The sequence below is a fragment of the Drosophila subobscura genome, chromosome U (genome assembly GCF_008121235.1).
Source record: "Drosophila subobscura isolate 14011-0131.10 chromosome U, UCBerk_Dsub_1.0, whole genome shotgun sequence".
Classification (NCBI taxonomy): domain Eukaryota; kingdom Metazoa; phylum Arthropoda; class Insecta; order Diptera; family Drosophilidae; genus Drosophila; species Drosophila subobscura.
In genome coordinates this window covers 195862-267950 of record NC_048534.1, presented here as the reverse complement: position 1 = coordinate 267950, position 72089 = coordinate 195862, and the positions used below count along the sequence as shown (strand labels likewise).

The following is a 72089-nucleotide window of genomic DNA, read 5'->3' as shown; positions in this document are numbered from 1 at the left end:
CAATAAAAGATGCTAATAATGAGTAATTAATTTGTTGAAGTGGGACGATATTGAAACGATATACATAAATAGGAATATCTTAATCTTAAGCTTTATACTTATACTTATACTTAAAGGTATACATTTCGGAATAAATATCATAAAAATATTTCAAGAAAAGTAACAAGTTCTACTAAACTTTATAAATATTTAAATACACTTCAAATAAACTACATAATTTGTCTTAAAGATTAACAGCAGTTCCCAAGCCCAGAGTTTATCGATGCTCAATCATATACCCGTAAATTATATACCCAATTACTTTTTTCACTTTTCGTACTTCTATCCCAGTGCTAAGCAGCCCTTTTGGATCAATAAACTTGAATGCAAAAATTTTAATCAATAATTTAAATGACTATAAGACTCGCCACTTTCATCACTCGACGATGGCCGCTCCCTGAAATGGCGAACCAAGTGCAAATCCATGGTCCGAGAAGTGGTGAAAAAACTACTGTTTCATTTGTAGCTCCGTCCATTGAATTGCACAAGAGGCCAGTGGGACACAAATGAAATTATCAAAGCGCCATGTGACAGCTGTGTGGCAGGGAAACTGACACGTAGGACACGGATACCGAGTTGTTACCGTTGCAGTACACACACACACAGTCACACAAAGAGCGGCACGCACTTTGACACACGCACTTTTCCACCTGTTTGGAAGGTGCAACCGACTCTCCCTTCATCCCTGCCCCATCCAGATGATGTATGATTTGCTTTGAATTTAGTTTTCAGTGGCAGGAGCGGAGACACGTTCATAAATTGTTAAAATGTTTCCAGAATTGCACGGAAAAGCGCGAACAAAAAGAGAGCACAACTGTACCTGAAATGGCAGCAGAGTCGGGCGGGGCGGACGGTGTGGAAACACAACTGTCAAACGACCAAAGGAAAAAAGTCTCATGCAACAGAAAAGGGCAGCAGCCGTGGCAGTGCCAGAAATATCAAAACAATTGCTTGACAAAAGAGAGAGAGAGGGAGCGAGAGAATGCCACTGATTTAATGAAAGAGTGCAGCAGATGCAGCAGATTGAAGAGAAGTAAAGAGTGTGTGTTAGGGAAGGGGGAGTGGGGCGCGTGTGCGTTTAATTTGCAAGACAGCCGATCCTTTTGGCTCTGGTCCAGGGTTCAGGGTTTTCACACCACTCACGTCTTTAGCAAAAGGCCTAAATGTCGTTCTCATTCGTGTTTTTGCAAAATACAGTGGAGCCCGTTTTGTGAGTAATGGAAAGTGATGTAGAGTGAGCAAAAACCTTGCCAAAGTTGCCACAAGTGAAAGGAACTGTTCATAAAATAATTAAATCCATTAAGAAATTATTCATAAATGTAAGGAATATGTATTCATGAAATCATTGAAACTCGAAGAATATTCTCGTAAATGACTTGCCCTTTCAAATCCGAAAAAAGTTCCCTTAGGGGATAGAAAATAATTACATTTTTACAGAAAAATTACGATTTTTAACATATCCGTCAATAATAGTAAAAAATATTGAGGATTCGATACAAAGACTAACAAAATCTTTTATAAATTTGTTCGCAATAATATTTTAAAATATAGAAAACTATATAAAAGATAGAATACGCAGAGAATTTGTATAATTTTTAAGGAACATTTGTCATACCTCGAAGCATCAATGTTTTAGCCATTGCCATTACACACGCACATACTTTCCAACCACTGTGCAATGTCATTAGATACTCGTATCAGACTTCATCGTTGGAGTCGTCGCAGTCGTCGTTGTTGCATGTTGCCGATTGCCTTTTGCCATCGTTGCGATTTGTAGCCAGATCGGAAAATGCATGTTACCAACAAATGACACCTTCACCACCAACTCTCTTTGGAGTTGGTCATTCCTCTTGCCAGTATGCACGCCTCTTTCAGCCTCCTCCTCTGTCTCATAACTTGGCCAGCAGCTGATTTTCGGCTGTGCCTCAACGTGTTGCCAATTTGGTTGCTCGTTCGTACGTTGGCTCATTGTTCCATTGGACATTTCAATGCTTCCTCCATGTGCAAAGTTGCATGTTTTTTTCGTTCCAAGCATGAAACCAAAAGGAAACTTAAAAACTATAAGGCCTTAAAAGGCCGACACTTTTGCTTGCTCATTTGGCCAAGCAGTTACCGCTGGAACGCTTGAACGCACTTGGTCAAAAGAGCGCGCGAATTAACCTGTTGAATGCCTGGCCGCTGCAGCCGCTGATGTCTCTGCGTTGGCGTTTTTTTTTGTTGCCTCATTTCCCCATGGCTATTCCCAGTTCCAGTCCCCCCTCCGCTCTCTCGTTGACGCGTTTCATGTGCATATATGGAGCACACATGGGCATGTCCGCTGTCAAAACAGTGGCTTACGGGACACACCACCAAAAATTTCAATGGAAAAACAAATTTTCCAGAAATTGTTTGTTGGCTTACATTTTCCACCAATGAATGAATGACGCCTGAAGAAATATTTTGGGAGTACCTGGGGGTAATTATAAGTGAATATACATAGATGGCTATAGATATACATATGTACATAGCTAGCTTAGAGATTATATTAAAAATTGTACGAAGTTTTAAATGAAGAAAAACGTAATAATTTAATTTTTCAAATCAATTGCCAAAACAAATTTTAGTTTTTCCAGTAGATTGTGTTTCTCTTAAATTTTATTGCAAAGTATAATGCAAAACTCTCCTATTTTAATAATTTTATATTTCTTAATGAATGGAAACTTAAAGATGCCTCGGACTCAACTTTAAACATATGTACATACATATGTAAGTATGTTCAAATGTACATACGTATATTTAGTTAATTTATATAGTTTCACGGGTTCTGCTAGATTTTCTGGTAGAAATCATTCCATTTACGAGTATGATCTTTGTTATTAAAAATTTAATGAATATTTATACAAATATTTCTAAAGATGGAAACAGCTATCTTACAACCGTTAGGCTAAAGAGATTTATATTTATTTACATTTTCTCTGTTTATTTGTGTCTACATAGATCTATTTGTCTTCTTCAGTAACTTAATTTCCCTTTACTCGTACCATTTGAATCTTCATTTGCTCTACAAACATTTTATCGAAATTATTGGCTTTTCGCACTTTAAGAGATAGAGCCGAAATTATGGCGCATGAAAGCATCCACTGCTGACACTATCTACGAAGTATGGCCAACAATTGTATGAGTAAAATAATTAAAATATTTGTGCAACGTTAATGAATTTGTTTACATGATCGCGGTGCAGTGCAATTTTTCATCTTAGTGGAAAATCCAGTAAATCTACTGGAAAAGCTTTATGCAAAAAAAAAGACGAGAAGCAAAAAAACCATTTAAATCACACGGAGGAAAATGTGGCAGAGAAAAACCCGTTTAATGATTAATCACACGAGCGTGCGAGCGGAAGAGCGAGAGAGAGGGAGAGAGAGTGAGAGAGATCTCGCGAAGCGCGAAACAAATGTGAGAGGCAGCTAACATCAATCTCCAGCGGCGGTCAGAAAGTGCCAGGAAACCTGGCAACCAGGCAACCAACGATCCAAGTGGCGGCCACATGGTGGTGGTGGCAAAGTCAACGAGTTCTTTGGTTGCCACAAAAGGAAAAAGCATTCGAGCCTCGAGCCACAAGCCGCTGCTGCTCCACCGACAGAGTGGGGGAACGATGGGAAAACCGGCTAAAAGGTGGCCAAATGCGTTAGCCATCGGTTTGGTTGTTTTTGTTTGGTATTGTTGTTGTTGCAGTGGTGCTGTAACGTTGCAGCAAAACTACAGTTGGGTTCATAACCTCATTCCAAATTGGCAAACAGGTGCGACACAAATCGTGTATGTCCACTACACCCCACCCCAGTCCGATCCACTCCACTCCAATCCACTCCACGTCTGACTCCTGCCACGTTGTAATGTGAGATGATGACACGCTGAGGCAAACAGCTATTGGGTTAAGTGACAAAAAAATATATAAATAGCCAAAGCACTTAAGGGGGTTCAAAGAAGACTTTAGAAGAAAATTTGGAGAACATTAAAAAGGTGCTTAGAATATTGCACTTAATGTAGAGTTCAAAGTGCAGCAGATATGTATGTATGTATGTGTAAATAAATCACAACTGACTGTTTTGCCACTCCCAAAAATACAAAAATTGTTAACTTAATTTTCCCTGGGTAATCCATTACGTATCCATTATATTTTCGCATACAGAAAAAGCGCTCTCATTAAATGGAAAACCAATCAAACTTCAATTGCGGATACTCGTACTCGTTTTTTTTTTTTTTTTTTTGCTATGCCTCTACTAAATTGCACCTGTCAGACAATCGAAAATTCTACCCTTACCCTGCCCCTGCCATCGATCAGGCACAGGTTCAGTCGTCGTCATCGTCGCAGTCGCAAATCATGACATGAGTTCAATTTGTGACAATTATTGTTGCAACATTTCAAAAACCGAAGCACAATTTTGCATTCGGACGCGGCCTCTGAGGCCTCAGGCGAATGGCCGCCTCACCGAACAGTTGTGCGATTTTTATCGCTTTTCAGTCGATTTGGTTTCAGTCAGTTTTTTTGTAAGTGTGGAGCTTTTGTGCTTCCATTTGTTTTATTTAAACATGCCACCATATGAAGCATGTAGAAGGCAAAACGTGGCTTCAACTCGCTCGCTGCGCTGCTGCTGCCTTCATTCCTTTATGCATTTTGTTTTTGTACTGAAATTTAATTGTTGTGCATTTTTCAAACACACAATTGTATATACAAATCTCTGTGTGTTTGTCTCTATCTGTCAGCTGTGTGTATTGGACGTTCGTTTAGTAATTGCATTTTTATTTAATTTAATTTTATTGGCGCATTCATTTTTATTGCCTCGAAAATTATTATTTCTGTATTATTATTCTGCATCGATTGTATTTATATTTTATACATTTATCAAATGTTTCAATTTCAGATGAAACCGAAAATATCACAGAAACAAGAAAATGGGATTTTATTTCCATATTTGATTGGATTAAACGTTTCTTTGTAAAGCATAAATGAAAAGCAAAAATGGATCTGTAGAAAAATAGAGTCCATCTAGAAAAAAATGTATCAAATGCAGAGATGAAATTGGTCAAATTCGAAATTTAATTTTTATAATAATCAACCATTAAATTTTGTAAATAATTTTCAAAATTATTATTATTTTTAACACATTTTCTAAGGCTTTTTTATTCTTTAAAAAATCTTGAACCCTTTAGGTTTTCTCCACTCTTTTATGACTCGATTAATTCCTTTAGTTATAAAGAAATCTCCCTTCCTAGATAATTCCCTTTATGATAATTCAACAATTACAAAAGAAATTTAATTAGAAATAAAAACAAATATTACCCCGAATGTATGACGTTTGTAGGATTTTCATTAAGGTTTTTATCTCTCCCTCGTTCGAGTGTTCCAATTTTGGTATAATTTCCATTCGGGGGATTTCATGTGTAAATATTTTGTCGAACTGCGAAGCTTTATGATATTGTAAATACTGTATAAATATGGACAGGGGAGCAGGCAACCGGATGGCGATCATAAAAACAGCAGCCACCTGCCCGGTGGTGGTGGTGGTGAAGCCCCTCGAATAAACATAACATTTTTCGAACAATTTTTCAGTTAATTAAAAAGACCGAAAATACTGCAAAACCATTGGGGGAAAAGTCGTCGCTTAAGCGATCGGAAAATATTTGCAGAGTGGCAGAGAAAGGCAGGGCAAAAGCATACAGTGAGGCGGGGGGAATGGCTGGCCAATTGGTCCGGTTGTTGGCCCAATAAAAGATATCTCCAAAGGGGCCAGATCTGCTCTCCCTGCTGCATGGGTGCCGATAGTGGCGATAGTTCATTTCTTAATTGTTCTGCCGCTGCTGCCGCCACAGACACAAACAATAATTGCGTTGCGCGGAGATAAAAATGTATCCGGTAGATACGAAATGCTAGGAGTAGGGTGCGGAGAGGCATTTTACAAACAACAAAATTGTGGAAAATTTATGAACTTCTTGAGTTCAAAAGAATTGCTGCTGAACGCTTTAGAACATTTCCTCAATTCCATTTGACAATTAAATATGTACATATGTATGTACATACATACATACATTCATATGTATGTATTGGAATATTTGTATTTCTTGGCTACACTGCCAGTAATCATCACACACAGGTCTCTCTGTGGGTTGAAGATCAAAGAGGAAGATACAAGTGGGCTTTCTCCACTTAAAAATCTAAAGAAATTATCATTCGATTTGTCCACTGTTTAGTCTGCAAGGATTTTTTTACCCGAATTTCCCCCACTTTTCCCTTTGGCAAGAAACCCACCAAACATTTTTGGGTACGGCCTTTGCATAATTTTTTGCAATATTTTTCCTCCGTTTTTTCACAGATTTTTCCTATAAACAATAAACCAATCTTGTGGTGCAGCCAGCTAGCCACTCCTCTGCAGTCCGTCTGCAGACAGTCTTTCTTGCCTCCAAATGTTGTATGCTGCAAAAATTATGTAGAACGTCCAAATGCTGAATATGCTTTGAGCAAAAAAAAATATTATGCACGACAAGTTACATGCATCAAACTGTGGCCACCACCACTGCCACTGCCGCTGCCAGTGCCGGTGCAGCACCAAAATCTGGAAAACGAATGCCATAAAATCAAAGCACGAGCCAGAAGGCGGTGGTGGCAGCGGCCACTCCAGAGAGCGGGGGGAGGGCTGTTGGTGTGTGTGGCAAGTGGGGTTGAAGTTGTGGCAGACACACACACCCCGTCGGCGGCGGCCATGGCAGAGAATGGCAACCTGTTGCACGTTGCAGCGACGACAACGACGACGCACACACAAGCTGGTAGGAAATCTTTGGACATGCATTTCATTAAAGGAAAAAAGTAAACCAAAACAAACAGCCACACAATATAGAGGAAAATAAAGTAAGGCAAGAGGAAATTGTATAAATTTAATGTAAAGAAAAGTTATGGGAAGAAGTTCGTGAAAGGAGCGAAGATTTATGCCCAAAACAAAGGTCGTTCTATTTCACAAAGAATCCTTTAATCATTTACACTGAAACTCCATACTTTAATGAATTTGTTCTCGTTTTAGAGCTTCTAAAAAGCTATCTGTGTTTCCCTAATAAAAAAGTTACCCTTGCCACATCATTTTTGACTCATTTGTAGGGTGCACCACTCGGATATTGAGAAGCCCAAGAACCATTGCACTTTTGCCTGCCCAAGGCCCAAGAAGAAGGACAAGATGAGACCAAAAAGGCAGAAGAGACCGAAGAGGCAGCAGGGAAAGCTGCAGCACCAGCATCGGCTGGTAGCAACATCAGAGGAGTGCTGGGCCAGTGCTAGCACTGACACTGCTTGCTGGCAAAGAGAGAGGGAAAAGGGGCAGACGACTTGCACCTCTAAATCGCATTGTTTCGGTCGCATTGTCCGAATCAATTGTGGAAAAACGACGCACAGGAATAATCTGCCACATCGTTGGACTCACGCTTGAGGTGTGAGTGTGTGTATCTATGTGTGTGTGTGTGTGTGTGTGTGTGTGTGTGTGTGTGTGTGTGTGTGTGTGTGTGTGTGTGTGTGTGTGTGTGTGTGTGTGTGTGTGTGTGTTTGTGTAGGTGTCTTTTGGGTGGGTGGCATTGGCCGCGCGACGACGCGACGTTTGTCGCTGTCAATTAAAGCCGGGCATCGGTCGGGCAACAGCCACAGCCAAAGCCAACGACAGGAACTGGAACTTGTTGCACAAGTGGCTGCAGCGTTGCAGTTGCAGTGGCACATGGCTGTGCCACTTTTCTATGCCATCGTGGCATTTTTTGACACTCTGGCGACGTCGTTGCAGCAAGAGCAGCAGCTGCTATGGCAGCAACGCCCCCCCTCGCTCGATTCGGACGCCGCCAGGCATCTAGAGCCGGGGGCCGAGCCCTTCCGCTTCACGCTTGCTACCAGCTGCATTGTCTGTGTCTCCCAGTATCTGCCTCTATCTCTGTGCTTTTGACCAACTTTGCTGTTGCATTCATGCATGTGCGGATTGAGCAGGGGCAGGAGAGGTTGCTCTGCTCTGCTCTGATATCGGTTTTCTGTCGCATGATTCACACATATGTATGTACAATGTACATACATACATATGTACATATATTGACAGGCAGTCGAGCCAGAACTCACTGCCGAAGGCAGCATTTGAATGGCGTTTAAATGATGAGATGCTTCCTATTTTATATAAAAAAGAGATGCATTGAATATACATATGTATGAGAATTTATCCAGGGACTGCAATGTTTTTAAGAGACAAATGTCTTCAGATGTAGAAACATTTTTAAAATACTTTTCCGTTCTGCTTCCTTTATACGAACAAGTCTGCTCTGATATCATCATTAATTTCACTAAATCTTGTATCTAAGACTTTCAACAAGATTCTTTTGCATCTCAAACTGTCACCAAAATGTTGTATCTTCCTGCATTTGAAGCATTTCCCTATACATCATAAAGTCCCCAATCAACAAATAGCTAAAGATACTTTTACTTCTAACAATTGACAAGATAATTATCTCCTTCTATCTGCTCCATCACCACTTTGTAGATACTATTGTTTCTCAGCTGGTGGGGTGCCTGGAAAATGAAACTGAAGTGAGTGTAGCCACAACTGAAGGCTGCCAATCTTAAGGCGTAGAAATTGTATTTTCAAGATACAGAACCACAGAACCACCAAGTGCGATCCACATCGCAAAGGCAGTGCAATACGATGATGTTACAACAATTTATGTGCCCCAATCGCTGGCAACGCTGCATGGGAGCGAGCCAAAGGTTCGATCGGATGGAATGTGCCATGTCCATCATGTTGCATCCCACTGTGTGATGATGGCGAAGGTGGCAAGTGGCAGCAGTTGCTTAACTGAAGAGGGACACTCTGTTGTGTGTTGATTCGTCGTAATTCAAGCGATTGCATCTGTGTGCAACAGACGAGCCAGCAGCTTCCATGTTTATGGCTGCCACTGACAGCCGCCAAGAAAGAGAGAAAAAATAAAAGATTATCATAATGACGTTCCCTTAACCATTCACCATACATCCATGTTTTGTATCTGGTATCTCTATCTCTCTCTGTCTCATTTTGATTGCGTGTTTCCGAAGTCCAATCCCAAAGCAAAGATTCGAAGACGCGACTACGTCTCTTTACCTGAACATAAATCGGCCATAAATTAACATTTGAGTAAATTGCTTAAATTCGTTATTCGGAATTAGGCTCTACCTCTGCCGCTGAATCTCCCCCTGTGTCTCCAATTTACCCCACCAATATGTATATAAACTTTTTTTAATTGATTGATTTTTTTTTGTCTGCTTGAAAATCTTCTGTTAATGGCGCAAATCCTTCGCAGTTTGAAATTTTAAAATTAAAGCAGTTAATGAAAGGGTCAAACTGTCTTTTGGGGTTAAAATGGATGTTAAGTAAATGGTTTTTCATATAAGGATGGATGTACTAAGGGTCTGAGAATAAATTAAGCTTGGGAAATAGAGATTTAAAATGTTTTAATAGGTTGGGAATCCACAAAAATACAGTTAAGCTTCCGATCCATCCATTTTGCAGCACTAAGGGAATAGCACTGAAGTCAGAAATCAACCAAATAGTCAGAACTGTCAATGTAAGACTGGTAGCTCTTTATGGAAGGGGTAGCACTTTCAAGTCTAATATTCTGAATAATAGGCAGGTTGCCAGCCTCTCTAACCCGAATTCTAATAAATTAAATACAAATTAAAGCCTTCTCTAAAAAGAACCACAACACCACAGAAAAATTTTGAGAAAATCCAAAATGAATAACAAATCCATAAACATTAGAAAAATGCCTCCATAAAGACTTTGAACTCTCCCTCCTAGGCCGCCTTTAATCCACAAGCGTCGACGATGGATGGACTTCCAGCCGCGTGGAACAATAATCATTTGAATAAATACAATTTTGGAACAAAATCTATTTGAAAAGGAGATTTTTATTTGAAGCAGAAAGTCTGGGCTTGGAAATTACCACGAAATCTATAAATCAATCGAATTTATTGACCAAATGACAAAATGGACACCAAAGATGAGAGAGAAGGTGGATAGAGAGAGCAGAACGAAATTAAAACAAACGAAAAGGCATTAAGAAGGAACCATGACGATTAGGCCAAAAAATCGATTAAAAATCTATTAAAACGAATGGAATGTCAAATGGAAGACCCAGAACCAGAGGCTATACAAATGATAAAACAAAAAATCAACAAGAAATACGAGAAAATATAAAAAAGAAAACCCAAATATTTCTTGGAGTGTTCGCCATAGAGAATTTGACTTTTTGTTTTATCATTTGTATAGCCGCGCAGCTTTTTTGTCTGTATTTCTTGTCGGTATGTCTATGCCACAAATCAAATGAGAGACATACCGAAGAATGCAAAACGGATGCTGTTTCTGTTGCTGTTTGTTGTCTCTGTCTCCGACTGGGTCTACTGGCTCTCTTCCGTGGACTCTGTGCCTTCTGTCTCTTTCTCTTGAAGTCTGTGCCTTCTGTCGCTGTGTCTCTGTGCCTTGAAGTCCCTTCTGGACCTGGGGGAATCGGCGCGCAGATCGGAGCCCCGCTGCAGGGCGTCCAACAGCAGCGTCATAATCACACGGCTGCTGCACTCGGCTGCGGAAAGGAGTGTGGCAAAGACATGGATGAGGAAGTTTTGGGATGGAGTGTGGCATGTAGCTTTAGAGCAGGTCCTCCGCCAGCTCCTCTTGCTGCTTCTCCGATAATTATGACGGGAAATAAATTGTGTATGATTGCTTGATTGGCGATTTATTGACTCACATTATTGGAAGTTGCCGTCGCCATCATCCTGCGAATGCGAATCCCCATATATGTATGTATGTATGTGTTTTTTATATTCCTTCATTTATTCTCTAAATTTTTCTTACTTTACTACTACGTTCTTACACTAGCGGGTATATAATATGATGCGGGAAGTATTGGGAGTGGGCGCCCCACGCGCGCGGTACTGCCGCAAAGCATTGCTTCGCACGCTCGAAGGCTCCTACTCCGTCTCCTGCTTCCGCCTTCTCTCCAAAACTCTCAGAGTTCGCATAACGCTAGAAGCGAACTCTGCGGCCGCTTCCCAAGCCCTTGGCTCGGACAGCATGATCGGCACCAAGGTCTCTGTGGAGATCCTGGCGCCTACTTCCGCCTCCAGGCGGCGACGCTCGTGGTCGAATCTGTGGCATTCGAAGAGGACGTGCTGTGCGTCCTCCACTATGCCGGTGCCGCACGCTGGGCACCCGTCCTCCGTCTCGTGGCCGAAGCGCTTGAGGTAGCTGCGGAAGCAGCCGTGTCCGCTCAGCGCCTGGGTGAGATAAAAATCCACGTGGCCGTGCTTCCTCTCGAGCCAGTCCTGCAGCTTCGGTATGAGGGAATACGTCCAGCGCCCCTTGGATGAACCGTCCCACTGGGCCTGCCATCTAATGATGCTGCTCCTCCTTGCGGCTACCTTCAGCTCGGCTCTTGGCACCTCGCTTTCGCCCTGCTCTGCGGTATGGATCTCTTGACTCTCCCTTATCAGCTCCCTGAGTGGGACTTGCCCGGCGATGACCAGCGCGGCTTCGTCCGACACAGTCCGGAACGAGCACGCGATCCTAAGGGCACACAGCCTGTATGTCGCCTCCACGCCTCGCATGTAGGTTTTCACCTGAGCGGCTTTCGCCCACGCGGGCGCGGCGTATAGGATCTGCGACGTCACAACACTCGTCAGGAGCTTCCGCGTTGCCTGCTTCGGGCCTCTGGTGTTGAGAAGCATTCGCGAGAGTGCTCCTATGGTTCCGCTGGCCTTCCTCTGCACGTACTCCAAGTGCTCCTTGAAGGAGAGGCGAGTGTCGATGACCACCCCGAGGTATTTGATTGCCCTCTGCGAGCGGATCGTGGTACCCCCGACCTGCACACATGCTGTTTCTACAGCTTTCCGGCTCGATATCAGCACCGCCTCGGTCTTCTGCGCAGCCAAGTCCAGTCCGGCGACCGTAAGCCACGACTCCACGGCACGGACGGCCGCGTTGGCGAGCTCCTCCACTGCGGCGAGGTGCTTGGCCACCACCACTAGAGCGACGTCGTCCGCAAACCCCACCATGCTGGTGTTGGCTGGCATCGGTAGTCTCAGGACTCCGTCGTACATGGCGTTCCAGAGCAGGGGTCCCAAAACGGAGCCCTGCGGGACTCCGGCTGAGACTTCGTATGCCCTGGAACCCAGACTGGTCTCGTACGTCAGCACCCTGTCGCTGAAGTAGCTGCGTGCTATCCTCTGCAGGTAACCAGGGATGCTGAAACGCTGTAGGGCCTCCAGAGTGCGGCTCCAATCGGCCGAGTTGAACGCGTTCCTTATGTCCAGTGTCACCACGAGACAGTAGGATTTGGATCCTCCTCTCCATCTGGAACCAGCGCAGGCTTCCTCTGCCGTTTTTACCACCCTAGAGATGGCGTCCAGCGTCGACTTCCCCTTCCTGAACCCGTATTGCTCCGGGGAGAGGCCGCCTGCTGCTTCGATAGCTGCACTGAGCCTCGTGGCGATCACCTTCTCGAATACCTTCCCTATCGTGTCCAGGAGGCAGATGGGCCTGTAGGAGGACGCCTCGCCCGGCGGCTTTCCCGGCTTGGACAGCAAAAAGAGCCGCTGCCTCTTCCACCTCGATGGGAACGTACCCTCGTGGAGGCATCTGTTGAACAGACCCGTGACCTCGCTTGGGATCAGCGCTAGTGCAAGCTTCGTCGCTCGGTTCGGAATAGCGTCCGGCCCCGGTGCCTTCTTGGGGTTCAGGTCTCTGCCTGCCTGCAGCACCTCTTCCTCCGTTACCTCGCAGATGTCGTCCAGGCTGTGCTCGGGGCTTGGGGATGTTGTTATGGGCCGCCCTTGCGGGAACAAGGTCCTAACAATCCCCTCCAGCACTACTGGGTCCGTTGGGGCTCTGCTTCCGGCGTTGATGCTTTTGACCACCATCTTGTAGGCGCCTCCCCAGGGGTCCTCCTCGGCGGCGTCGCACAGCTTGAGGAAGCAATCTCTTTTGCTGTCTCTAATGGCGGTCTTCAACTCCTTCCGCGCGACTTTGTATGCCTGTGTGTGTGTGTGTGTGTGTGTGTGTGTGTGTGTGTGTGTGTGTGGGTGTGTGTGTGTGTGTGAGTGTCTCAATCGTATTCGCAGTGGTTCGGAGTGCAACCCATGAGTGTTCATAATCGATGCCCCTCTGACAGCGTATTTATTACCAAATGCGTGTAATAATTCCAACGTTTTTTGTTCCACTGGTTACACGGGAAAGACAGTAATGGGTTGATGATTGAAATTACGAATACTCGGATCGAGGTACGAATATGTATCTGCCAGAACGGAATCTATTAAAATATAATACATGCAACCTGCACATAAAATGTGGGTAAATTTTTTTGGGGTATGTATGTTTTTAAGGCCATTTGCAGCCAATGGAAACTAAGAATTATTTGGAATTAGACGACATAAGACATCCTAAAAAAATACTATATCTTTCTTTGTAGCCTCTAAATATCCAAAACTCCTCCAAAAGGCATACGAAAATGTTTTTATTATTAGTTCAACAAAGTTCAGTATTTCTTCCATTATCAATAAGCATAAATTAGGCATTAAATGAATCCTAAAATGACTTCAATTATGTTAATCCAAAACTTTTGTGCTGCCTGCCCGTTGTATCTCAAAGTATGTATGTATGTATGTGTTTACCAGCACAAAGATACACCTAAGTATTCGATTGATTGGAACAAAGAGTTGATGCGATGTAGCCCAAGAGTTTAGTTATGCTTTTGCTTTTGTTCCCCCAACGCAGAACAACATTAATATGCTAAGAAGATGCTGATGAAAAAGAGAAAAAATAGATAATCTAAAGATGCTATAGGGGAAAAAGCAATTAACTAAGTCCACAATGCAGAAGCAGATAAAATCGAGAAAGAGAAATGTACGTATGTATGTATGTGTGAGTGAAAGAAGTGAAAGCGGAACTAAGAAAAACAACCCCTGAAAAATATCGAATGGTTTGTGGGGCATTAAAATATAATTGCGACTATTTAATGCTATTAAAGTCACTGCAACGATTAATGACTAATGGGGTCACCGGGTTGGAGGGTGGCTCTCTAATCGTGTGCCATGCTGTGTGGGTGTGTGTGTGTGTGGGTGTAGCTCGTTTCTGGGATTGATACAATGATTTAATGTCGCCAATAAATGGACACACAGACGAACAACGTGCTAGACATTCGAAATGTTCTCTGACCCGCATGGGGATCTCAGGCCAAAGCTCAGAGAAAAAACATGGCCGCTGCCGGCCTATGCTCATTGCATGCTTCCATGACATTTAATGTGTCATATGTATAAGGGTTACTCCTAGCCCCACCCGCGCTCCCCCCAGAGAGATATACAAGCGGGGCTTCATCGTCATCATCATCATCCACTTTCTTGAGGCCGCTCGTACTTGGACTCCGGGTGTAACTTTTATTTGAAATTGATATCCCATGGGCAGGGGTCCTTCCTACAGTTCTCCCTTTCACTTCCCCTGGTGATATCTGCTTTTTCCTGTGCGTGTGTCTGCGCGCATGTACATATGTATGTATTTATGTACATAAATCTGTCAGTTGCTGGGGTTTTTCTCTTCTCTTCTTTTTTTTCACTGCTCCGACTGTCAATTCACACATAAAATTATGATCCTGAAAAGTAGATTATCCTTGATTTATGGCCGCATCATTCGAAAGTTGAAATTGCCCTTCCCCCTCAACCGCCTTTAAAGAGAGTAAACGAGAGATGGATGGACACATGTGCACACACAGCGGAGTGTGTATCTGTATCTTTTGTGTGCCAGCATGTGTTTGTCGTGTGCATTCTCATCTCTCTGTCAGTCAGAGTTACGACACTTTCGGCTTTCTTTTCCCTGGCCGGCGAAACCTTTCTTCAATCTGATGGCCTTTAATTTATGTGTTACCCTCATGCACCATCAGTGTACATAGCTGTATATCGGTTCTCTGGGTTCTCTTGGTTCTAGTTAGATAACAGGATACATCAAAATCGTCTCCGACGTCTGCAAGGATACATGCGTCTCTGAGTCACACAAACGACATGGACATGGATATGGACATCATCCCCGCCGAATGATAATAAATAAAATGAAATGTGCTTTTCTTTGTAGCAATTGAATTATGTGCGTGTGAATGCCCAGTTTTTACCATTTCCAGTACGTCTAGATTTCCCATTTCTCCATGCCCATTTCGTTTTTCCTGTTTTTCTGTTTTTAAAACTCTGGCGGCCAGTAAAATTGTACGGGCTTTCCATCGCATTTTCCCCAAACGAAATGGCTTTCTTTGCACAACCGCACATCCAGCCAGCTATCCATGTACCCACTCTCATGAATTATTCTCAAATCATGTGTGACATTATTTTCTGTGGTTTTCCATGGTGTTTTTGGTTTTTGTAAACATTTTTTATGGCAGAAACTCTGATATATTTAAGTTACTTCAGACTTCTTAGACCACAAACCACCCCTTATCAAAGCCCACCCCCCTTGCTAATTCAATCAAATCTTGTTTTTGGATTCCCCATCAACGTTAAGAACTCTCCTAAGGAACAGTTCTCCATCTGCCATACCCTCTCCATGGCTCTGTAGCCATACATACATACATGTATGTACGTATGTACATATGGCAAGAGACTATCTTGCAGATACCAAACAAAAATGTAACCCCTTTCGTTTCTAGATTTATTGATGGGTGGCACTCGCCTCTGTTGCCAGAACAAAAGGAAAGATCAGACCAGAAGTATCGAATCGACCACTAATCAAGTTTTGACAGTGGAAAATCCACCATCGTTTGAGAGAGAATTGAGTGAGAGGCAGCTGAAGTCCGAAGAACATGGCCGCTGATGATGATGGCGGTGTATCATCTAATGTAATGTGCCACCATATCGGGGAAAATTAACACAGACTGACGGTGCCGTCCCGCATTGCATCCATCCCTCAGTTCGATGGCCATAAAACAATGTCACGCAATTGAAAATAAAAAGCCAGAGGCCCAGAGGCAGCCGCAGAGCAGCCAAAGAAACGAAGGAAAAATATCAAATTTTGAGTGATTTACAGTGGCAAAAGGGAGGAGAACGTGACGGACAAGAGTTTTTGAGTTTCCACTGAAAACTGGAACATAAAAGGAGTTCACAATTCTCAAAGTGAAAGATAAGAAAGTTGGAAAAGTGACTGTGTCTGAGACTACGGGTGGCAGCAGCAGCCAGCACCAGCTACCCTTGACCCTTGACCCTAGCCAGCACATGCTGCGCTTTCTCTCTGTTTGAGTCCCTATAAATTAGGCAAAACAGGACACGCCGCCGCTGCCACAGGAGCAGTGTAGCGCTGATGCAATGCTGAAGTCACGAAGACAGGCCCCGGGACATAAATCACGAGCCCAGGCGGGCCCACTAATTTGGCAGAACAAAACTGAACGCGTTGCATCCGTCAGATACTTTTGCGCAGGCGCGCAGCTGCGCTTCGGTCTTTCGAATATGTGGAAATATGAAAATTATGAAAGAGAAAGAAGCGAAGGTCGTGGAGCGCATGTGCCCCTCAAATCAACAGATTTACTAGACCTTCGACAGTTCATTCCATCAGTTGCTAAGAAACTCTCTTTCTAATGCACTGGAACGACAAGGCCGACGTCCTCCAGGGGTTTTATCTTTCCAGAAAATTGTTTGAGTGAGAATTTCACTGATTTTCTGATATTTTTATGATGCGCATTTCCGTTCCCTTTCGCAGTTGTCTTTAATTTCTGAAGTGAAGTCCAAGATTTATGTTTTCTCTCTCTTCGATTATGGCATCACGCGGGAGGGTTTTTTTTCAATTCTTTCCATACCATTTTCTTTCTACTGTTCATTTGTGGGGAAAGTCAATTATCAAATTTATGATCTTTCAGCCATGAGATTTTTCATTCACTCTTCGGTCGGCAGTTTTCTTTCGTTTGATTTTGAATTTTCCCATGGACTTTTTCGCTTCAAAAAATTCATCGCATCTGTTGTTATTTAATTTGTTGGTATTTCTTAAGTTATTAGTCATAATTCGATTGTGTATTCGATTCTATGGATTTTAATCAGCCAGGTCTATGGTTTTAAAGTAAGAAATATGTTGGGTAGGTTGTTTTTTTGATTGAAGTTATGTGTTATAGACATGGTTTTTCCGTAAAGTAAATAGGGATATCATTGATTTTCGTATGTGTTTTAAGCGGTGAGATAGAAATAAGATGTTTTAAGGGGTCTAGAGGAGGATTTCTTACTGCCTTAAATTTCCTAATAATGTTAAACGAATATTCTAGTCCGTTCATTCATAGACACAAATGCTAAGCAATTATTTGAAATGAAAATTGCTTAGAATTTTTCAACTGTCATGACTTTTTAAATTCGAATACAAATGCCATTTTCTTCTCAAACTGAAAATATTTATCTAAGAATTGTCCTCAAGGAACTTATATATGTTAAAAGCGTTACCAAATTCTAACTTAATTTTAGCTTTAAACTTTGCGCCCTTTCTCCACTTGATTATGGACAAATGGCTAATCGAAAAAACACCCACACTCTGCCATTGAGAAAAATTTCATTCATTTGTAGCCTTTCGTCAAAATTAACAGAAGCAGCAGAGAAAGCAGCGAAAAGTTTTTAATGAAAAACCCGCATTGGAACGTCGCACTCCACGCTCCACTCTCTCCACCCCTAAAACCCGCAATTCAAAGAAAACTTTGAAGAGTTTTCTTTAGAATTAGAGCAAATGAGAGGGAAAGAGAGGACACACACACACACAGAGAGATGATGATTCCATCATGGCCGACGAGCGACGAAGAAGAAGGGAACGACAACGGCGACGACGACGAACGAAGAACGACACGACGCCTGACAGCCTGTCAGTCATTCCAAACGGGGCAGGGCAATGGCCATACAGCAGAAGAAGCAGCAGCATGTGCGGGCTCTCTCTCACTCACTAAAACACTGTACTTCTCTCTCGCTCTCTCTCTCTCTCTCCACCTCTTTTTCTGACTCTCACTGGTGGGGGGGAAGGAAAACCAGCTCTGACGTTTTTCATCCACCATTCAAAGTCGGGGTTTTCTGGTTTTTGGCAAACATTTACATTACCGAGGAGGATTCGAGAAAACGACCCTTCCGACTCGTACATATTCCTCTTCTGTTGGACAGGCGGGTAGTCATAATTCTTTTTTATTTTGTGACACGAATAAATCACTCAATTGTATAAAATTAAACGCAAAAAGGACCAACTGAATGCCAAAAAGAGCACACGCAAACACACACACAAACAGTGAGTGGCAGGAATGAGGGTTGAGGGCAGTATTCGGGAGTTAAGTCACTCGCAGAGACGCAGTTATTTAGGGCTCTCTCCATCTTTCCGTCTCTTTCAATAAAATAATTCTGATTCGTGCGGCCGAATAAATCAGTAAATTGGACACAGATATCATAAAAATATTATCCTGTTCTGAGGAAAAATAACCTCTGTTTGTCCTTTGGCAGCCGTTTGATGCGACCCTTCTCCTTTTTCCATATCGACGTCTTCGTCCAATGGCCAGCAAATCGCGCTCGTAATTTACACTAGTTTTTTTCTTCCATTTTACTTTGCAGTTAAATGAGCATTTGGCACACATCAAAGTTTTCCTCTTCTTTTTTTATACCCGGTACTCAAAGAGTAAATAGGGTATATTGTATTTGTGCGGATAACGGTTGTATGTAACGCACAGAAGGAAACGTTTCCGACCCCATAAAGTATATATATTCTTGATCAGCATCAATAGCCGAGTCGATTGAGCCATGTCTGTCTGTCCGTCGTCCGTCTGTCCGTCCGTCCGTCTGTCCGTCTGTCCGTCTTGTTTGTCGGCTAGTTCTCAGAGACTATAAGAGCTAGAGCCACCAAATTTTGGCACCAGACTGCTGTATGCTCACACTGAAACCAGTGTATTTTAAAAATGAGCCACGCCCCCTTCCGCCTCCGCAAAAGGGCGAAAACCTCCCAAATCTACAATTTTGAAGATAGCAGAAAACTAAAAACGCCATTCCGTAGGGAATGACCATATCTATCAGATCACCAAATTGGGATCCGATTGGATAATTATTATAGCCACAATGAAGAAATTAATTTGCAGGAGCCAAACCCACCCCGTCCCGCAGCATTCACACTCTGCTTCGCGCTGTTTATGGCCTGGCCCCTGACACGTCACTGCCTCTGCCTCTGCCGCTGCCTCTGCCGCTGACTCTGCCGCGACTCTGCAGTGTGTGCCTATAGGGGAGGGTGGCGAGCTAAAGGAGCGTGTTGGCGTGAGCAGTGTTGTTGATGTAGATGACAGATGAAGAAAAAATGTAAAATTTGACAAATAACCGCTAAAGTGCAGATGTAGTACTGAGTGCCGGGTATAAAAGTTGTGACGCGTAAGAAGCGTCTCACACGTCCCTTCTCGTTTATCCTACTTTATTGGATTGTTTTTGAGAAGGGAAATTAGTTTTTTTAGGACAGGTTTAGGGAATATGTACATATGTACAATATACATATGTACATAAATACATATGTACATACATACATACATACATATGTATGTATGTTAAATTGGAAATATTTTTATTATTACTTTGCGCAAAATTGTTCAGAAGAATTTTCTGAAAAGCAATAATAAAAGTCTTAAAGTATTATATTTTTGAATGCTAATGCTCACACTCTTTCCAGCTTTTTATTTAATTACATTTTTTTTCATATACAATTATGGGAATTTGATCTATGTATGTACATATTGTACATATGTACTTGCACAAAACTAAATAGTTTGGACTTTTTATTTTCAGTGCAATCAGTCTTTAAATTCTTCAGATTGCATTCAGGTAGGTTTCTTAGTCCGAAATACTTATACAAAATTACATTAATCTATCGAAATTAAAGCCTACCTTAACCTTTTTTAACCTTTATTATTAAAAAAAAAACCCTGCCACAGAGCGTCTAATATTCTCCATTGCAAAACCTTAGCCCTACACTCTCCCTTAGTTTTTTTCAGAAATTTTTTCGGTGCTTTCTCTGCCTTATGAAAGGTGGGTGGGTGGTTGGTTGGTGGCTAAGTATTTGGTCCATGGCCATCACATTTCATAATACTCGTAATTTGATTTGTGATGTTTGATAGCGGCATATGAATTATAGCAGGAGAAGGAAGAGAAGTTGTGAGTGTGTATGTACGTACGTGTCTGTGCATGTATCCTAAGTCCTTCCTTCGTGTCATCATCATAAGCATTAAACGAGCGTTCATCTCCAGCAACCAATGCCACACAAAGTACACCCCCCCCTACCCAGGCAACCAGAGCATCAACCATCTACTGATGTGGCATTTAGCAACCCTTAGCACGCATAAATTACTTTTATTACCTGTCAGTGGTAATAGTGGACGTGGACGCTTTGTCCTGTGTCCTCTGTTTTTTCTCATTTGATTTTTAGCTATGTATATTTTAATTGCATATCGCGCGGGCCATAACTATTTTGGACTGCACGGACAGCAGATTGAAGATATTTATTAATATTAGAAGCGACAGACAAACGACGAACAGGAAACAGAGCATTGTGCACACAGGTTCCAGCCCATTCCGACTGCTGTCTGTCTGTCTCTCTACTCTACCCCCAAATGAGTCGCATAATTCCAGGGGGCTTTCATTAATTCTATTTTATTGCGTCACAGATTTTTAGATTATTTCGACTATCTACATTTGTATGTATGTATGTATGTATGTGGCTGTGGATTTTGTGTGTGTGTGTGTATGTTGCATATTTCATGTCATTCAAAAAAATGTTTAAAATATATTTGCAGACAATCACTTGTTTACGGGGATTGATTTTAAGGAAGGGTAAAGGGCTATGCCATAGGATGGTGGGCAAATTATGGCTTTAGGATGCGGGAACAGGATTAAAGCATTTTTATTACGGTTGTAGCTAGAAACACCTGAAATTGTAGTTTTATTCTTATTATACCCGGTACTCGAAGAGTAAATAGGGTATATTGTATTTGTGCACAAAGTGAATGTATGTAACGCACAGAAGGAAACGTCTCCGACCCCATAAAGTATATACATATATTCTTGATCAGCATCAATAGCCGAGTCGATAGAGCCATGTCTGTCTGTCCGTCCCTCTTGTTGAGCGCCTGGATCTCAGAGACCATAAAAGCTAGAGCCACCAAATTTTGCATCCATACTTCTGTGTGCTCACACTGTTACAAGTGTATTTCAAAAATGAGCCCCGACCCCTTCCGCCCCCGCAAAAGGGCGAAAACCACTACAATTTGATAATTGATAATTGAAGATAAAAGAAAACTAAAAACGCCATTCCGTAGGGAATGACCATATCTATCAGATCACCAAATTGGGAAGCGATTGGATCATTATTATAGTCACAATGAAGAAATGAATTAGCCAAACAGTGGCCAAACCCACCCCGTCCCGCAGCTTATATTTGTTTTTTGAAAATTCTCTCATTCACACTCCGCTTCGCGCAGTGGCCGCACACTGGCCGTCTGCCGCTGGATCTGCCTCTGCCGCTGGCTCTGCCTCTGCCGTGAGTCTGCAGTGTGTGGGTCTAGGGAAGGGGGGCCAGCTAAAGTAGCGTGTTGGTGTGAGAAGTGTTGTAGATGTAGATGACAGATGAAGAAAAAATTTACAATTTGACAATTAACCGCTAATGTACAGAAGTAGTACTGAGTGCCGGGTATAAAAGTTGTGACGCGTAAGAAGCGTCTCACACGTCCCTTTTCGTTTTCATATTCTCTCGTCTCTGCCCTGACTCTGCAGTGTGATTTTCTGCTAATCCTGCTAAGGATTTTCGGACTCAAAAACCGATAAAGATAACTGAAATAAGATTGCCAAGTACCCAAAAGTGAGGAAATTTAATAATTGTCTGCGAAAGACAGATCTTAAATATCTTAAATAAAAATATGCAAAATTGTGGATACAGCAGATTTTTGCCCTGTGTGGAGTCGGAAGAGGCTACAGACGGACAGACAGACATGGAATTGTCTATTGATTCTGCTATATGTGTATTTAATAGGTATATTCGGAACCGTTTCTTTCTGTGCGTTACGCACATTGCTCCGACCAGAAATAAAATATAAATATAAAATATATATAACCTTAGTCTTCGAGTACCGGGTATAAAAAGAACCACTTCATCGGAATGACAGAGAGAGAAAACTCCCAACCAGAACGAACCTTTGTGCAGCCAGCAGGGCCTACAACTGAATTGATTTCTGAGACTCTCAAGAGAGATGTCTGCTGCTTTTATCGCTGAATTAATAGAGCTATTAATAAGTCTTTTGTAGGGAATCTTTCGATACCAAAAAAAAAATAAATAAAAGAAACCCCTGGTTAACCTTGATTTAGTACGAGAAGATGGAAGCACCAAAGAAATGGGGGACGGAGTAAATCCTTCAGCAATAAAAGAAACTGATTTACTTGCGTTGAAAGTGACATGTCCTCCATCGTGCCACAGGTTCCTGCAGCAACTCCATCTTAAGGGGTTTCTGGTCGCCTTCCTGCTGCTGCACATGGTGGCTACGCGGTCTGGAGACGACTTTGATAAATACCATGACAAATTCAAAACTGTCAGACATCATTTTTCAAATTGTAATTGCATTATTATCCAATGCTGAGTAGGGGTATGCCAGAAGAAGGAGAGAAAGAGTATTGATAGAGGAGTGCGGGCGGGCCTTCTTCAAGAGGGAGTAGGGGACAAATGGGAAATGGGGAAATGATGATGGGAACAATTGGCGTATTAATCTCACAAAATGTCGTAGCGAGAGAAAAAAAGGTCGCTCCATCCATGTGTTTCGGCATATAGGATCTTCCTCTCCCTCACATTACTTCGCCTTTCTGTCCGGCCCTTCTCTCTTTCTCCAACTCAGTGTCTTTTCTCTTTTAAATAAATGAAATGTCAAATGTCGGCATAGAGCAACTCTATAAGGTAGAGAGAGGTGGAGGGACGGCACTGAGAGAAAGAGCAAGGTAGAAAGTTGCTTAAGTGCTTACTCAATGAAGCAGAAGCAGGTAGAGGGACACCGTAAGAGTTCGGGTTGGTGCAATAAAGTAGGCGAATGAAGTGTCTTCGTTTATGCAGCATGTAAGTTGGATTTTTATTAGGCTAGAAGATGAGTAAGAATTTCATGGAATTGGATGGGAGTAAATGCAAAGGAATAATTAAATCTTAATTAAAGCATGAAATAATTGGGGTACTTTTGTAAAATCATTAAAAATAATAGACTTAAATGTAATAAAATAAAAATAAATATCCCTCTTTATAAAGTTTTTAATTTAAAATTTTAGCTTAATTGAATTTTCCTTAATTTTTTTTTGTTTTAATTATACGAACTTCACATAGGAATCCACAAATACACAACAAGAGATCCAAATAAAAATTAAAGATTATAATAAACCAAATAAAAAATCGTATGTAAACTTGCTTTTCATCACAATTTCGTTCATCGCACAAACCATCCACCATACCATTCCATATCCATTGACTTCCCCCGCGCTCTCTCTCTCTCTCTATTCACGGAGTGAGCTGTGCTGCATCTGCAGTTTTTGGTTTGCTGCTTAAAAGGGAACGGCGCAAAGATTAATTGCTCGTGGAAATTACTAATTAAATCATATCATGGTTTTTGGGTCGCCCGTTGGCACCTCCTCATCCACCATTTTTCCCCTCGTACTCCTTCTCCATCGAATTCTTTTCCGTCTTGTACTCTTCCACCTTCATCTTCTCCGCCTACTGGCTTTGCTAGTTCTTTTTGGTGCATCGTAAGGATGTTTTGATGTGGTCGATTTTCATATCCATTACAGTTTGAAAAATCTCATATTCAAGTGTCTCAATTAGGGAGGGAGCACATAAGAGAAAAATAAAGAAGAGAGGGAGTCTAGGGCCGCATCTGGGAAGGTTCCTAGGGAAGGTCCTTCTTTCATTTTCAGATGCATTTGCATGGAAATAGTCTTCACAGAATCAGCTTTTGGCCAGCTTATATAGCCCCCACCACTCTCTGGTAATGACCTTCCTTTTGTTTCCATACAGGTTGCAAGTATTTGGTTGGTTGTATGAACACAACATATGTACATAGTAGCTAAAACACAGTGGATAAATGTCTACCATTTTGTCTGTGTGTTGCATGTGAAATCTGAAATCCTTTTCGGCCAAAGAGGCAGCAGCACCGACCTGATTGGTAGTTGACTGCTTTGCCTCTCTGCTTTTGCATCATGCCTCTTCTGGCCAAGAGATTCCATCAGGCACATGCACCAGCAGTAGTGGCAGCAGTAGCAAAAGGGGCAACAACAACAGCAACAACTACAAGACAAACGAAAACGAAATGCTGCTGCTTTCTGGCTTCTGCTGCTCCTGAGACATGAAGTTGACAGCTCAATGCGCTCGAACGCAAAACTCAAACTCGAACTTCGAACAATGCAGCAGCCAGACAGAGAGGCAGCTACGTGGAGCGACAGGGACAGGGCTGGGACAAAGCGAATGAGTGAGTCAAGCGATGGCACACCAACACACATGAGCATAGAGGAGCACAAAGCACAAATACGAACTGCAAAAACAAACAACAAAGCAGAAAAAATAAAATGCAAAAAGCTGGAAGGAGAAGTCAGAGCTTAAACGCTGGACAATCTTGGACAGGGGAATAGGAGGACCTGAATCTGGTCCCTTTTTGGACATTTATAAGAGATATGTACATATGTATGTATGTATTGTATGTATGAGGGTAAGACTGAAATAAGTTTTTAAGAATATTCACTGCGGAATTCTCTGGACTGTCTAAAGTATTTGTCGGAATAAATTTAGAAAATATACATACATACATACATATATGTATGTATGTATGTAAGTGATCTTTGCCATGAAGTCCCAATATGTTTCTTGTAATTTCGATCAATTTTTTAGAAAACCTTGTTTATAGTGAGTTGTTTTTTTTTATTTAATTACAAGTCTTTCTTCGAGTTTCTTTTTGAAGTTTGAACTTCTGATTTTTCCCCTTTTCTTTAATTCCCTATAGTTTTATTCCCCACTACATTGCATTTACATATGTATGTACATACATATGTACATAAATATGTAAATTTATGTACTTAATTTCCCTTCCCATAGCTGGATTCCCCTTCCGCCCTTCCCTTTTATTCCCTCTCCACTTAATATGTCTTTTGTATGTTGCTATTCTACTGCCCCGCATTATCACTGGGGCTTCAAGCTAAACGAATCGCAAAACGAGCTTCTTCACCTCCACCTCTTCCACCTCCTGTTACCATGGCCTTTAGCAGCAGCAGGCAGCAACATCAACTCATCCACCCACCCCTGATTCCAACTTCCTTTGCCATTCCCTCTTTCCATCACTCGCCAGCCAACCAATGCACCGCATTGGAGAAGCGTTGAAGAAGAATCCATCAATTTTTATGTTGCCCTCGGTCGACATTTTTGTCGATTCTGCTTTGCTCTCCCTCTCTCTGTCTCTCGCTCGCGTGCTCTAGCTTTGTGCTTGACTCGTAAAATGCAAATCGAAATTAATATCTCACACACACCCTTACGCACACTTTTGTTTGTGTGTTGGTTGAACGATACCATCCCTTTTCCTCATTGCTCTATCCATCAAAAACGTACAAAGAAACAAATTTTGAAAGAAGAGGATGGAAAATGCTGAAGGAAAGGGTAGTTGTGAGAGTCGAATATTTGGATGCCCTTTGCTGTACGAAACTATCAATGGGTAAGATATGTATGCACATATGTATGTACATATGTATGTATGTATGTACATAACCTGTAATGTTTCGTGTCGAAGTTAATGCTGCTTTCGAAATAAATAATATATCTGGATATATCCCTTCAGTATCGAAGGTGTTTCTATCTCTGTTTTGGAAATATCACTTTAACTATCAATAAACCACCTTTTAGCAGAGTATCCAAAGTTCCATTCACATGCTGCTTCCTGCTTCTGACTGTTGTTCTTGTCTCGATTCGTTGACTTTTTCGTCTGCTGCTCCTCCTCGTCGTCATCATCATCGTCGTCTCCTACGACTTCTGCGATGTATTCTTCGTTGTCGTTGTCTCTCATTGCTTCTCCTTTACTGTTGATTCGTCGTTGGTTTCTGTTGCCTGCAGCTGCTTGCTGCTTCGTCTCCTTCTTGAAAGCTTTGCTGCTGCTGCCAGCGTTTCAATTGTAGTTGTTATCGTTGCTGTTTCGATTTTACTCATCGCTGATGCTCCCGCCCTTCCTACTATGAACTTTAGCTTGATTTTTTTAGACCATTGTTGTTGCTGCTTTACTTTGCTTGCCACATGCCACTGTACATGCATACATATGTACATACATAGATGCCACAGCCACTGCCTACTCTCTGTAGCAAACTCCAAACAAATGTCTGCCCCGAAAATGACAACCCGCCCATTTTTCCCATAGTCTCCCGCTCAGGGCAGTCGACAGAAGCCGCTGGCTGAGAGGTAGACCTGTCCAAACCATCCTTCAGCTCTGCCCCCTCCCTCTTCATGACAAAATCCCTAAGATGCAGCTTCAAACTTGATTTCTGTTACTTTTTGGGGTTTAATGTAGTAGGAGGAGTAGGTGGAGCGGAGAATGGTGCAGCCTTTCAGCATTTTTAAAAGATGAGATAAAGCCTTGACGATAGTGCCATAAAAAGTCAGTGCAAAAGATCACAGGATAGGGAATAGAATAGAGAATAAATGAATGATGGAATGATATGACGGAGGTTTTTGTTGTGTCATTTGCTTATAGAATATGGAGTTTTAACCCATTTTCCCCTCATTTTCTTCCACTAAGCTTTATTCTAAACTTTAATAAAATTATTTTCAATTTTATACAAACTATTACCGATAGCAGTAATTTCCCTGCGGTGTGCCCCCTCTGCTACAGCTGCAGCACCATTGTATGCATCGTCAAAAGCACATTGCCACAGTGAAGCAGCAGCCGTAAAACTAATTGAGTTGCAACATAAACCACGCCCCTCGTTTCGGGCCAATTTTCTAAACACAATTTTCACTTAACTACACTTAACATAAATTAACTGTTTGGAAATCATTTCTTTAAAAATAATTTCAAATTGCATGTTGTGCATGAGACGTGAGAGGAGACGACGGAACTGCCAGACGGCAATGGCAGCGGAGGCAGTGGCAGCAGGCAGGACCAGGACCCACAGCAGGACATACATAAGTGGTAATTGCCATTAACGCGAAATAATTTTTGCGAAAAAGGCAATAAGAACGACCATTTCCAACACGCACGCATACCCAGTACCAGTTCCAGTTGCAGAACTCGGTCCCCACAACCAGTTCAAAACACAAATTGCAGGACAATCATCAGGCTCTGACGCCAGTGACTCCCCTCATACCATTAGCTGGTGGCGCAACGCATAAAATGCACTGCAAAAAGGACTAAGAGGATATGTCCCCACCAGAGCAGGAGAGTGGCAAAATCCACTCAAATGAATTTGTATTTGTTTTTAGGAATAATTTTCGCGTGCGCGTTGCTCTCTCTGATTCTGTGTTTGCTTCATGGAGGAGAGGCAATCAAAAATTGTTGACCCAGGCAAGTGGGTGGTGTGGGGCTGGTAGTGGCATCAAGTTAGAGTGGGTCAGAGGTGGCTGCTGGGCTCAGGCTTAGGAGGGTTCCCGCCCGTCCTTCTGCTGGATTTTTATGCGGTAATCAACATTGGATTGTGTCGGATGTTTAGAGTGCTGATATGTGTGGTGTGTGTGTGTGGTTGTTCTCTTTCGATATGGATATGCCCCACTATACACCCCCACACTCTCTCTCTCTCTCTCTCTCTCTCTCTCTCTCTCTCTCTCTCGCTGGAAACAGCACCACTTTATGTGGCGTCCTGAGGCTTATGCAATTTGGTCGACATTTTTTCAACGCCTGTTAATTGGTGGCATCAATTTCGTTAGCCAGTTAGTAGGATGGATAAAAGGATATTTAAGGACTTTAGAAAGACATATGTATGTATACATGTATGTATGCACATATATTTGCTGTGACCGTGGCATTATTCAGTTATTACGGCCAATAATGAAGTTCGCATATTAAATAGTTAACGAGGCAAATTTAAGTTTTATGGAAGAATGAAATATCAACATTAATATGGAGTTGATAGAAGGTTATAGGCACATGTGTGCTAGTTAAAGATGCTTTCTTTGGATTTTGTGTAAAATATTACATAGCTTTCTCACTTTTTCTATGTAATTTGTATAGAACATCTTACATATGAGTTACATACATACATATATGAAAATATGTTGATTCTAATGGTTCAATGATTTGCTTGGATTGAGGTACGCTTTTTCCAATTAATTATTCCGGTTTTAAGCTGTTATAATTATGCGAAGATGATTAAAACTTGTACAAATGTTCTTGAATTTTTTATATTTTCGCAGTCTATTACATTTTTAATTCTTTAAGCTCTGAAAACCCAAGGAACAATATCGAACATATCATTCCGCCCATTTATGATCCATACTTTAGTCGTCAATTTATCTCACACAGAAAACAGCATTAAGTGTGATAGCCCCAATCAAATATCATTTGAAATCTTAGCCCAAAATCTTTTTAAAACCCACGCCATATTCCATATACAAATGTATATACATATGTACATGGTACATATGTACATACATATGTATATTTTTGGTGTTAAGCGCCGAATGGGGAAAACTGTTCAATTTTCTGAAACTCATCATGGGGAAAAAATCATAAATTATAACCAAAAGAAAAGGCAGAACCAACAGCAGAGAAAAGCAGAAAGAAACTAAATAACTCCCGAAGAATGAATTATGACAGTTCTAATTGACTGAAATATGGTGCAATGGCTGCTTTCCATCATCTGTAAAAGATCTTGAATAGGAGAGTGGCAGAGAGGCAGAGTGTGTTCCATTTCAGGGGGAGGATTGAAGTGAGCAAACGAGCATCTTACCAGATACTCTTGCTTCACTTTTCGATTCAGTTACGCTTCTCCGACGCTTGGTTTTCGGGTTGGATTGGTATTTGAGATACACAGACGGACAGACAGACAGGAAAGACTGCTGCTGATTCGAATGGATCTCTCTCGAAAACAGAACCCCCAAAAGAGACGGCGACAGGCAGCACACACACAAAGGCCGTAGCCACTGCTACACAGTATTTCATTTTCTTTTCGGTTTTTGAAGTGCCAGTTTATGTACTTATGTACATATGTACATATCTGAAAGATACGCTTAGCAAGCACACACACAGAGGGATAGAGAGCTGGAGAGAGAAGGAGAATCGAAGTAAAGAAAACATCATGCGATGCTGTTTTTGTCGGGGGTAAAATGAAAGAAATGGATTTTTGACAGATTTATGACTATCGGAGCCGTCTTCATATTTTGAATTATTGCCATCGAAATAGACGAACAATTTTCGGTGTTTTTCTATGCCTCTGCCTCTGCCTTTTGTTTGGTTTGGTTTCTTTTCTTTATACTTCGCTTCACTTCTTTCGCTGCGGTTCGTTTTTGGGAAATGTACTTGTCCGTACCTCCTGCCGTTTTTCTCCATGCCACAGCGCGCGGCACTCATGCCACACAGGACATTAGGATTGGTTTTTTGCAGCTCTGTCCTCGTCGTCGTCTCAGAGGAAGATGGTAAAGGCAGGTTTTTCCTGTGTTTTTTGATTCAGTTTGAAGGTTCCTTATGGTTCCAAATGATGGATGTTCTGAGATGTGTCCAAGACTGTATTTTTATGATTTTTCTGAGGGGTGAAAGAGCTTTCCATTGATTGTTAGGAGCATGCCACACTTCCTGCTCTTTGCTTTTGAAAGCCTCACATTTTTCAAATTTTTAACAACAAAAAGGTAAATTTTCTTTGTGTAAACAAGCACATTCCAGTCTTAACTACACATTCACCAATTTGTACAATGTAAATGCCTTTCTCCTCTGTCAAAGTCTTTATTTCTCTCCATCGATCTGCAATCGAGCGTATAGACAAATGTTTTCATTCGCTTCGTGACATCCACAAAATGCCTTAACAACCTCAATACATATGTACATACATATGTATGTATGTATGTACATATGTACATATGTATGTACGTAAATTGTATGTCCGTACCTATGCATGTTGTAGATACATATGTACTAATAACAATATCCCCCCGAACAACTGCAAGCCGTAAACATAAAAATCTAATCGACATCGAGATAGAGAGACCCGAAAATTAAGTAGCGCTAAGATATTAACCCGCAGGTCCTTTCGCTAGTTATACCCGGTAGTCGAAGAGTACATATGTATGTACATATATAGGGTACATATGTATATTGTATTTTTGTGGAAAACGGATAACGGATGTATGTATGTATGTACATATGTATGTATGTAACGCCCAGAAGGAAACGTTTCCGACCCCATAAAGTATGTCTATTCTTGATCTGCATCAATAGCCGAGTCGATATAGCCGTGTCTGTCTGTCCGTCCGTCTTGTTGAGAGCCTGGATCTCAGAGATTATAAAAGCTAGAGACATCCAGATGGCTGTATGCTCACACACCACGCCCCCTTCCGCCCGCCTAAATAAAAGGCCATTCCGTCGCAAAGAACCATATCTACAAGATCACCGAATTGAAATTAGATTGGATCATTATTACAGCCAGAAGAAAGAAATTAATTTTCCGTGGCTATTAATTTTTTGCACATTCTCTCATTTTACACTCTGCTTCGTTCAGTGTGTGGCTCTAGGAGTGGGCCGAGCTAAAACAGCGTGTTGGCGTGAGAAGTTATGTAGATGTAGATTTAGATGACATATATAGGTAGGAAAAAAAGGAAACATTAACTTTTGAAATAAACCACCAAGGTACAAATTTACTACTGAGTACCGGCGATAAAAGTTTTGACGCGTAAGAAGCGTCTCACACGTCCCTTCTCGTTTTTTTTGGCGATGAAAACGATCTTTTAAACAAAGCCAATTGTCAAGGCATGAGCCATTTGGGGGACGCCACTGTAGATCGGACGGGGTACAAAAAAACTTCATCAAACAGGGGGAAAAAACAGAAAACAACAGAAGCAACAGCAGCAGCTACTTTAAATGAACAATTTTATTTTTATCCCGCAAACAAATCTTGCCCCAAGCGAATGTTTTACAATTCCACTGTGCAGGCCGCCTGCCCACCTCCCACTCCTCCCACTCTTTCTCCCCACTGTGCGACGAGGCCGAATCGGTCGAATCGGAATAGAATTGGAGAGTCATCGGGAGAGTCCACAGAGTTGCAGCCAGACAGAGTCCATCGTCGTATTTAAGCAACATTATTGCCAAATCGTGACTATAGTTACATGAAACTGATATGAAGGCAGCCGCTGCTGGTGCTGCTACAGCAGCAACCTTCGTGTTGGCCGACTGCAACGCCCCCGCGGCCATTACGCTTGATATGATGGCGCCCTCCCAGCCTCCCCCCAACTCCTTCGCTATGCTTTTTTTTTCTTTTCTCTTCTTGTTTGCCATAAAAATTAAATTAAGTGCAAAATGCAGCAGCAGTTAGCCAGTGAGCCAGCGAGCGCCATTGCCCGGCAGCAGCAAAACTATTGGAAATCATAACGGTGTTACCCCTCCACATACCCCTCGCCACTGCCTCAGCCTGCTGCATGTTGCACGTATACAGAGGGTTCCGCACACTCTAATATGCTTAACTTTACATCAAATGCAGCGATAAAGCGATGCAGAGATCTAAAGATCTGGATATCTTAAATTCCTAGCTTATAATGCCAATACTTATTGATTCTGTATAATTCTAGACGGTTTGGAGTTCTCCTAAGGCTAAGATATAGCATTTGTTTGTATGTGTCTGAGGAATGTTTTGGGCAACAAAATACTTTGATTGGAAGTCAAAGAATTTTGTGTCTTAGATTATTGCAAACTTTATTCAATCAATAAGTTCTCATTTTTAAATTACTGAATCAATTAAAGGCAGTTTTCAAAAATCGATATCCCACTTTTAATGTTGAAAAGACTTCAATATCTTAAAATATTAGTATTACTCAAAAGAAATCTATTATTTTCTCCCATTTATGGCATTTTGATGATTATATTTCGTGGATATTTTAACCACGTGTACTAGAAAGAAATGTACGCCGATCGAGAGGTTCTGCTGCTCACCATAAACCAGGGCTCGGCACGTCCCTATCCCATGGGTGCGGGACAAGGCGCTGCTGCTGCGCTGCCCTCACGTACAAGCGTATTACAGTGATTCGTACCAATACCAATGTTCCGTTTTGCGTGCGTCTTCACACACAAACGCAAAAACGGCTCGTTAATTGTATGGGTGCCGAGCCCTGCCATAAACTAAGGAAACTAAGAAAAGTTGAGCTATAAACTTACCATTCAACAAATTTGTAGACTGATCATGGATCATGGATCCGCAAACTGAGCAAAGATTAAAAAAAAAAGACAAATATTCATATTTTATACCCGGTACTCGAAGAGTAAATAGGGTATATTGTATTTGTGCGAATAACGGTTGTATGTAACGCACAGAAGGAAACGTTTCCGAGCCCATAAAGTATATACATATGTACATATATTCTTGATCAGCATCAATGGCCGAGTCGATTGAGCCATGTCTGTCTGTCCGTCTGTCCGTCCGTCCGTCCGTCTGTCCGTCTGTCCGTCTTGTTTGTCGGCTTGTTCTCAGAGACTATAAAAGCTAGAGCCACCAAATTTTGGCTCACACTGAAACCAGTGTATTTCAAAAATTAGCACCGGCCCCTTCCGCCCCCGCAAAAGGGCGAAAACCTCCCAAAGCTACAATTTTGAAGATAAAAGAAAACTAAAAACGCCATTCCGTAGGGAATGACCATATCTATCACCAAATTGGGATCCGATTGGATCATTATTATGGCCGCAATGAAGCAATTAATTTGCAGTGGCTAAACCCACCCCGTCCCGCAGCTTATATTTGTTTTTTACACATTCTCTCATTCACACTCTGCTTCGCGCAATTTTTGGCCTCTGCCTCTGACACGTTCCTGCCTCTGCCTCTGCCGCGTCTCATCCCTGACTCTGCAGTGTGTGGCTCTAGGGGAGGGTGTCGAGCTAAGGGAACGTGTTGGCGTGAGTAGTGTTGTTGATGTAGATGACAGATGAAGCAAAATGTAAAATTTGACAAATAACCGCTAAGGTGCAGATGTAGTCCTGAGTGCCGGGTATAAAAGTTGTGACGCGTAAGAGCATTTCTCACGTCCCTTCTCGTTTTTTTTAAATTTAATCTATACAGAGAATTGGTTGCTCACAGACGATGAATCCTTCACAATCCTCGAATGATTCATAGATGACTTCTTCGATCCCTCATACAAATATGGCTTTGGCCAGGCGAATATCGAAATTCGATTATAGATCTGAGTGTTTGTAGTACCTCGTTACAGTCACAGCCGCTGGGATTGGCCTTTTGGCCATTGCCAATCGCAAAGAGCGGCCCTCGTCGCGACGACCTGTAGCCCGTGTAGCCTGAGTAGGCTGTGTGCTCTGCTCCCGTTCTACGAGTAAATGTGGTCGCCATCGTCGCCCCACAGACGACGACACATTTTTGTTATTGGGAACCCAATGGAGAATTTAGTGCAGTGCCAGCAGCAATCGTTGCATGCATGGTCGTAGTCTTCTGCTGCTGCTGCTGCTGCACGTTGGGTGCCCTGTCTGATTTACGAGGCAGAAGACGGTGCATGCAGCAGCAGCAGCAGTCCTCCTCCTGCGATGCCATGGCCATGATCATTGGTTTGTGGCGCAGGTCAGTTCCATTATTTCTAGCTGGCCAATTCGCCATTGTTACAAATGCTAATTTTGATATTTTGTATTTAAATGCAGGCGCTGATCCCGAAAGACAGGAGCACTGCAGCAGCCCATGGAGTACTTGCAACTACAGCAGCAGCAGGAGCACCAGCAGCAGCTGCTCATGTTGCAGCCACAAGCAAGCATAGAAATTTATGGTGCACTGCAGCATGTATCCCTCAAAATCTTAGATATGTACGGGTAGGGTATAAAAAGGTTTGGGAATACGTTTGTATCGCTAGAGGAGCATAACATTGAGAAAAATTAATTAAACATTCTATGGAGTGTGCCTGGAATTCTCTTTGGCTTTAATTCTATTTGGTTAGACTTGGTTAGTAGTATTTTATTGAAACACCTATAGAAACCTCTTTAATAATTAGTTCCTTGTCGATAAATTGTAAAAAGTAAGGATAAATATCTCCGAATTAAATACGTATAAACGAGTATTTGATTTTTTTTTTGATTGCGATACCCATAAAAAAGTCTGTATGCTATTTTTGTGTCGATGAATTAACTGACAAAATCTCTGCATAATTTCCCATTTAGGTTTTTATGGTTTTATAGCAATACCCTTGCTATCGATCGTTTATCGCTAAATTTATTTGCTAAAAGTGTGTATGGAATTGCTTAGAGTTTTAAAAATATATTTTTTTAGAGCTGCTCACAAATTTCTTTGCATGAATCCCTAAAAATCTTAATATCTCTCTTATTTTAACAGAAAATACCTTACTTTGATTGAAAAGAGCATCAAATCTTCGCTCTAAGCTCTTAGTCTGCACATTTATTTCTAACCAAAAATGTCTGTACTTTTTCTAGTTCATGCAGGAAATGTGGCATTGAATTTCATATTGCTCTCAGGCCCTCAGAAAGAGCCCCCACAGCCGCCTCTCTTTCGCTTTGTACCTCCAACCCAACCCAGCCCTGCGCTGCGCTGTTTGCCCCCAAATGCAATGGGGGAATCTACCACCAAATCGCATTCACAATCGTAAACGTCGTCGACCACGTCCTCAACCTCAACCTCATCCCCAGCCTAATCCTAAACCTCTCATCCACATCGTCTTCGTCGTCGTAGTCTTGTGGTCGAGTCGATCGCTGTGTAATGGATGTTATGTTCTTGGCGGCGATCGCATGACAGGCGCATGTTGCAGCCGCTGGCATCCGCACCATTATGGCCAAGAGTCGCGCGGTTCTCGCTTTTTCTCTCTCTCTCTCTCTATATCTTTCTCTGTCTCTTCCTCTCTCTCGCGATGGCCCAATGCATTGCAGCATTCCCCAAAAAGCGTGTAATCAATAAACAACAAGAGCCATCGCCATCGAAAAGCGTCTCCTGCCTCTCTGTTGCACTATCGCTTGCTGTCCCGCTCGCTCACTGTGTCTGCCACTTGTGCCCCTTTGGACGATGTTTGTGGCATCGCCGCTTCGTTGCAATGTAACCTATGGGAATGCCGTGGCGATTGCGCTCGATTGTATCTGTTTCTTCGCTCTTCTTGGCTCCACTGCGTTCGTTCTTCTCTTCTCTGCGTTCTCTTTTTGTTTTAGTTTTGTATCTGGATAATGATCCATTGTTTGCATCTTGAACTTGTTTTAAATGTGCCTGCCCCAGCCTCCATGCCATACCACTGCCACTTCCATCTAGTGGTCGTCTGGCTGCCTGAATGCCAGCCTGCCTCTCTGGACTGCTGCCTGCCTGGCCTGCCTGCCTGCCTGTGCCTGCCTCATCATCGTCAATGTTGTGCCACAAGACCATATCTAGAATTGGCTCAAGTATTTCCAGCACCAATTCCTTTAATTAAAATTTTTTTTTTAAGCTTATTAGAATATGTCTTTAAGATTGGTAAAGAATTTCAGAGTGAGACAAATTTTTGCAGCGAAAGGAAAGTAGAAATGGCAGTGGGATGCTGATGCAAGACGCGTGACTCGGAGAACAGATTTAAAGTTCTTCTAAATATGCTAATTATTTCCTCTCCAACTTCATCTTCGCAATCAAATTCCCAAAGATCATTAATCATGACTCAGAAGGAAACATCTCAACCTTCACCCGAAAACAGGGATTCCTTCCTAGCATCTTCTGCAGAACTGATCTGATCCTTCAGGGGAATCTGAAAATATGTTAACATATGCAGGGGAGATGTCATCACGAACGTTCTGAAACCAGAAACGCGAACATTGAGAACGATTTTTGCATTTGGGGGCCAATAATTTCAGGAATTGACACAAACTATATAAATCACTCAAGTAGCAGCCGGAACAGAAGGATACCCATACCAGCAGGATGGGGCATCATCATCCCCAAGGATCGTGCAATACTTGTTGGGCTGTCACAGAGGCTGGGAATCCAGCCACAGACCACTCCTAAATGACCCATTGTGTTGTGTTCTTCCTAAACAATTGTTTTGCCTGAGACTGACATTGGGTTTCGATTGGATTTTGTTTCTTTACTGTTTTGTTTTTTTTTTGCTCAAACGAAACAATTGATCGTTGAATTCGTCGCTGAAACCTATCCGATTTCGATTCCGATCCCTGTAGCTGCGACAAATATCACGCATGAATATTTAAAAGTAGCTCTCCCTGTTTTTTCTGCATAAAATCAAAAAGGTTTTCGAGAAATTTTTGACCACTGCTGTTCCGCAAAAAACAACGAACAATTCCTAGCCAATCAGTTATGAAGGGTCTTCAAGAGAACTCTCTGAGTTGTGGGGTTTATGTGCATTGATTTACTGCAGATAGTGTTCTGGTTCTCTGGCGATAAAGCGATAGCCATCAGACCGATCGACCGAACCACTAACATACATATACACAGTAAATCTCTGTGTTCGTTTATCAGTCATTAAACGATTATCTTGCAATCGTTCAAATTGCTTTATTATGAAAAAAAACGAGAAGGGACGTTTGAGACGCTTCTTACGCGTCACAACTTTTATACCCGGCACTCAGTACTACATCTGTACCTTAGCAGTTTTTTGTCCAATTTTAAATTTTTTCTTCATACGTCATCTACATCTACAACAATTCTAACGCCAACACGCTCCTTTAGCTCGCCCCCCTTTCCTAGAACCACACACTGCAGACTGCCAGTGGAAGAGACGCGGCAGAGGGAGCGGCCGCACACTGCAGAAGCAGAGTGTGAATGAGAGAATGTGAAAAAAACAACAAAAGCAGCTGGACAGGGTGGGTTTAGCCACTGCAATTTAATTTCTTCATTGTGGCTATAACAATCGGTGATCTGATAGATATGGTCCTTCCCTACGGAATGGCGTTTTTAGTTTTCTTTTATCTTCAAAATTGTAGCTCTGGGACTATTTTTTGAAATACACTGGTTTCAGTGTGAGCAGATAGCAGTTTGGATGAACAATTTTGTGGCTGTAGCTCTTATAGTCTCTAAGAACTAGTCGACAAACAAGATGGACGGACGGACGGACAGACGGACAGACAGATATGGCTCTATCGACTCGTTTATTGATGCTGATCAAGAATATACATTTATACTTTATGGGGTCGGAAACGTTTCCTTTTGTGCGTTACATTCAACCGTTATTCCCCACAAATACAATATACCCTAATTACTCTTCGAGTACCAGGTATAAAAACGATGAATAATACCCGGACAATTTAGCGATAGTGGAGGGATAAGCCATAAGTATGGTGGTACTCTCTCTTCCTAGCCGATGACTGTTGGATTTATGATTTGAACATGACTCTTTTATATTCATAAATCAGTCATAAGCTATCAATTTTTGGTTTGATTGATTTACTGAATGCTTTTGATCTTTTTGCCTGGTACCCAGCACCCTGTTTTCCTTTTTTGCTTTCAGATTAGATTTGGTATTATCTAAAGAGAACTTTTATAGAAGAACTCTGCTTTGATAAGGTTAGTTTTACAGGGAATAAGAAGCTCATAGAGATAATTGATGTGTTCTATGGAAGATTGTATGGAGCATAAAGAGTTGAATTTTTTAGGTTTTATGGATTGAAATTTTGCAATCCTGAAATAGGAATTCCATTAATCATTTTCGAAGCACATTACATTCATGTTGTTTGTTTACTATTTTTGAGAATTTCGAGAATGGACTAACCTAAGCCACCTTCATCTTATTTTCCCTATATATTTCTAGACATTTCCTGCAATTATTTCCCATTGACTGATCCACCATATCGATCTTTATTTAAAGTGCCATACTCCAAGTCGATATTCTTTCATTTACTTTATTTTTATTTTGCACACATTTTGCAGCTTTAATCACTTCAATTCTTCCCCATTCAACGATTCATAGCAACTTTATCTACATCTAGCCGTAGACAGAAGCTCTTCACCATGCGCATGCGCTGCTGTCAATTGAGTGGAGCACCAGATGCAGCTAAAAACGAAAAGGGGCGTGTGAGACGCTTCTTACGCGTCACAACTTTTATACCCGGTACTCAGTACTACATCTGTACCTTAGCGGTTTGTTGTCAAATTTTAAATTTTTTCTTCATCTGTCATCTACGACTACAACACTTCTTACGCCAACACGCTCCTTTAGCTCGCCCCCCTTTCCTAGAGCCACACACTGCAGAGTCCCGGCAGAGGCAGAGGCAGAGGAACGCGAGAGGCAGAGGCCGCACACTGAAGAAGCAGAGTGCGAATGAGAGAATGTGATAAAAACAAATATAAGCTGCGGAATAGGTTTAGCCACTGAAAATTATTTCTTTTATCTTCAAAATTTGGGAGGTTTTCGGCCTTTTTCGGGGGCGGAAGGGGGCGGGGCTAATTTTTGAAATAAACTGGTTTCAGTGTGAGCATACAGCAGTCTGGACCCAAAATTTAGTGGCTCTACCTCTTATAGTCTCTGAGAACTAGCCGACAAACAAAACGGACAGACGGACAGGCAGACATGGCTCTATCGACTCGGATATTGATGCTGATCAAGAATATATATACTTTATGGGGTCGGAAACGTTTCCTTCTGTGCTTTACATACAACCGTTATACGCACAAATACAATAAGTATACCCTATTTACTCTTCGAGTACCGGGTATAAAAATTGAAGTACCCACACAAATACAACAACTCTGTTTAATGGCAGGTCTCGATCGGCTGAGAGGCGATCCGTCTGCGGAAAATGTAAACACAAACAACTGATCAAGATTCCTCACAATACGAGGCTGGCGCTAAATCAAACGATGAACACGACCATTTCCATAATGACGACACCATGCAGGCCCCTGGTAGCCCCATACTCTACATAGAAGTCAAATTATACTGGAAAATTATTTGCACATGCCCCCAGATACCGTTTTTGAACACTTGTTGAGAGGATCATTTGAGCAGCTACTTGCTGAGAAAAAATTACCATCGATGGACCATCGTTTGGGGTGTCGTGATTCCCGCGACACAGAAGCAGAAGCCACAAAACGTTCATCAAAAAGTGCAAATTGGTGGCAGCTACTTCATGCCTGCCTGCTCTGCCTGGCCTGGCCCCTGCCTCTTCTCTCATAGACTCCAAGCATACATTCCATATAATGTCTCCTCTCTGCAACATACGAAGGATGGGATGGGATGGGATGTGTGTGCGGCAGTGTCTGATGGTTGAGCAAAAGTCGCCTTGGTCACGACTCTCTTCCCATAAAAGAGAAGTCTGCCCCAGGAGAAGGGTGTAGGGCTGCAGTGATTCACTACTCTCATCTCTTGGCGTCTGGAGATGCAACAAATGTTGCGTTATAAAATGCGAACGATCGTGCAAACATTTACTGTGGAAAATGTGGTTTTGCCGTCGGTAATTTGTGTCTTTTAAGAAGATTTTGGCTCTGCGGTGCCGATGAAGGATTTTAGGAAAGAGGGATGTAAATTTGCATTTGCATTTGCCCTCACACCGTTCAACAACTTTTTTTAATTTTTATACCCGGTACTCGAAGAGTGATAAGAGAAGGGACGTGTGAGACGCTTCTTACGCGTCAAAACTTTTATACCAGGCACTCAGTACTACATCTGCACCTTACCGGTGTTTTGTCAAATTTTACATTTTTTCTTCATCTGTCATCTACATCTACAACACTTCTCACACACTGCAGACTCGCGGCAGAGGCAGTGGCCGCACACAGCAAAAGCAGAGTGTGAATAAGAAAATGTGAAAAAAACTAATATAAGCTGTGGTACGGGGTGGGTTTAGCCACAGCTGTGGCATAGGCGCAGGAACGCAGGGGCAGACGCCACACACTGCGCGAAGCAGAGTGTGAATGAGAGAATGTGCAAAACAAAAATATGTATAAGCTGCGGGGCGGGGTGGGTTTGGACACTGCAAATTAATTTCTTCATTGTGGCTATAATAATGCTCCAATCGAATCCCAATTTGGTGATCTGATAGATATGGTCATTCCCTCCGTGCGTCCACGTCCTCGGCCACGTCTCTGCCCTGACTCTGCAGTCAGGAGCGTGTTGGCGTGAGTAGTGTTGTTGATGTAGATAACAGATGAAGAAATGTTAAATTTGACAAATAACCGCTAAGGTGCTGGGTATAAAAGTTGTGACGCGTAAGAAGCGTCTCACACGTCCCTTCTCGTTTTTCTTGCACATTCTCTCATTCCACACTGTGCTTCGTGAAGTGTCCGGCTCTTGAGGAAGGGGCGAGCTAAAAGAGCCTGTTGGCATGTCAAGTGATGTAGATGTAGATGACTTATGTAGAAAAAATGTAAAATGTTAGATTTGAAAAAACCACTAAGGTACAGATGTACTACTGAGTACTGGTGACGCGTAAAAAGCGCCTCACACGTCCCTTCTCGTTAGTTTTCTTTTATCTTCAAAATTGTGGATACAGCAGAATTTCGACCTTTGCGGAGGCGAAAGGTGCGGGTCGAAATTTTGAAATGCACCTGTGGGAGCATACAGCCATCTGGACGCACAATTTGGTGGCTCTAGCTTTTATAGTCTCTGAGATCCAGGCGCTCAACAAGACGGACAGTCAGACAAACAGGGCCATATCGACTCGGCTATTGATGCTGATCAAGAATATATACATATACTTAATGGGGTCGGAAACGTTTCCTTCTGTGTAACATACATCCACTTCTCTTCGTGTACCGGGTATAAAAATACTGCTTAAATATATTTACCTAAAACTCCATCACATACTCACAGATCTAAATGTAAAGTCAACATTTCCAGAATCTCGTAGGATTCGTAGCTTCTCAAACGAAAGGTTTCCCTTAAACGCAAAATAATATTTTCTCAATTCTCATTTGAAACTTTCATCTTTTAACCGCACAAGGAACCTTTTTTTCCCTCCAAAAAGTAAACTTTTTGTGGCTAAACTTTTGAAAAACGCCTTGCAAAATGTTTAAAATTATTCTGTTTGTATTAAGCTACTCTTTGGCTTTTGTTTTTGCTGATGTGGTGGTTCCAGTGAAAAATGATGTTGCCATTGCCACGCCTCTGTACACCATTGAGGGTTACATCTTGCCACCAAATCGTAACTTAGGATTGAACCACTGCTGGCTGTCGGAAATCACGCTGGCCATCAATGGTGGGCAGTACAAGGGATTCGTGCGCACCGATGGACGCTTTCTGATCAGCGGAGTGCCCTACGGCAGTCATGTGGTGGAGGTCTACCATCCGGACATTTACTTCCGTCCTGTGCGAGTGGAGATCAATGCGAAGGGCAAGTATAGGGCTCGAGCGTTGAGCTATGTGGAGCCAGGCACCATCTCACAGATTGCCTATCCACTGCGACTACCGGCAGCAAAGCGTCGCCAATTCTTTACGGAACGCGAACAGTGGCGTTTCGTGGACTTTATCCTGAATCCAATGGTCCTGATTATGCTGGCGCCCGTCCTGATGCTCATGATTGTGCCCCGCATCATTCGTGATCCCCAAACGAAGCGCGAGCTGGAAAATTTGCAATTTCCCAAGGTACCCAACAATATGCCAGACCTCAGCGACATGCTCACATCTCTGCTCTCGGCCAAGCCACCCACACCCATACCCGAGAAGACTGCACCCAAACAAATTTGCAAAAGTTGCAACACGAAACAAAACAAGAAGAAACGTTGAAGTATCACCTTAAATTCCACCCGAAAGATATATTATCCCTCGTCCTGCTGTGATAAATAAATAATCCGCTTATAATGTTCATAAAAACGTTTTTCATTTGTTTTTTTTTTTTATTGGATCACAATGTTTTCTTTTTTCTAAAATTTCATAACTCTTTGCAGAGAGATGTGGCAGCCCTGACAAGGGCTTGTGTGTGGTTTTTCTCTAACAACAACAAAAAAACCCACCAATAGATCAGCCGTGCCAAGTCATTGTTTTTCAAGGATCCCAAGTTTTATATATTCTGCAATGAAGAGAAGAGAATCGGGGTTTTAGTTAAGAGTTTTCATGGGAAAAAAAAGACATAGATGGGATATTATATCAAAGATTATGGAATATATTTATGACGAAAAAGATTACCCGTTCATTCGCATCATTTAACCCTGCTTCGTTACTCTTTGTTCCATTCTTGAACGTTCCACTTATGCTCCCGCCCCACTCACTAAATGTACATAGCTTCGTATCAGTTTCTTGTATTTTCACACGTTCTATAATCTTTTCTATTTGTTAATCCTTAATTCATTAAAAGTGCTTGAATAATTACCTTGAAAAAGTACGCCTTAAGACTTGCTGAATGCGCGGGGCCTCGTCGCCATAGCGGAGGAGTAGAATGCGCGGCAACTACCGCCGGGCATCTGGATCGAGTTCTCCTTCTACTCATTCATTATTTTCATTATAATTGTTTCATGATCCCGAATATATATCTTTCCATATCGCGGTGGTGTCCTTTTATCTCTAGTCAAAGTTTCGTCCAAGTGGCAGTGCCTTTGACTCTGGCATCTTCTCTCTCTCTCTCTCTCTCTCTCTGAATGGTTGCCGGAGTCCCTCCCCAACACAAAAAAGCCCAAGAAATGCATGGGAGTTTGTTGCGGGGGGCTGGCGTGTGGGCAACGCGCAGGCAAAACCAAAAAAATTTGTTTGAAAATACTTTTTGTTTTGCGCGAAAACAACGAAAAAACAAGTCTAACGAGAGCGTTTGACGGAACGGTCCGGTTTGCGGCCGAGAAGCACCAGCGCTTAAGCGGTCTTCTCCTTTTTCACGCAGAACTGTCGTAAGGCGGCCAGCGAGTTGCTGGCGCTTAGATTTTCCGGCGATTCGCTGCCACCAGCCACGGGCAGGACTCCCCCAGCGACAGCTGCCGCTGCAGCGGCCAGCTTGGCTCTCGTATTGGCCGCCGCACCGCCTCCGCTGGCGCCCAAGGAGTCAAACATTGAGGATAAAGCATTCAAGGAGTCACTAGGATACTTTTTGTTGCCCTCGCTGCCATCGTAGGACTTGTGACTGGAGGCTGGTGACTTGGGTGTAGCCGAACGTTGGCTATCCGCGGGACTACGCGGTGGCAGCAGCCTCGACTGTGGACTCCCTGCCACCGAGGGTGTCTTCGGTGAAGCTCGTTCCACATTGTTGTTGTTGCTGTTGCTATTGTTATTGCCTGCAGCGACCGAGGAGGAGTTGGTGGGGGTAGAGTAGCTGCCATTGACCAGTGTGGCCTCCATTTTGGGCGATGGCATGGCCGTCTCATCGTTCTGCTCGTCATTGATCTCAGACTTGATCTCCATTTTGATGGCTTGCTCCTGCTTGATATTAGGCCTGCCAGCAATCTCCTCTGTGGTCATCAGCGTCAGTTGCTGTTGCTGTTGCTGCTGCTTCTCGGGCGTTGGTGCATCCAAACGAAGCCTTGCCGCCTCCGCGCTGCACTCGCTGCCACTGCGCTCGCTGCTCGTGTACCGATAATGCTGATAGTACGGATCATTGGTGTCAATCAATGGCTTATTGTAGTCCACCGTCTCATCGATGCCGAGCCGCTTCAGGATGCTGCTGGCCACTGGGGAGGTGTTCTTTGTCGACGAATTGGAGGGACTGCTCGCCGGCAGGCTAGCATGCCGCGGCGGTGTATCAAAGCTGGTGGTAAACATCTGCTCAATGGCACTCAGTACTGATGAATTACCGGACTTGGCATTGCCATTCTTTTGCTCCAGCAGCTCGGGGGATTTGTTTTTGGCCAACAGCTGAGCGGCAGCCACTTTGGCAATCTCCTCCGGAGACTTGACACCCGTTATATACTGACGCATGCGCTCGGCAAAAAGTGCCGCATCGTTTTTATCGCCACCACCTGGACCTAGGCCTGGTTTTCCCTGCACCGCTGACTTTTCCGTTGCCAAATCATCTTGGTTGGTTCCACCACCACCCTTCATTTCGAGCAGTTTCCTCACTGGCAGCGATTTCTCACGCTTCTTGGGCGCGGGACGCTTTCGTCCACCTGCATTTTGGAGCAGTGGCTCGGCATAGTGATTGTTTTTGGCCATGTGATTGCTGAGATCGCCCAGACTATTGAAGGCCTTGTCACACACCTTGCACGTGAGCACGGCGCTGAGTGTGCGACTCTCCTCGGAGCTGAGGCTGTTGTTTTGGTTGTCCTTGGAGTCTGCATTTGCATTCGCTTGATTCTGTGACTTGATGGAGATGTTTTGCTCCTGCGAGAGGATATTCGTGTAGTGCTGCGTCTCCTGCATGTGTTTGGTCATCTCCCCGAGCGAACGGAAGCTCTCGCCACACCGCATGCACTTGAGGATTTGCATGGCCTGCTCAACGCCCTTCCCCAGCCACACATTCTGGCCGCGCACCAACTTTCGGGGCAGGGGCGTTGGGGGATCTCCGCGATACTGAAATGCATTCTTCACATTCGCCGAGGGCGAATGATTCGCGTTTGTCTGTTTGCGCATATTCTGGTGGTTTTGCTGTTGTTGCTGCTGTGCCCCCGAATGATGGTGCTGCTGGTGATGCTGATGCTGAGGCGGATTGTTGCTGGGCAGATTACCAAACGGTGGCACATTCACCCCGCAATGTTTGCTGTCCTTCATGTGGGTGGTCAAAGCTTCGAGTGTGGGAAAGCTCTGCTTGCACCACACACAGCGGAACACGGAGCTGGCCACGCCCTTGTTTTGCCAATGGGATTGCCAAATGTTGTGGCGGGCCTTGGTGACGCCAGCACCACCACCAGCAGAGGCACCTACAGCTGCTCCTCCTGCTCCTGTAGATCCTCCCTCGGAATTATGGCTGTTATTGGATCCCTGCTGCTGCTGTTGTTGTTGTTGTTGCTGTTGTTGTTGTTGCTGTTGTTGTTGCTGCTGCTGATGTGCGGGACTCTTTGGCGGAGCTGCCTGGGCGGCCGGTGTGGCCTTCGATTGATGGTGATGATGTTGATGTTTATCCTTGTGTCCCTGTGCTCCGCCCTTGACAATGTCCGACATCTTTTCCAGCGGATCCACCACCAGATCGTTTTTGCCATTCCAATCGGGAAACTGTCCAGTGCGGAAAATATTGGCAGCAGCCACAGCCGCCAGATAAGGATTCACTCCGGGCATCAATTGGCTGGCAGTGGGCGCTGCCGCAGGTGAAGAATTCGCCGGTGGACTCTCCGATTTGAACATTTTCTTCACCTGAATGTGGCCCAGCTGTGGCTCGGCGTCGTGGCCGCGTTTCCGTGTGCCCACGGAGAGATCCAGTGGATTGTTGGCCCCATCATCGAAATCCTCCTCCTCCTCGGAGGCTAGCGGCTCTGCGGACTCTGCGCGACCATAAAGATTTGTGCGAAAGTCCAGCGCCTCCGAGTGATTGCTGGATGCCGTGGGCGATGCCTGCGGTGGCAGTTTAAACGGTGGCGTCGCCTCATTGGCCATGGGCAGGGGTAGCCGTGGTCCTGCTGCCGCTGCTGCAGCCAGGGGAAAGCCGTATTGCTGTGCGGCTGCTGCCACCATATGCAGATACGCCTCCATGGAAGGCGGCTGGGCGGGCAGGTTTTGCGGCACGGCCGGGAATGTCGAGTGCATGGATGTGGGTGGCATCACACCCCCACTGGGATCTCCACGCTGTCCCCCATTGTCGGAGGAATTGGATTCGTGCGAGGGACACCGCTCGCTGGAATTAGCCGATTCCGTGGAACGCGGACGAGCTGTGGGCAGGGCGCTGTAAGGTAAGAGGAAAATGTGTTTATTAGTTATGGGTTTGGGTATGGTTTAGAAGTCATTTAGAATTGAATATAAATGTTTCTTCGAGTGTTTGAAAGATAATAAATCATGTATCTATATTTTTTATACCCGGTACTCGAAGAGTAAATAGGGTATATTGTATTTGTGCGAATAACGGTTGTTTGTAACGCACAGAAGGAAACGTTTCCGACCCCATAAAGTATATATATTCTTGATCAGCATCAATAGCCGAGTAGATTGAGCCATGTCTGTCTGTCCGTCCGTCCGTCCGTCTTGTTTGTCGGCTAGTTCTCAGAGACTATAAGAGCTAGAGCCACCAAATTTTGGCACCAGACTGCCTTATGCTCACACTGAAACCAGTGTATTTCAAAAATGAGCCCCGCCCCCTTTCGCCCCCTCAAAAGGGCGAAAACCTCCCAAATCTACAATTTTGAAGATAACAGAAAACTAAAAAAGGTATTCCGTAGGGAATGACCATATCTGTCAGATCACCAAATTGGGATCCGATTGGATCATTATTATAGAAACATTATATATACAGAAATTAATTTGCAGAGGCCAAACCCGCAGCTTATATTTTTTTTACACTTTATCTCATTCACACTATGCTTCGCGCAGTGGCAGAGGCCTCTGCTTGGCTTTTTTAGTTCCTTTTATCTTCAAAAATGTAGGTTTGGGAGGTTTTCGCCATTTTGCGGGGGCGGGGCTAATTTTTGAAATACATTGGTTTCAGTGTATTTCAGCAGTCTGGAACCAAAATTTGGTGGCTCTACTTACCTCTTATAGTCTCTGAGAACTAGCCGACAAACAAGACGGACGGACGGACAGACAGACATGGTTCAATCGACTCGGCTATTGATGCTGATCAAGAATATATATGTATACTTTATGGGGTCGGAAACGTTTCCTTCTGTGCGTTACAAACAACCGTTATTCGCACAAATACAATATACCCTATTTACTCTTCGAGTACCGGGTATAATAAACAAAAAACTAATATATGTAAATAAAAAATGAAACTGTGTCCGTCATTTTGGACCACAGCTGTGTGTTTTATCTGTGCCTGTCCCTGCTGATATACATACGTTCCTCTGCCCTTTCGTACCTCTAACGTTTTTCTAGGTTCCATCTGTTTCCTGCTGCTAGACGTTGCACTTCCCTTGGACGCACATCAATTGCAGCTTCACGTACACAGCTTAATGTTTAACCATTGATATGTCTCCGACCCCCCAACCTACTTCATTGCACGTTCCACTGTCCATCTGTCACCCCTCCAGTGGCCATACGTTCCACCTCTGGCTGTCTGTCCCTTTCTAATATACATTCCACTCCCTCAAAACGTACCCTCCCTCGCTCAACAAACACTGCTGGGTTGCTCTTTCGGCGCTGTGCTCTAAGTAAAAGTAAGGGTCGTAGAAGTCTATATTGGAACAATGGCGTTTAATTCGAGATTTAAAGCATGTGTTATGAGAAGACACACAGAAAAGAGACGAGAGACCGACCCAAGATGATCATAATCATAAGATCTGAGATCTGCGGCAATTATCATCCTCTGCTTGGGTTGCCGGGACAGCAAACAAACACACACATTCCGCATAACAGTTTGCATAAATTAATTGGCCACAAATTTTTATGGCAGCTCAACAAAAAATAAGAAACACAAAAAACGTAAGGAAAAACATATGGAATTTGATTTCCTAGTGTATTTATCAGCGAAAATGGTAACAAATTTTTAATTTTTGTTATTTTACGATGTTCATTGAAAAACATAATTTTGTGTGAGTCTTTGAATGATTGCCTTGATTGACTTTGAAGTGGATATGCCAAATGCTTTTAAATTCCTTGTTGATTAGGCACTATGTACATACGTGTATACATTGAATATAAAGTATCTCTCTCTTTGTGTGTGTGTGTGGGCGTCTGCAGAGGCTGACTTTTACGACTGCTTTATGGCGGAGATCACTGAACAAATGCGGGGCGTTAGTGTGACTTGATTTGAACGAACAAAATATTATTTTAAAAAAATATATAGATAGCAATATGTTGCTTGGGTGTTGTCAACAATTTGTCATGTATATTCTATTGTCTAAGAAGCGATCGCTCAAAAAAAGACTTATTTAACGGGAATTAAGTTGTTCGAAACGAAAACGAAGGTTTGTCAAAAGTTGCCTAATTGATGGATAGTACACACACCAAAACGAACACTGGAGACCCAGTCTATATGAAATATTGATGGGTTCGGTGTTTAAGATGTGATTCATGAATAGGGTAGGGGTGCACCTTTACGTGCTTATGAAAGGCTTAAAGCCACAGTCGTTTATGGCAGCACATCATAGATGCAGATACTTATTACACACCGATCGCTCACAGCTAATTAGCCATCCATCCAGATTGCATTCTACGATTAGGCCCGCATACAAAAGCATATTATAGCAGCATTCAAAGCCATAAAGCTTGGCTGTTTTGTTTTGCAACAAGTTATCTCATAGCAAAAGCATATCATAATCGGAAATCTCGTTATTCGATTAGGCTTATATCACAAATGATTTATACGCAACTTCTCTCGCGAGTGCAGTTAATTACAGGCTGGAATTGTCTCATTAATAAGCGAGTGAAAGAGAGAGAGATAGAGAGTTACATGGTTGCGCATCTACATACATACATATGTATGTACGTATGTATGCCAGCATATCAGGTGCAAGCAATGGGATGCAGTGCGTAAAGGAAGTACTTTCATGCGAGGAGAATACGTATAGATGCTGAAATTTTGTGAGAGAGGTGTGATCAAATTTAAGAATTTTTTTTTAATGGATTTGCAATTGCTGCGATAACATTAATAGGGCATTTAATGCGATAAATAAACGATTAATTACAGGCTGAAATGTATTATAGCTTGAGCAAGCAGACTTAATTCAATATATATGAAATGTTTTATTCTGAATGCAGTTTTATAGTTATTTACTGATTTGAGGCTGATATCAATCGTTTATATACACATTCCTACACTTCCGTAATGCACTAAAAACATGACTAATCCGTTAAAGGTACAAAAAGTGAATATTTTTACACACAGATACATATACACACACGCACACACACTGCACCACGCACAAATCAGCGTCAAATTGTGAACATAAATCTTCCCGGTAATAGGCAGACACACACAAAGCTACAGATACGAAGTGAGAGATAGAGACAGGGAGTGAGGTAGGGAGGGGCAAAGTGGCAAAGATACAGATACAGGCACCCCCCAATTGAGGAAGATGGCAACCAGAGCGTGATCCGTGAGTTTTTCTTCACTTTCTGCATGATTTATTCAAAAATTTCTGGAACGTCATCGCCTTGGTAAAATCTCGAACACATTTTCTCAGCCCCCATTCCACACCGTGCCTGCCATCTAAAAAGTAGACGAAAAGCAGGCGAAAAGATATGTACATATGTACATATGTATATCTAATATTGCAAACTTGTATAGCTCACAGTCGCGGCACACAGCAAAATCAGACAATTTGTCGCACTTTATTAGTAATGCCACAGATGCAGCACGTCCACACACACACACAGACTCAGAGTAACCATTCTCCCATGGAAAACCCGTTTTCAGTTGTATCTCGAAACTCGTTTAATCATAATTTTCAGATACACACACACAGCAGCGAGAATTAATAGCCGCCCAAAAGATAGATCATTTTGGAATCTAGACAACACAATTTTTTTGTTTAATATTTATCGCCTAACCCTACTAACCCACCAATCGCATCACTGCAGTGCGATTACAAATCAAGTGTTTCCTATTTTGCAACTTTGTGAAACTTATTGTTCTTCTCGGGGTTCTGGGTTTTGTGGGGTTCGGGATTTCTGAGTTGTGTTTTTATGAGTATAAATCAATACATTGTTGAAAACAGAACTGTTGCTCACGATGTGTGCGCGGGGGTGGGGGATGTGCCCCTGATATATGGCGGGCCTCTAATATTGGCGTGGGGATGAATTTATAACGACAGGTGTGCGACGTAGTCGACGACAACGACGAGGACGCCAATCATCAATGTTCTGTGGAACTCTTTTGATGAAATAATCATTTCTTGGCTTGTATGATGAATATTTATTTGTGCCGCACAGCCTAAAGTAATATTTTAATTCGCTATCAAAAATCAGAATTCTTGCCCCACTGATGAAGAGGCAAAATGAAAGAGAAGGTCGCCCATTTGATTAAAAACGTTTAAAAGATTAGGAGACAGTTTTAGTTCTATATTTGTGGATTTGATAGATGGTGAAAGAGTGCGGCTATAAAATGTGAACATATTGTGAGGTTATCATGAGGGAAATCTATCTATAGTCTTTATGAAGAGAAAGAGAAAGAAAGAATACAGGCGTCAGCAGATACATATATCAACATATTTAGAAAAAATTCGAGTTCCTGAAGTTTGAAAGTATAGAAAACTTTGTAGAGTAATACTAGAGTACTTCCAGCAAGGTGCTAAAATCATTCAAGTGCCAAAGTACAAAACTGTATTGCTATCATTGTTATCTCTAGCTATTCACCATCATCTATATCAGGGCTCGGCACCCATACAATTAACGAGCCGTTTTTGCGTTTGTGTGTGAAAACGCACGCAAAACGGAACATTTCACTTTATTGGAATTGGTACGAATCACTGTCATACGCGTGTACGTGAGGGCAGCGCAGCAGCAGCGCCTTTTTCCGCACCCCAGGAATAGGGCCGTGCCGAGCCCTGATCTATATGCATCTAATTATCGTTTATTAGAACTTTTGTTCTTCATTCAAATCACTTTAAAACTCTTAAATTTAGAGGGTCAGAAACAACGTTCCGCAAATCAACACGAAATGATTTACGATATTATTTAGAAGTTGGATATACTTTTTGACTTTTAAACTGTTTCAGAAACGATTATTGCCATATACATAATAGATCAGTTTAGATAAAATAAAAACATAGATCTCTCTGTAGTTTAATGTAACTCGCTCTTTAAAGAAATCTGTCTATTTATTCAAATATGTCTTTATGTTCAAAATTTTTACTCCCGTCAGAAACTGACTGGAATTTCAATAGAAGTTTTCCAATATTTTCGAAATGCCAATTCGTCAAAAGAACTCATCGTTTTATTGGTTCAATTATCCACTAAATAGTTTCCATATAATTTTCTTTCTCCAGCTATCTAATGATTGTCTTTCCTCACAGTTTTCTGGATCAACTGTTTACGTCATATTAAAGTCTTAACCACAAACCCTATCTTCCTGAAACATCTATTCCATAACTATCCAAACCTCTCCGATATAATATTCCTAACATAACATACTTAATGAAAAATACTTACCCTGCATTTAACGCCTGTCTGTAGATCTCGAGCATCAATGCCTCGTGCAACATGTTGAGATTTTGTTGAATTTTGACGATTTTGTTAGAGAACTTATTATTAATTTGACACAATATTCATAAATTTTGGTTTTGGTTTTTTTATTTATTTTGCACTTGGTACGTTTTTTTCGTATAGAATTTGTTTTGTTGTAGCGTATAACTTTGTTGGATTTTCCGATATATATATAATTATTTTTAATATTCTCTATCGTATGGCAGACAAAAATGTAGGTTTAAATATTTTTGTTTTTAAATTTAATTTAATAATTGCATTGAATCGTATACTTCGTTAAGGGTTTTTGTTGTGGTTTGTTGATTTTTTCATTATTTCGTTTTAATTTTGTTGAGAGCAAAATATTGTTAAATGTATTTGTATACTTATTGTTGTAGTTTTTATTTTGTTTTAATTTTTAGTTTAATAAATATATTTGTGGGGGTATAATAATTTGTAGTCGTAGTTGTTTTTGTGGTTTGTTTTTTACGTATACTTTGTTGAACCATTTGTTGTAGTTGTTGAATAATTTTGTTTGAGTTGTGCTTTTGTGTTTTTCTCAGTCTTGATTAAACATTTGAAGCGCATTTCATGTTTGATGAACTTTCAATTCAATTTTTGACTAGATATGATGGTAGGACTCGCTTTCTTCAAAAATACTCCTAATTATTATTACTTTTCGTATCACACTTGCATTTTTGAATATTTCTTGAATGGCGTTAAAAATTCTTTTTTTTCTCCTTTATTTCGCTCGCTGCTTCTGTTGGTTGTAATATTACTGTTATATTTCTGGGAAACACGCGTCGCGTGTACGTATACGAGATGTATTGTATGTGAATGTGCGTGTATGAGTGTGTTCCGAGTTACGGATTCCTCGTCGTTACTCGTTTGAGAGTCCGAATTCGAATGAATTCTGCTGCCGCTTCTGCTGTCGGCCGCCACTGCTTTGCCTCGCGTCGCGCTTCTTCGGCTCTGCTACTGCGCTGCGCTGCTGATGGCCCTCTGTTGTGTGCTGTGTTGTTGTTCGGTTGAGTTGAGTGGGAGGGGTGGGGGCTGTCACTCTGATTCAGTCAAGAATCAGACGCGTCGCGTCGCTCGCGTCGTCGTGTGCGTTCTCTCGCAGCACCCCCTTCTACCATTGATTGATACCAAAAAAATGAAGTTCAAAGCGCGACGGCAGCGACGCGCACGTTTCGTTTTGTCTGCTGCGCGGGCTGTTGCTGGCGCTGCTTGCTCTGGTGCTTCTGCTTGGATGCTGGGGCTGCTGGTTGCTGCTCTGCTTGCTGCTGACTTTGTTTTTTTTTTGTTTTTGTTGTTTTTTGACGAGAGACGACAAACGTTCGTTAACACGAAGCCCGCGTTTTGGCGACGGCAATTTTGATTCGATTTGCGTTAAGCGACGGCGCAACGCAGTCGGCGCTGTATGACTGTGTTCGTTTCGTGTGTGTGTGTGTCTGTCGACAGCGCTGCGTGTTGATTACTTTTGCTGCTTATTCTTTTTGTTGCCGTTGTTCACTCTCTCCACCCACTGAAAGCCGACAGCTGATGTGAGAAGTGATTAAATTGTGCGCCCGTCTCACTCGCGCACAGTGGCAGAGCTGCTCTAGGCTCTCTGTCGGCTAATTAATTAGTGTTTACTGTGTGAAGGCAGCGACGTGGCGTGGAGTTTACCCTTTTTTACGTACTTTTCGGCTAGTTTTGCGTTTGTGTGAGAGCTTACGCGCCGCAAAGCTTTTCAAACATGATCACGCTGTAACGGTCCGTTGTGGACTGAAGAACAACTACAAAAGCCGCCTGCTTGATTTTCGCTCTTGCTAGTGGAAGAGAGAGATGGAGAGAGGGAGAGTCAGCAGTTGATGAGAGAGCATGCGCAATATCAGTTTCCCCTTCGCACCAATTGGGAATGGTGATAAATCTTCACGAATGAATGGGAATGGAACGCAGGGGAAAATAACAGGCTCGGCTCTCTCAGAGAGCAAGGCTGTCTGCCTGTGTGCTTGCGTGCGTGTGTGTTCGTGTGAAATCTGTTTTGCCACCTTTCGTCAGAATGCCCGCTCTTTCGTATCACCCTTTCCTTTCGAATACGCAACGATTCCGATTCCATCACTCCGCCGCAATTAAGATTTATGACAGTTCAAAACAAATTTTCTGGCTCGCATGCGCTGGCCTGCTCACTCCTCCCACTTCCCCCAACCCTTGCTCCAACACATTTAGAGTTGTACAATACATAGACTCGATGTACTATATATGCGGGTGTGTTTGTGTAGGTGTCTCTCGTTCTAATTTGTTGCTGCGACGTCGCGCTTTCGACATTTTGTCTCTCTGTCTGACATTCGTTTTGCTTTTTCTTCTTCTGCTGCTTATTTTTGCATGTGTGTATGGGTGTGCAGAGGGAATGACAATGTAAAACAGCTAAATAAATAGCGGTAATAGAGGCGGTTGTCAGGGAGAAAGACGGCAACTGTGGGCCGAGGGAGCAGCATCCACGTTGTTGCTTTTGGGCTTTTCGTCCTCGTCAATTTTAAGCGTGACTTGCCCTCTCTTTCGCTCTGTCTCTCTCGTTTGCTGCCTGTTGTTCCCTTCTCGGATAGGACTGGCGGCGGCAGCTCCTTCTGCATCTTCTTCTGCTGATTGTCATCCCCATCCTCATCCCTTGCTGCAGTCATTTGACATGTCCGTCTTTGTTTTGTTTTTTTTTCTCTCACTGCAATTTTCTTTTGTCTCCCTTTCGTTGTCGTCGTTGCTCAAGGGGTAGCGGTGGTGCTGTTGCCCGCCCCGTTATGACAAGGGTTGGGGGTGGGTTTTTTTGGTGAGTGCGTCGCGCTGCACTGGGATGGAAAAAAATTTGTTTTTCGTTTTTGGATTCTGGCTGTAAAAACAATTAAATTAGCGACACTTGGACTTGGGTGGAATGGGGTATCATTTTCTTTTGAGTGGGAAAATCTGTAAAATGTTAAATTTGTACGACTTCAAGATGGATTCGAATGGGCACAATTTTTTTTTTGAAAAGTTGCTAATGTGATTTATGACGAAATTTTGTTTGAATTTATGCGTTGAATATGTTTTATGAAAGGGATTAAGAAAGAGGCATTGGAAGGGGAAAATACCAAAATTTTACTGTTGAAATTATGATGAGAAACTTTTGAACTTGAAACTCAAGAGAGAGATACATATGTATACATATGTACATATGTATGTACATACATACATACATACATACATTTTTATGAAGAAAGCTTGACGGAGGGTAATAATAGTTGTAATCTATGATGTTATTAAAATAAAAATTATTTGAAGCTTTGTAAATATTTTCTTATGGATTGGAGCATAAATCAGCTTCTAATAAAACTTTTTAAGCTCCATAAAATAGAAACTCGAACGACCATTCTAATTGAATTTGTTCTAGTGGGTATTTTTCTCGTCTACACTCAACTCCACATCCTCCCAAATACCTTCCATAGTTCCACAATTATGATCCATTAAGAGAACTGCTTGAAAAGCTTTAAATATCTGGATGCCTGCTGTAAAGCCATCTAAAGAGGTGATCTGCCCTGCTTGACGAATGGCCGGAGAACCATAAAATGGATGTCATCGCGCGACGACATCGGTGATGAGTGAAAGATGGTGGACAACCATCTCGTGTGTGCTGTGCTTGTCCGTGTCATTTTATTGGTTGAGAAGGAGTCCAGGCAGTCCTGCTGACTGCACTTGTTGATCCCAAAATGTAGCTAGGCCCCAGCGTTGGTCCCACTTAATGCTCTCCACCTCCGAGGGGGCGAATGAATCGTAAAAGTTTTTACGATTTACCAATTAACCGATAATAATCAAATCATTTGACAGAAAGAGAGAAGGCTAGAGCAAGAGAATGGTTCGCTCCTGCTGTCTGTCGCCGCCAACACCCCTGAAAGAGAGGCAGAGAGAGAGCCCCCACTGATGAGGTCCCTGGTGGTAATAAATACTTTTACGATTCTATAATTTGATTTTGTCATTTCCTTTTTGTTTTTTATTTAATATTTCTGCGTCTTTTGCCACTTTGACAGAGCGATCTCTCCGCGTGGATGGTCTTCTTCCTCGCTCTATCGCCGCCGGTCGCAGAACATTAGTTTTTTTATGTGTTCGATCGTAAAATTCCGTTTGATAAATTATTATTTGGAATTTCTCGTCGATTTGATGCTAAAGGTATCCGCTGGATACGCAGGCATCTACGAGCATTCCCTCCTTCGTTTACCAGAGGGAGGGTTTGATTAGTAAAGAATTATGATGATTGCTGCGGTGAATAAATATTGTTTGTGATGAAATTGTTTTTTCCGAACAGCCTGATATAATTATTAATTATACCCGGTACTCTAAGAGTAAATGGGGTTTATTGTATTTGTGGGGGAAATTGGATGTATTTACATATGTAACGCACAGAAGGAAACGTTTCCGACCCCATAAAGTATATACATACATATATTCTTGATCAGCATCAAAAGCCGAGTCGATAAAGTCATGTCTGTCTGTCCGTCCGTCTGTCCGTCCGTCTGTCCGTCCTTATGAGCGCCTAGTACTCAGAGAACATGAGAGATAGGGCAACCAAGTTTTGCATCCAGTTATCTGTACGCTCACACTGTTACAAATGTGTTTCAAAAATGAGCCCCGCCCTTTTCCGCTCCCACAAAATCTCCCACATCCATAATTTTAAAGATAAAAGAAACTAAAAACGCCATTCTGTAGGGGAGGACTAATCTATCAGACCATCGAATTGGGATCTTAATTGGGAAATTTATTTGCAGTGGCTAAACCCAACCCGCCCAGCAGTTTATTTTTATTTTTTGCACATTCTCGCATTCACACTCTGCTTCTTGTAGTGTGCGGCTCTTGGGCAGAGTGGCTAAAAAAATGGGTTGGCGTTAGAGGTGATGTAGATGTAAATGACAGATGTTGAAAAAATGTAAAATTTTAAATGTAAAATTAACATTACCGGGTATAAAAGTTGTGACGCGTAAGAAGCGTCTCACACGTCCCTTCTCGTTTTAAATGCAACTTTTCCTTTAAACCAAAAATAAACAAAAAAATAATGAATGTGAGAACACAAACAATCAAAAAGCTTAAAAACTTATTAAACAGATTCTAAAATACATAAAAATTGAAAATACAAAAAAATAAAATGATTATACAGAAAGGAGAAGCTCGAAAATCGAAAACAAAACGTATTATTAAAGAGAATCTTTGGTGAACGGTTTTCGTCATTGTCTGAATGTCAACGCTTCCGTTCCAAACATATTTCGAACCATAACAGAGAACAATCGCGCAAGAAAAGGCGAGCGGGCTATGAGTTATTTATTTTGAACGATCTGCTTAAAGATTTTGATCGCAGCACTGCCTTGGATTTATTTTTAATGGCAGATTTCATGAGGCCAAGGGATTAACCCTTACCCCATACCGTCGAAATTTTGATTCATATACCAACCGTAAATCTACAGGCTGATATGTTATTTCGCTGAGCTCCACAAAAATAAATATACATATTTTTGGTCCCCATAAAGCGTTAAGCACACGTGGGGGGCAGGCACTTTTTTCGCTTTTGGTATTTAGTTAAAATCCAATCCCAATTTGTGCACAAAACTCGTCTGCGATTGAAATTTATTCATTCGATAAATCAATCAAATAAATTACAATTAACAAAAACTCATAAAACTGAGAGGCAAAAAGCATACAAAATAAGCATCAATATATGAATATCAAGAAATCCAACAGCACAGTAGAGAAGCGAAGCAAACAAAAATGTAAGAAGTTGTTTATTATAAATGTGAAGTTTATGGCGCCACTCAGAGAGCCATAGAAAAAATTCCACAGATTGATCATTCCGGCTCCCAAAAGCTCTCCCCCAACACAAATCCGCCACGGACGGATTCACTCGATGTCATATAGAAATGGTATCGAAAACGAAATCTGGTTTCGATCGTAAAACATTTATTCAAATTATGACAAAAAGCGCAAAGATTTCATTTCGTTTCGAATTTCGATCGGTGGCATTAATTAAACCACACACACCGACATATTATAACACTAAACAAAAGATCATTAAAATACCTACATCTATATATTTTTTTTTTTCATTTTGGTCACAAAATGTGTTTTAGTTTAAATGGATGGACATTAATTTCCATCTAGAAATAGAGAGAAAAAGATAAATCTAAAGTATCGCATAAATGGTGATAATTAAATAGACATTTTTTGCAAGTATCGTGTTTTATGGGTCTCTGAAATAGTTGCTCATGGTTGGTCAGATGAATTCGAGAAGGAATCAAGCATTAAATGTGGGGCAAATTCTGGAAAGAAACTGTCGAATTGATGAATTGGTTTGCTTAAGAAATTAATTCAAATAAACGTTTAATTAACATGAAAGTCCACACATAATTTTGTCAGTGTATAAGCCCTATATAAAATATATTTGTTTGCCTTGGTTTTACACTCTCAATTAACACAAAAAAATGTTTGCAAAATGTAACCACAAAACTACGACAAACATCGAAGTGAACAAATTAATTATTCGCACTTTATGTCCCTGGCTTTAAGGTCTTGCAGCATGCAAAATGTTAACCAAAAACAGTTCAAAGCCTATATAAAACAAAATATCCACTGAGCTTTAAAATTATGAGCGGTACTGTAAAGCTCTGCGGATCAGTTGACAGGCGAAACAATAATTTAAGCGGAAGCCCAGGGTGAAAAAAGGGATTTAGGATATTTTCAGTTTTTATAGTTTTGGTTTCGAAAGCCTGGACCAGACTTTACGACCTTTTCGCATCGATTATTGGCTGGAGGATGGGTGCTCCCTCACGGGGGAGTCAGTGGAATTCTGCCTCAACCAATAAACAATCTTTATTTAAGGCAAACGATTTCGAGATCGGACTAAATGTAAAGCCGGTTCAGTATTGTTGTCATACTTTAAGGCACAGCAAAGCACAGTCGGAAAATGGTAATTCCATATTGAGGGACGGGTGCTGAGTCACTTTTAAGTGGAAGAAGGTAGCACGTGGAGGAGAATGGGTTGAGAATGAAAATTAAAATACATTTTCTATATTTTTTCTGAATAGCCTCCAGTTCTTGCGCTGTTTCTTAGCTTCCTCGGGGTACAAGTCTATGTTTATTCAAACCTACGGAGCTTAGACTTACGAAATAAGGTAAACAAAGTGTTGGAAAGCAAAGCGTAGTGTTGGAAAAACGACTGAAGCTGTGTTAACTATTTTTTATACCCACGCCCATATTTAAACGCCACTCCGTAGGGAATACCCTTTCATATCACCAAATTAGGATCCGATTGGATCATTATTATAGCCACAATGAAAAAATTATTTTCCAGTGGCTAAACCCACCCCGTCCCGCAGCTTATATGGCTTCTTTTCACATTCTCTCATTCACACTCTGCTTCTCCAGTGTGCGGCCTCTGCCTCTGCCGTTCATCTGCCTCTGCCGTGACTCTGCAGTGTGTAGATCTAGGGAAGGGGGGCGAGCTTACGGATCATATTGGCGTGAGAAGTGTTGAAGATGTAGATGACAGATCAAGAAAAAATGTAAAATTTGACAAAAAACCGCTAAGGTACAGATGTAGTACTGAGTTCCGGGTATAAAAGTTTTGACGCGTAAGAAGCGTCTCTATTTTTCGAAATCTCTTGATTCCTTTAGAATAACATTTTATTATAGAACATATAACACAAATACTAAATTATGTAAATGCTCTTAAACCATTCGTAACCAGTCTACTTTTATGTATTCTTCACTCTCTCGCACAATTAGTTCTTGTAATTTTTTCCGCACCAAAACCATCTCACTTCTCAGAAATCCCCTCAGTCTGCGACCTCCACCTGAACAATCAGCATCCAGATCCACATCCTCAATGCCATACATTTTTGACATGTGGTTGTGGTTGTCTTTGACAGCGCCTGCGCGCCTTTGTCTTTGTCATACTCCTCTGAGGCTCTTTTCCGGGATTGAGGCTCCCTTTCTGTCTTGCTGCTTTGCTGGCTTTTGAGGCTTTGTTCTTGGAATGGCAGCGCACAGTGTTATTTATGTGCATCATTATAAAGTTGCCCATTTTATTGGATCGCCCTCGAATAAATAAGGCTCAATAAAGTTGTTACTTTATATTGACACTTGCAGGCGGCAATCGCTCGTCACTTTCGGTTGTCCCTTCGCTCGGATTCTCTGGTTCTCTCTTCTGTTGGATTTGGCAGCAGTTCGGTTTCGATATTTATGTGAAAGTCTTGGGAAAGTATTTCCCCTACGATGGCTCTTGTCCGATGATCGTGTTTAGTCCGGTCGTAAAATCTTGAAGTGTCTCCAATATGTTTAGCATTTTATCAAAGCCCCCAATCATTTCATGTGGCTGACGCACTCAAAAAAAATGGACATGCTGTGCCCCATGCCACATACCTGTGGCCATGTAACTCTGACTTTAACGATCATGTTCATTTGGCCGGGACTAAAACAAAAACCAAAAAATGTTGAAATGATTTTATTTAGTGTTCTGCTCTATGATTGCTGTTCCTTTCCCGCCCCGCTTAAATGCTGTAAAAATAGTCGGTTACCAAAAGCCAATGAAAAATGTTATGATCTTCAGCAACGATTTGGTCTATCAAATATTCTAAGATAGTTTGTTCTCGATGTGGATGTTTTTGTTGGGCATTAAAATGTCTTCAAGTTTTTTTAGAATTAGAATTCCAGTTTGGTCAAAGTTTTATGACTTTATCAAATGTTAGTGAGATATATTATGTGGTTTCAAAGTTCACTAACACTTGGAATTGGTTTAACACTTATTGGACTTATGTTCTGTAGATCGAATGATTAGATATTTCTGCTCAGAATGCTATTAAAATGTTTAATACTGAGAATATTGTCTGGTAAATTTTACAAGTCGAACGATGTACTTAGCGAATCTCAAGCAAATATCAGCCCAAATTACCGAGTGGCGCTGCTAAGTACATGACGCGCTTATTGATATTTTATTCATTATTTAACATTTTCTATGCAATTCCTTTAAAGGAGATCTCTTCTTTTTGCGTGTTTGTATGTCTGAGCGTGCATCTGGCACAATTTGCATTTTTACCAAAAAACCCGCAACACCAAGAAAAAATTTATAGGGATACCGAAGCAAAGGATACACTTAAAGAACAGTTAAAAATGGCCTGATGTTGGGAAGTCTTAGGAGGAATAAACAGAAAAATGCCACCAAAGATTCGGTTATAATATATGTACATATGTCATACATAGACATATAAAAGGATTCGATTAGCATTTCGTCAGCGTTTTCATACTTATTATAACTATTATATTAAAAATCTCTTTCATGATCCCAAGGGTGTAGGGGTCATTTAGAACGCATCGCAGTTTATGAAAATTTCCCACTTGGGAGTTTCAGTATCTGGCATACATTATCGCATATCGAAGTCCCTGGTTCCCCCATGTCTTCCCCTCCGATTTCCGCACATTAAAAATATGTACATATTTCACAATCTACTCGCACTGTTCTTGTGCCGATGTTGATGTCGAAAAGTATGCTGCTATAATAACTCAGATTTTGTGGTTGTTCAATTTTGACACCGCCGCCATCAAGCCGCAAACACAACAATAACTGCGATCGGGTAGGGTAGGGGTGTGGGGTTGGGGGAGCAGGAAAGTTTTGTTTATTTTAAATCAACGCCTAGCGCCGCCAATTATCGACAGAACAATAAAAACGAGAAGGGACGTGTGAGACGCTTCTTACGCGTCACAACTTTTATACCCGGCACTCAGTACTACATCTGCAACTTAGCGGTTATTTGTCAAATTTTACATTTTTTCTTCATCTGTCATCTACATCAACAACACTACTCACGCCAACACGATCCTTTAGCTCGCCACCCTCCCCTAGAGACACACTTTGCAGAGTCAGGGCAGAGTCGCGGCAGAGGCAGAGACGTGTCGGGGGGAGAGGCCATAAACAGCGCGAAGCAGAGTGTGATACTGCGGGACGAGGTGGGTTTGGCCACTGCAAATTAATTTCTTCATTGTGGCTATAATAATGATCCAATCGTATCCCAATTTGGTGATCTGATAGATATGGTCATTCCCTACGGAATGGCGTTTTCTGCTATCTTCAAAATTGTAGATTTGGGAGGTTTTCGCCCTTTTGCGGAGGCGGAAGGGGGCGTGGCTCATTTTTTAAATACACTTGTAACAGTGTGAGCACTCAGAATTTTGGATGCAAAATTTGGTGGCTCTAGCTTTTATGGTCTCTGAGATCCAGGCGCTCAACAAGACGGACGGACAGACAGACATAGACTCGGCTATTGATGCTGATCAAGAATATATATACTTTATGGGGTCGGAAACGTTTCCTTCTGTGCGTTACATACAACCGTTATCTGCACAAATACAATATACCCTATTTACTCTTCGACTACCGGGTATAACAAAGAGAGCAGAAGGAAAGAGATAGAGAGAGGGAGAGTCGGGAGTGGGTGAAAAACTATGAAGCAGTGCTCCGACACAGCCATAATTATGTCGTCAACGGTTGTTGTTTGTGCAAGTACACTTTTTTTAAGCAAGGCTACTACGATATTGCAAAGAGGTTTGCCATGCAAAAAGGGTGTATAAATTGTATTTTGATTGATTATTTGATGATCTTAATAGCCATTAAGCCGCAGAAATCATATATATGTACATACATACATATATCTCATAAATTAGGAAAAGATGGGATTTTTAATGAAAAACGTTCCGTTTTTTGAAGAATGTAACTAAATGAAACTTCATGGACCCCTGAGATCAGGAAAGAGATTTTTAATATATTTTTATACCCGGTACTCGAAGAGTAAATAGGGTATATTGTATTTGTGCGAATAACGGTTGTATGTAACGCACAGAAGGAAACGTTTCCGACCACATAAAGTATATATATTCTTGATCAGCATCAATAGCCGAGTCGATTGAGCCATGTCTGTCTGTCCGTCCGTCCGTCCGTCTGTCCATCCTGATGAGCGCCTAGTACTCAGAGACTATAAGAGGTAGAGCCACCAAATTTTGCATCCAGATTGCTGTATGCTCACACTGAAACCAGTGTATTTCAAAAATGAGCCCCGCCCCCTTCCGCACCCGCAAAAGGGCGAAAACCTCCCAAATCTACAATTTTAAAAATATAACAGAAAACTAAAAACGCCATTCCATAGGGAATGACTATATCTATCAGATCACCGAATTGGGATCCGATTGGATCATTATTATTGCCACAATGAAGAAATTAATTTTCAGTGGCCAAACCCACCCCGTGCCGCAGCTTATATTTGTTTTACACATTCTCTCATTCACAGTTTATGGCCTCTGCCCCTGACACGTCTCTGCCGCTGCCTCTGCCGCGACTCTGCCATGACTCTGTAGTGTGTGTCTCTAGGGGAGGGTGGCGAGCTAAAGGAGCGTGTTAGCGTGAGTGGTGTAGTTGATGGAGATGACAGATAAAGCACAAAATGTAAAATTTGACAAATAACCGCTAAGTTGCAGATGTAGTACTGAGTGCCGGGTATAAAAGTTGTGACGCGTAAGAAGCGTCTCACACGTCCCTTCTCGTTTAAAATATAAAAACGCTGGCAACATGTTTGTACATACATATGTAAATCGAATACTTTTCTATGTACGTTTTTATGACTTATAAATGTACATATGTATATTCAACCCGAATCTGTCGTATAATTTGCTTAATAAGATTTATCTGTTTATTCCTTGTAAGACTTCCCAACATTTCCAATTTTTTCATTTATCTGCTGATGAAATTATCGTCCCTTAAGTGTATCTCCTGCTTCGGTATCCATATGAAACCCTTCTTTTTGTTCTTCTGATTGTTTTGCTGCTATTTTGTGTGGGTATTTTTCGAGTTGTTGTTTTTTTGGCTTTTCTGGTCAAAATGCTAATTGCGCCAGATGCAAATCCACACTCAGACATACACACACAAAGAGAAGAGATCTCCCGAAATTATATATCGGATTATGCGGCACACGACGACATACACACATGTGCGGTTCACCAATATGCCTCTGGATTGTGTGTTGTGGGTGGGGTCTGGGGCTTGGAGGTGGGGACAGGGCGCCAGGCGGTCCGGCATTGCATCAAAGTTGAAATGCGGCACTGAACCCTTTGATCAATAGTTGTCCGCCGTGACTGCCCTGACTGGCTAATTGCTACGATTGTGTGGGCGCTGCCTCTTTGTAATTGATAAAAGATAAAAGATACTACTCCAACATACCTCGTACCAACAAAGTCCGATTGTCTAGAGCGTCCGGTGGTCTCTGTGGGATCCATCCATCAATGGTCTTAGCGTTTAAATCACTTAATTTTCGGACTGTTTTCTGACCAATGTCCGAGGTCTTGCAAGGTGCGGCGACCGTCTGCTGACCGTCCTCAAAGTAAATAAAAAACGCTCCGTTTACCGCCAGTACAAAATTCCCATTGATCGATTGTGAATTTGGCAACAGTCGGGCCCACCATTTACCACAGTTTTGACGGATTAATTCTTGATTTTGGGCCTAAACTGCATTATGATAGATGATAGATGGATCACCATGCGATCGCTCAAGCAACACCAATTTTTCTTGGGCTTAAGTTTTCGCTTACGTGGAACCCACCTACCCACCTTTATCCACCCACTTACTTGATTGATGTCTCAACAAAAGGAGCCACGAAGTAGTGCGAACGGGAATTAAACAAATAAACTGTCTTCTGGAGTGACGAATGGGGGAATCGGAGGCGGGTTATTGTTTTAAGGTTTCTTTCTGCCGTGGGTTCCTCGCTACTGGCATTGATCAATTGATTTTTAGAGAACAATTGTAGTCGGATGTATTAAAAAATCAATTAATTTATTACCGGGTTATTTGTGGCAGTTTTTAACGATTTTTTTAAGGAATTCTCTTTATATTTACTCACTCCAAAAACATTCATTTTACGATTTATGGTCTTCCGTTAAACAAAAATAATCGAAAAGCCTTTCTAAAACCAATTAATCTCTTGGCAAATCAATCGATAAACATATCCATTTCATGGAAACCTTCCAAATTCATATCCAATGTTTCGAATTGGCTTTCAATTGGTTGCCCTACGCAACGGGTGTTCCACCATTTCGTTGGCGTTAATTGGTACAACAAAATATAATTATATATCCACCAAAGGTCTTCGTTCTCACACTCTATCTCTGTTTAGGTAATGTTTCGTCTTGTATTTATTTGTTGTAGCTTTTGCAAAAAGAAACAAACATAAAGCATAATGTTGTTTATGCTCCTCTCAAGTTTTATGCGCTTTTAATGGGAAAGAGGAATGCCCCTGTGTTCCCTGTAAAAAAAATGTAAGAGTAGGTCCATAAATACCAGAAGCATTGCTCATAAATCTTTCACTGATTTTGCTGGCTAACCAACCAATTTGCTGCTTAAGTATTTTTATACCCGGTACTCCAAGAGTAAATAGTGTATATTGTATTTGTGGGGAATAACGGTTGCATGTAACGCACAGAAGGAATCGTTTCCGACCCCATAAAGTATATATATTCTTGATCAGCATCAATAGACGAGTCGATTGAGCCATGTCTGTCTGTCCGTCTGTCCGTCCTGATGAGCGCCTAGTACTCAGAGACCATAAAAGTTAGAGCCCCCAAATTTTGCATCCAGATTTCTGTATGCTCACACTGTTACAAGTGTATTTCATAAATGAGCCCCGCCCCCTTCCGCCTCCGCAAAAGGGCGAAAACCTCCCAAAGCTACAATTTTGAAGATAGCAGAAAACTAAAAACGCCATTCCGTAGGGAATGACCATATCTATCAGATCACCGATCTGATTGGATCCGATTGGATCATTATTATAGTCACAATGAAGAAATTAATTTGCAGTGGCCAAACGCACCCCGTCCCGCAGCTTATATTTGTTTTTTGCAATTTCTCTCATTCACACTCTGCTTCGCGCTGTTTATGGCCTCTGCCCCTTACACGTCTCTGCTTCTGCCGACACTCTGCCGCTGCCTCAGCCGCGACTCTGCAGTGTGTGTCTATAGGGGAGGGTGGCGAGCTTTGACAAGTAACCGTTAAAGTGCAGATGTAGTGCTGAGTGCCGGGTATAAAAGTTGTGACGCGTAAGAAGCGTCTCACACGTCCCTTCTCGTTTTTTTTAATATTTGTGGGGCACTAAACTAAGGGGTATATGTATAATAAGTATATTTCAGATCGGAAACCAAAGGGTAAATAATAAATAAACATGTTTAAAATTAATTTATTGCACACCAAAAATCACCATCTAAGAGTATCAAAAATGTCTGCTTGAGGTTATCTTCTTTCCTGTGTTTGTTTTGATTTGAGAACATTTTGTAGCTGCCAGATACCAGATACACTCTGGCACTCGCACTCGCTGGGCTTAGCTAAAAGATGCCTGCCCCACACATAAAAATGGGGAAAAACATCTGTCAGTCAACGCTCGCCGCCTGACAACAATGTTCAGATACAAATTATCTAACTTGTATCTTCTCTTTCTCGCCCCCAAGGCAAATGCATTCTGTTGGATCGAAACGGATCGCATCGGATTTGTTGTGTTTGTTTGTTTTTACTCTTCGCATGGGATTTTCGTGTACTTTTTTTTCCGATTGGCCTAGCGTTGAGTTTTCATTTTTCATTACCCGTTGCATGGCAAGGAGAGGGAAGTCAGTGAGATTTAGGGGGCAAGGCAGGGGGCACTTGAAGCCTCTGTAGCAGGCACCGTGGTGAGAGATTTCAATTTAAACATTAAACTGACAGATTTATTAGGTAGACGAAACATGCTTCAACAGAGAAGGAGAAGCAGAGAGAAGAATGTGTAGGGTAAGAAAAAACGGCAAAAGTCACACTGTTATATAGTGTTGGTTAATGGCCACAAGTGTTGATGAACATCTGAATCTGTGTGTGCAACTGAATAGTATTTTTTGGTATGGACCTCTTCAGGGATTTTAAATGAATATTCATTGGCAATATTTAAAATCTAAAATCCAGGTCAAGTCTGTATATTTCTGCTCTAAATTGCACTGCTTCTTTTGCCTCTTTTTTCTCCCAACAATTCCCACCACATTGCGGTTCTATCAATCACATAATAACTGCGCCAATTGCCTAGCATTGAAGCACTGCCTCTGGCTGTTTTTGGGGGCGACCCACTTTATGTTGGAGGCTATCTCAATCTCTCTCTCTCTGTCTGCTGTGCGCCTAGTCCAGAAATCGTCATCATCCATCAATCTAACAAAAGAGCTCTGGCGGATGTCCAAATGACTAACTACGTGGTTAATCTGAATGCCGGGACTGACTGACTCACTCACTGATTGACTGAATGACTCCCCGACTGACTCCCTGGCTGACTGACTCTCTTGCGGCATTGCGTGACGCAGCGCACTTGCTGTGCCATACTCCGCACCCCCTAACTCCCTTCGCCGGCCTCTTAGCGGTTACCCTTTCGTGGGTTAATCAGTCGTTGGAGGCTCCCTGACATTCGATCGATCAATCAGCCATCCATCAGTTTGGAAACATCACAGAAACTGTTGCTGCTTTCTTTGCTGTTGCTTTTTTTGTGGTGATTGATAGCTCAACGCAAAATGTACTTAGCCCTATTTTGTGGAGCTCATTTCTGTTATTATTTTGGTATTTATACCCGGTACTCGAAGAGTAAATACGGTATATTGTATTTGTGGGTTACAACGGATGTTTGCAACGCACAGAAGGAAACGTTTCGAACCCCATTAAGTATACATATATATTCTTGATCAGCATCAATAGCCCAGTCGATTGGGCCATGTCTGTCAGTCCGTCCGTCCGTCTGTCCATCCTGATGAGCGCCTAGTACTCAAAGACTATAAGAGCAAGAGCCACCAAATTTTGCATCCAGACTTCTGTATGCTCACACTGTTACAAGTGTATTTCAAAAATGAGCCACGCTCCCTTCCGCCTCCGCAAAAGGGCGAAAACCTCCCAAAGCTAAAATTTTGAAGATAAAAGAAAACTAAAAATTCCCTAAATTCCGTAGGGAATGACCATATCTATCAGATCACCAAATTGGGATCCGATTGGGTCATTATTATAGCCACAATTTTAAATTAATTTGCAGTGGCCAAACCCACCCCGTCCCGCAGCTTATATTTGTTTTTTTCATATTCTCTCATTCACACTCTGCTTCGCGCTGTTTATGGCCTCTGCGCCTGACACGTCTCTGCCTCTGCCTCTGCCTCTGCCGCGACTCTGCAGTGTGTGTCTATAGGGGAGGGTGGCGAGCTAAAGGAGCGTGTTGGCGTGAGTAGTGTTGTTGATGTAGATGACAGATGAAGAAAAAATGTAAAATTTGACAAATTTCACCGCTAAGGTGCAGATGTAGTACTGAGTGCCGGGTATAAAAGTTGTGATGCGTAAGCAGCGTCTCACACGTCCCTTCTCGTTTTAAATTTGTTCTATGTCATCTACGTATACACATGTCACTTCTTACACTAACAGGCTCTTTTAGCTCGCCCCCTCCCCTAAAGCCACACACTGCATAAAGCAGAGTGTGGAATGAGAGAATGTGCAAAAAATAAACAATGCTGCTGGACGGGATGTTTGCCACTGCAAAATAATTTTAATCATTCCGGCCATAATATTGATCAAATCTGATAATGATCTTAATAAATGATCTTACCGATTGGTAAGAACCGGTAATCTTATAGATATGGTTCATTTTGCTCATTTTTAAAATAATCTTGTAACAGTGCGATATCACAGCCATCTCGATGAAAAATGATGTTCTGTAGCTTGTATATTCTCTGATATTCAGGCGCTCATAAAGACGGATCGAAACACAGACATGGCTATATCGACTCGGCTATTGATGTTGATCAATCAGATATATGTATGTACATATGTATATACTTTATATGTTCGGAAACATTTCGTTCTGTGCGTTACACACATCGCCTTTCGCGCACAAATTCAATATACCCTTTTAACTCTTCGATAACCCGGTATAAAAACGATGGAAAAAGTCATTGAATTTCCTTAAACAATTCTTTGATTGATTCACAAAAAAACAGTAAGTCATTTTCACACACTTCACTGACTTCCAACATGATCTTTAATGACAATAAATTTAAACTGACCAAAACGTTAATTTGATGACCGCTGACACACCTCAGCTCAACGAAACAAAAATCGATAGCCCATAATGAATCAATTTTACATTATATATCAAAAGTATATATAATTTTTGGCAATTAATGATTAATTATCATTAGGAGCTAATGACAGTCAATATTTATAATGAAGAGAGAGTCCCAGAGAATACATACGAATGAGAGATAGCCTCAAGGAAGTGTACAAATGTTACTGAAAGTGAGTGGACGTCAACTGTATCGCATTGGTTGGATCCTACAGTTGTGTTCTTATAGATATTGCACACACACAAATCAATGTTATCCATGGAGATGTGTATTATCAGATAGGAGTTAGTTTAGTGAAAGTTCTGCTCTTTCCTTTGATATACCTTTGATTTGATAGTAGGTTTTGGTTCTTACACTCTGCCAAAATTGTGGATAATGCTACAATTATATTACTTGTGTGTGAAGGGATGGCTTTAGAGTAGTATAGTAGTATTTATTGGATATAATAAGTTGAAAAATATATGTAGAGTGAATTAATTGTGAAATAGGTTTTCTTCGACGCGTGCTGTCTTGATCGCTTCCACTTCAAAAGAGAACTATCGCCTCTGTTGATATCGATGTCTTTCGAGCTATCGTGCGTATAACAGTCCCCACAGAGTTAACAGCTCATGTTGACTAACAGCTCTTCACAGTCGGCCTTTCCTGAAAAATCACAGCGTCCTCGCGAGATTCGCCTTCCTTGTCGTCATCTTCATCTGGTTCATCAGGTGGGAGTTCGCACCAGCGTTTCATCCTGTCAGATAAATACACCGACTTATAGTGCCTCTGCTTTCGTTGGGCATAAGGGATATCTTCTACCAGATATCGGTCGTTTGGCAGCACTTTGTTGACAATAAATGGACCTTTATAGCGAGGCTCAATTTGCGTGACGTTCCCGTGCTAAACGGCTCATTCTCGACTAATACAAGATCACCAAGGGTATATACGGTTGGCTTGGAATGTCTGGCATCGTAACGTTTCTTCGCAGCAGCCCTATGATCGTTGACTGTAGTGGCAGCGTCTGCTCGTAGCTTCTCCAACTCGTCCTCTGTCATCATCTTCTGATCCGAGCCTTGGATCGCACTCGTCAATGTGTTCTTGAGGATATCTCGTGGCTCATACCCATACAATAGCTGAAATGGGGAACATTTAGTCGTACTATTTGCCATGGTATTGATGCTCCACTGGATTGAGCGTATCTGTTCGTCCCATCGGTTTTCCTTTTCGTTTGAAGGCAATAGCATTGACAAAATAGTCCGGTTCGTTCGTTCTGCATGTCCGTTCGCTCTCGGTGTCTTCACAGCATTGAGGATGTGCTTTACATTATTCGACTTACAATACTTTTCAAAATCCTTTGAAGTAAAAGCGGTACCGCGATCGGTGACGATTCGATCTGGCATTCCTAAGTAGCTGGTCAACTCCTGCAGAATATCGATTACGTGTTTCGTGGCTGTACTTTTTACAGCTCGCACTATGGAGAACTTAGTGAATGCGTCGACAATCACAATAATGTGCTCATTCCGTTTTGCACTCTTCGGAAAGGGTCCCAAGTGGTCCATATGTACGGTGGAAAAAGGGATCGGCCTTATGTCATCATAATGGTACTGTCCTTCCTGACGTCCACCTGGTATCTTATACAGCGCGCAGCCAACACATGACTTGATGTAGCTTTTAACGTAGTTGCGCATTCGGGGAAACCAAAACAAATTAAGAATCCGATTAATTGTTTTCTCTGTGCTCATGTGTCCGGCCTTATCGTGACATTCGTGTAGAATATGGAATCTTAGCTGCTTCGGCACTACCCATAGCAACTTGTTGTCATATTTGCGAAATAGGCGATCTTGCTCGATCACATACTCGTCGTTTTCAGATTTCGTATCGAGGTTCATCTCAGCGACAATTTTCTGGATCTTCTCATCTTGTAACTGTATGGCAATTAACCAATCAGCCTCATCGATGATGGTCTTCGAGATTTTCAGGGACGCTGTGTCCATCTCATGTGCATCCTCAAATGGAGCTCGACTCAGGGCGTCAACGTGATTCATCTGTGTTCCAGCTCGATGAACAATGTCTATGTCAAATTCTTGTATACGCAGCCACCATCTTGCAATTCGGGGTATAAGCTCTCGTTTCTCCATTGATGTTTTCAGGGCATTACAATCGGTAATGACTTTGATTCTCTTACCATAGATGTAATACTTGAATCGCTCCAACGACTCGACGACGGCAAGAGCTTCTAGCTCGTAACTGTGGTAGTTCTTTTCGGGTTTAGAAGTTGCTCGGCTATAGTAAGCAATTGGCTTCATCTGATCCTCATCCTTCTGCAGCAATACTCCGGCTAAACCAACGGCACTGGCATCTGTATGTAATTCATGCTCAGCATCGATGCGGTAGCTGGTGACAACAGGCTTCGATATTAAGCGTCTCTTTAACTCTTCAAATGCATCCTGTTGTGGCTGTTCCCACTTGAACGTCTGGTCTTTGCGCAATAGAGCACGCAAAGGATCTGAAATAATGGCATATCCGGCAACAAATTTCCGGAAGTAACCGCTGAGACCCAAAAACTGCCGTACTTCGGTCACATTACTCGGCGGCGAGAACAACGCAATGGCATTCGTCTTAACCTCTCCAGGACTGATGCCGTCTGCGTGTATCTTATGACCTAGAAATGTAATTGATTGCTTATACAATTCACATTTATCCAGATTTAAAGTTAGTCCGCACTCTTGCAGTACTTGAAGGATTCTCTGAAGCTTTTCATACATCTCGTCAAACGTCTGACTACCAATTAATATGTCGTCCATGTAGTGTATCATGTCGCCTTTCTGCACTCGCTTCTGTAGTTCTGCCATGAGTCGATTGAAAACAGCAGGTGCAGTCTTTAGCCCAAACGGAAGTCGCTTGAACTCATATAGTCCATCCGTTGTGATGAACGCAGTATACTTTCTACTCTCCGGTGCTACTTCTATCTGATAATAACCGCTGTTGAGGTCCAGAGAAGAAAAATATTTAAATCGTTTCGCCTCCTGCAGACCCTCCTCGATGTTCGGTAATGGAAAATTTTCTTTCTTGATCAGCTTGTTGCGACGGCGGTAATCAACACAGAGTCGATCACTACCATTTGGTTTCTTGATGAGCACCACTGGGCTGGCGTACTCCGATGTGGATGGTATTATGATATCCTGTTGCAACAGCTCGTCGACCATTCTGCTTACAACTTCCTTCTTTGGCTCAGAAACTCGGTATGGCGCTTGAGAAACTACTTGGCCACTCTCAACGCTAATGTTGGCTTGAACGATGTTTGTCTTGCCGATGCCCTGCAATCCTGTGGAGAAAACATGGGTAAACTTCTCCAACAAACCGCGCATTTGACTTCTTTCCTGATCGTTCTGTAAATTGACAAGAAGTTTGTTAGTTGAGTTGTCGCTTACAAAGGCTATCGGCTGATGAACTGCTCGTTTCACGTTAGTTTCGCCTGGCTCAAACTTAAGCGATAGATGAGCGCTAATGATGACGTCCTGCCCCAACAGAAAATCCTCTTGCAGCAGTTCATCGTCTGCTATGTATACTTTGGCAGTAATGATTTTTCCGTCGATGTCCATATCCACAATTATTGCTTCGGTCAGGATACAGGAACCTCCACAAATGCCTCG

At 42.1% G+C, this 72089-nt stretch overlaps 2 protein-coding genes across 3 annotated transcripts; one reads left to right on the top strand and one right to left on the bottom strand.

The window, feature by feature from the left end:
- Positions 1–33740: 33740 nt before the first annotated feature.
- LOC117901016 (ER membrane protein complex subunit 7 homolog) lies at positions 33741–41870 on the top strand. Its single transcript, XM_034811614.1, has 2 exons — positions 33741–33805; positions 41183–41870. Exons 1-2 carry the CDS (start codon positions 33741–33743, stop codon positions 41868–41870), a joined length of 753 nt encoding a protein of 250 aa, XP_034667505.1.
- Positions 41871–42073: 203 nt separating this feature from the next.
- Positions 42074–51461, bottom strand: LOC117901013 (protein teashirt). 2 transcript variants are annotated; one of them, XM_034811613.1, is made up of 4 exons: positions 51237–51461; positions 45027–45876; positions 42454–44990; positions 42074–42153 (listed from the first exon to the last, which is right to left on the bottom strand). In XM_034811613.1, the coding sequence occupies exons 1-3, from the start codon at positions 51287–51289 to the stop codon at positions 42927–42929; spliced, it is 2967 nt and encodes a 988-aa protein (XP_034667504.1). In that variant the 5' UTR covers positions 51290–51461; the 3' UTR covers positions 42074–42153; positions 42454–42926. The 2 variants fall into 2 exon arrangements, with proteins under 2 accessions (XP_034667504.1, XP_034667503.1); XM_034811612.1 differs by having other exon boundaries at positions 42454–45876.
- Positions 51462–72089: the final 20628 nt, after the last annotated feature.

Bases quoted from the DNA above. Each gene is read 5' to 3' on its own strand.
- LOC117901013 (XM_034811612.1), bottom strand. From the start codon at position 51,289: ATGTTGCACGAGGCATTGATGCTCGAGATCTACAGACAGGCGTTAAAT. The intron at 45,877-51,236 runs GTAAGTATTTTT...CTTACCTTACAG, and splicing joins AGACAGGCGTTAAATGCAGG to CGCCCTGCCCACAGCTCGTC.
- LOC117901016 (XM_034811614.1), top strand. From the start codon at position 33,741: ATGCAGCAGCAGCAGCAGTCCTCCTCCTGCGATGCCATGGCCATGATC. The intron at 33,806-41,182 runs GTCAGTTCCATT...GTTTGTATTAAG, and splicing joins ATCATTGGTTTGTGGCGCAG to CTACTCTTTGGCTTTTGTTT.